We start from the raw sequence: 71,915 nt of genomic DNA, 5'->3' as shown, positions 1-71,915 counted from the left end.
TAGCAGCTTATTACGCATACACTTATAAGCTACTTATAAATGCAGAATCAAACGAAGCCTATAAACGGAGCTCATTTTTTATTTTATTTATCTAAATACATGAAAATCCAAAAAAGTAGATTAATAAAAAGTAACGGTGGAGGTGGAGGTGGGTCAGGGTAAGCTTTTTAAACTTAATATATATATAAAGCTTTAAATAAAAAGAATTTGTCAATGAGGTTTTATTACTGAAATATAAGGGATAAAGGTTAGGTGTTCAAACCCTAACTTATTTTTAAATTTTGTATTTTTTTTTTCTTATTTTTATGTTTTTGTGTCCTTTTTTTTATATTCTTGTCAAATTAAGTTAAGGTTAAATTAGACTTTCATATTTAATTTATTATATAGAAAAAACATTCATGGATTCACCATTGACAATAAAGATATAAGAGTAAAATAAATAGTATAACGACCCAAAAACCTACTCTCCATGTCACCTTAGAGAATATTTGTGTGACTACAAGAAAAGAAGATATACTATTAATCCCAACTTCTTATACTCAAACCTTTGAAATTGCATTTTTTATACAAAAACAGGGATTTAAGCAATCGTCATTAATGCGGACAGATTTAGGCATCTTCATAAATTAAGAAAATGGATTATGTAAATCAAAATTAATGTTAAAACATTAAGTATTTTTTGAGTTATAATAATCTAGTTTAAACATCTCTATTATTTCATCTCTCATAAAATAACTTTGTGATATATTATTAACATAAATATCTCATGAATGAATCTATTATTTCATCTCTCATAAAATAACTTTGTGATATATTATTAACATAAATATCTCATGAATGAATGTCATATACTCAAGTGAAAATATAATGATAGACGGTTTAGAAAATACAATGCATTAAAGATCATGTTACCATTGCAAATAAATATTGCTAGAATATATGGATAAATATTTTACAGATTTAAAAAGAAAAAAGAGTTTTAATTATGTTAAATATATAAATGTAAAGATTCCTAAAGATTTAAATTAAGTAAAACTCTGATTTCAATTTTATAAAAGTTAGTGTAATTCTGGCCCATGTGAGGGCCTGGATTAACTTAGTTAGCACATGGGCATTGGGTCCATATTTAGATGACCCGCTTCAGAAAAGGATTCCGTTAATCTATTATGAGTGTAAAACATATAAAGTATTCACAATCAAGAGTAAGCCTATGGTAGAAAGAATTAATTGGGCCCGAGCTTTGTGGTAAATAAAAAAGATATATAATATTTTTTTTTTATCAAAAGTTAAATGGAAATAGTGACAAATACTAGTACACCAACCATCCTAAACCATGCATCCTTGTACAGTTACTTTAGTTTTGATAAATATATCAAATAAATTTAGTAAAACTGCTCAGATCATATGTTATTTTGATAAATATCAAGTAAAGTTAACAATTACATCATATAAGTGAATACAATTGTAAGACAATATTTTCAATGTAGAAGACAATGATAATTAGTACAAAAACTTAGATTATAATTACGATGAAATGAATTGGATGAAGATGAAAATTATGTCTTTAAAAGTTAACCATATTAATCAAACATTTGAACAAATTAATCTTTCACTTGATGCAACAATTAGAGAAAAGAAATCGTGTTTGACAAAAAAAAATGTTTATATCAGTAATATATATATTTTTAATTATTTTAAACTAATTAAGTTTAAAAAAAAACAAAAAGAGTCAAATGCAAAACAAAGAAAGTGGATAAAAATATTGCAAAAAAATTTGTAACACAAAAAGTGAATATATTATAATATAACTACACCTTTTCATGTTAGCAAAAATAGTGACTCACTTTTTCATAACTTGAAAAAATGAGTGTGATGATTATTATAATAAAAATTAATTTATAAAAATAATTAATTTAAATTAAACTAATTATAAATTCAAAGAGAGTTAAGCAAAGAAGAAAACAAATTCCTTAAACCCGAAGAGGAAAAGAAAAGTTTAAATTGGACAATTATAAATTATTTATAGATATTTGAAAAGAATGATCATAATCATATAACATTAAAATAGCATATGATTGTGATCAGGGGCGGAGTCAGGATGAAAATTTATCTGGAGTTGACTCCAACTTACATCTCAGATTAACTTTTTATGCTCCGTTTTTTTTCCAATAAAATTTCCACGATTATTAGAAGATGGAGACTCGCCATGCCCTCTCAATGCACACGCTTGCAAAGTGAGCCACTGAGTGCTTTTAATAGTTGTTGTAAGCCGTAATATGTTATTTTGTTTTTCATCTAAAAACTATGCATTCAGTACTTTGTCAATATGACAAGGATAATCATTAGATTATTAAGATATTCAACTGCCCTATTATGTGGTGAAATATTACATCCTATATACATAACAAAAGAGCATCTATCCTCATCATTAACTCGTTTTCAATATTTGAATCCATCTATTGTAAATGTAGGTTTTTGGGGTTGCTTATGTTCAAACAAGAAACATGGGAAACAAAAAAGGGGAGGGAGGGGGAGAGAAAGAAAGAAATAAAAGGGGAGGGAGGGAGAGAGAAAAAAAAATCAGATAATTGAGTTTGTTTAGAAAAAAAAACTAATTGAGATTCATTTTTTATTGGTACTGATATTTGATATTCTAGGTAAATATATTTATTTTTTGTTTTCAAATCTTTAATCCTTAATTTTTAGGTAACTTTGTATCCATTGGAGTGTATCTGTCTCTTTTGTAATTTTTTTTACACTTGACTTTCAAATATATATAATTAATTTATTTATAAAAATGTACGTTTATATATATTTATAAAAAAATCAACCATAAGGTTTAAGGTATTACCGTATGTACTGGTTCTATTTTGTGTGTCGGTTAAATTGTTTTATACTTTATTGACGTCTTGAGATATTCTCCTCCTATCTAAGGAAATGGGAGAGAGGGAGAGGGAGAGGGAGAGGGAGAGGGAGAGGGAGAGGGAGAGGGAGAGAGAGAGAGAGAGAGGGAGAGGGAGAGAGAGAGGGAGAGAGAGGGGGAGGGAAAAGGAGAGAAATGAGATTTATTTCCATTAAAAATTGAGATGGCTTTTTTACATTCCATTTTTATAAATAAAAAGGGGAGGGAAGGAGAAAAATATCAGATAATTAAGTTTGTTCAGAAAGAAAAACTAATTGAGATTCATTTTTTAATGGTACGATATTCGATATTCTAGATAAATATATTTTTTTTTTCTTCAAAATTTAAACAATCTTTAATCCTTAATTTTTAGGTAACTTTGTATCCGTTGGAGTGTATCTGTCTCCTTTGTAAGTTTTTTTTTATATACTTGACTTTCAAATTTATATAATTAATTTATTTATATAATTGCACTTACAAGCTACGTTTATATATATTTATAAAAAAAAATCAACCATGAGGTTTAAGGTATTACCGTATATACTGGTTCTATTTTGTGCATCGGTTAAGTTGTTCTATACTCTATTGACGTCTTCAGATATTCTCATCCCATCTAAGGAAAGGGGAAAAGGGAGAGGGGGAGGGAGAGGGAGAGAGAGAGAGAGGGAGAGGGGAGGGGAGGAGAGGGAAAAGGAGAGAAATTAGATTTATTTCCATTAAAAATTGAGATGGCTTTTTTACATTCCATTTTTATAAATAAAAGGGGGAGGGAGGGAGAAAAATATCAGATAATTAAATTTGTTCAGAAGGAAAAAAACTAATTGAGATTCATTTTTTAATAGTACGATATTCTAGGTAAATATATTTTTTTTCTTCAAAATTTAAACAATCTTTAATCCTTAATTTTTAGGTAACTTTGTATCCGTTGGAGTGTATCTGTCTCATTACTCTTAACTAATAATTAACTTGACTTTCAAATGTATATAATTAATTTATTTATATAAATGCACTTACAGATTTACGTTTATATATATTTATAAAAAAAATCAACCATGAGGTTTAAGGTATTACGTAAGTACTGGCTCTATTTTGTACGTCGGTTAAGTTGTTCTATACTCTATTGACGTCTTCAAATATTCTCATCTCATCTAAGGAAGGGAGAGGGAGAGGGATGGGGAGGGAGAAGTAGAGAAATCAAATTGAAATTATTTGAACATTCCATTTTTATAAATCAAACGGAGGGAGGGAGATAAAGAAAAAAAATCAAATAATTAAGTTTATTTAGAAGAAAGAAAACTAATTGAGATTCATTTTTTATTGGTCTTGATATTGGATATTCTAGGTAAATATATATATTTTTTTTCTTTTTTCTTTTCAAAACGTAAACAATATTTAATCCTTAATTTTTAGGTAACTTTGTATCCGTTGGAGTGTATTTTTCTCCTTTGTAAGTTTTTTTACACTTGAATTTCAAATGTATATAATTAATTTATTTATATAAATGCACTTACAAGTTTACGTTTATATATATTTATAAAAAAAATCAACCATGAGGTTTAAGATATTACTGTATGTACTAGTTCTATTTTGTGCGTCGGTTAAGTTGTTCTATACTCTATTGACGTCTTGAGATATTCTCCTTTTATCTAAGGAAATAGGAGAGGGAGAGGAGAAGGAGAAAAATCAGATTTATTTCCCTCATATGAGATGGCTTGTACATTCCATTTTTATAAATAAAAGGGGGAGGGAGAGAGAGAAAAAAAAAATCAGATAATAAAGTTTGTTCAGAAGAAAAAACTAATTGAGATTCATTTTTTATTGGTCCTGATATTTAATATTCTAGGTAAATATATATTTTTTTTTTCAAAATTTAAACAATCTTTAATCCTTAATTTTTCGGTAACTTTGTATCAGTTGGAATGTATCAATCTCTTTACACTTAACTAATAATTAACTTGATTTTCAAATGTATATAATTAATTTATTTATATAAATGCACTTACATGTATACGTTTATATATATTTATAAAAAAAATCAACCATGAGGTTCAAGGTATTACGTAAGTACTGGCTCTATTTTGTACGTCGGTTAAGTTGTTCTATACTTTATTGACATCTTCAGATATTCTCTTTCTATCTAAGGAAGGGAGAGGGAGAGGGAGAGGGAGTGAGATAAGGAGGGAGAAGTAGAGAAATCAAATTGAGATGACTTGTACATTCCATTTTTATAAATCAAAGGGAGGGAGGGAGAGAGAGAAAAAAATTAAATAATTAAGTTTATTTAGAAGAAAAAAACGAATTGAGATTTATTTTTTATTGGTCTTGATATTTGATATTCTAGGTAAATATATATATTTTTTTTCTTTTTTTCTTTTCAAAACGTAAACAATATTTAATCATTAATTTTTAGGTAAATTTGTATCAGTTGGAGTGTATCTGTCTCCTTTGTAAGTTTTTTTATACTTGAATTTCAAATATATATAATTAATTTATTTATATAAATGCATTTACAAGTTTACGTTTATATATATTTATAAAAAAAAAATCAACAATGAGGTTTATAATTAAGTTTGTTTAGAAAAAAAAAACTAATTGAGATTCATTTTTTATTGGTCCTAATATTCAATATTCTAAATATATATATATATATATTTCTTTTTTCTTTTCAAAACTTAAACAATATTTAATCCTTAATTTTTAGGTAACTTTGTATCCGTTGGAGTGTATCTGTCTCCTTTGTAAGTTTTATTGACACTTAACTTCCTAATGTATATAATTAATTTATTTATATAAATGCATTTACAGGTTTACGTTTATATATATTTATAAAAAAAATCAACCATTAGGTTTAAGGTGTTACGTAAATACGGTTCTATTTTATACGTCGGTTAAGTTCTTCTATACTCTATTACCGTTTTCAGATATTCTCCTCCTATTTAAGGAAGGGAGAGAGAGAGGGAGAAGTTGAGAAATCAAATTGAGATGACTTTTACATTCCATTTTTATAAATCAAAGGGAGGGAGAGAGAGAGAAAAAAATCAAATAATTAAGTTTATTTAGAAGAAAAAAACTAATTGAGATTCATTTTTTATTGGTCTTGATATTGGATATTCTAGGTAAATATATATATTTTTTTCTTTTTTATTTCAAAACTTAAACAATATTAAATCCTTAATTTTTACTTAACTTTGTATCCGTTGGAGTGTATCTGTCTCCTTTGTAAATTTTTTTACACTTGACTTTCAAATGTATATAATTAATTTATTTATATAAATGCACTTACAAATTTACGTTTATATATATTTATAAAAAAAATCAACCATGAGGCTTAAGGTATTACCGTACTTGTTCTATTTTGTGCGTCGGTTAAGTTGTTCTATACTCTATTAATGTTTTGAGATATTCTTCTCTATTTAAGGAAAGAGGAGAGAGAGGGAGAGAGAAAGGGGGAGGGGAGGGAGAAGTAGAAAAATCAAATTTATTTCCCTCATAAATTGAGATGACGTGTACATTCCATTTTTATAAATAAAAGGGGGAGGGGAGAGAGAAAAAAAATTAAATAATTAAGTTTGTTTAGAAGAAAAAACTAATTGAGATTCATTTTTTATTAGTCCTAATATTCGATATTCTAGGTAATATTTTTTTTTTTCAAAATTTAAATAATCTTTAATCCTTAATTTTTAGGTAACTTTGTATCCGTTGGAATGTATTGTATCGGTTGGAGTGTATTTGTCTCCTTACACTTAACCAATAATTAACTTGACTTTCAAATGTATATAATTAATTTATTTATATAAATGCACTTACAGGTTTATGTTTATATATATTTATAAAAAAAATCAACCATGAGGTTTAAGGTATTACGTAAGTACTGACTCTATTTTGTGCGTCGGTTAAGTTGTTCTATACTCTATTGACGTCTTCAGATATTCTCCTCCTATCTAAGGAAGGGAGAGAGAGAGAGAGAGGGAGAGGGAGAAGGAAGGGAGGGAAAAGGAGAGAAATCAGATTTTTTTTTTTTATAAATTGAAATGGCTTGTACATTCCATTTTTATAAATCAAAGGAAGGGAGGGAGTGAGAGAAAAAAATCAAATAATTAAGTTTGTTTAAAGGAAAAAACTTATTGAGATTCATTTTTTATTGGTCCTGATATTCAATATTCTAGGTAAATATTTTTTTTCTTTTTTCTTTTCAAAATTTAAACAATATTTAATACGGGAAGAATGTCAATTTTATCACTGAACTATAATGGAATATTCACGTATATCACTGAACTAATTTTTGTTCGCTCATACCACTGAAGTTGAGATTAATATTCATCTATGTCACTACTTCACTAAACCTCTAACCCCGTTAATTACAGGTTTACATTTATATATATTTATAAAAAAAATCAACCATTAAGGTATTACGTAAGTACTGATTCTATTTTATACGTCGGTTAAGTTCTTCTATACTCTATTACCGTCTTCAGATATTCTCCTCCTATCTAAGGAAGGGAGAGAGAGGGAGAAGGATGGGGAGGGAGAAGTAGAGAAATCAAATTGAGATGACTTGTACATTACATTTTTATAAATCAAAAGGAGGGAGAGAGAGAAAAAAATCAAATAAATAAGTTTATTTAGAAGAAAAAAACTAATTGAGATTCATTTTTTATTGGTCTTGATATTGGATATTCTGGGTAAATATATATATTTTTTTCTTTTTTTTTTCAAAACTTAAACAATATTTAATCTTTAATTTTTACTTAACTTTGTATCCGTTGGAGTGTATCTGTCTCCTTTGTAAATTTTTTTACACTTGACTTTCAAATGTATATAATTAATTTATTTATATAAATGCACTTACAAATTTACGTTTATATATATATATTTATAAAAAAAATCAACCATGAGGCTTAAGGTATTACCGTACTTGTTATATTTTGTGCTTCGGTTAAGTTGTTTTATACTCTATTAATGTCTTGAGATATTCTCCTCTATTTAAGGAAAGAGGAGAGAGAGAGGGAGAGAGAAAGGGGGAGGGGAGGGAGAAGGAGAAAAATCAAATTTATTTCCCTCATAAATTGAGATGACTTGTACATTCCATTTTTATAAATAAAAGGGGGAGGGGGAGAGAGAAAAAAAATTAGATAATTAAGTTTGTTTAGAAGAAAAAACTAATTGAGATTCATTTTTTATTAGTCCTAATATTCGATATTCTAGGTAATATTTTTTTTTCAAAATTTAAATAATCTTTAATCCTTAATTTTTAGGTAACTTTGTATCCGTTGGAATGTATTGTATCCGTTGGAGTGTATTTGTCTCCTTACACTTAACCAATAATTAACTTGACTTTCAAATGTATATAATTAATTTATTTATATAAATGCACTTACAGGTTTATGTTTATATATATTTATAAAAAAAAATCAACCATGAGGTTTAAGGTATTACGTAAGTACTGACTCTATTTTGTGCGTCGGTTAAGTTGTTCTATACTCTATTGACGTCTTCAGATATTCTCCTGCTATCTAAGGAAGGGAGAGAGAGAGGGAGAGGGAGAAGGGGAGAAATCAGATTTATTTTCTTTATAAATTGAAATGGCTTGTACATTCCATTTTTATAAATCAAAGGAAGGGAGGGAGTGAGAGAAAAAAATCAAATAATTAAGTTTGTTTAGAAGAAAAAACTTATTGAGATTCATTTTTTATTGGTCCTTATATTCAATATTCTAGGTAAATATTTTTTTTTCTTTTTTCTTTTCAAAATTTAAACAATATTTAATACGGGAAGAATGTCAATTTTATCACTGAACTATAATGGAATATTCACGTATATCACTGAATTAATTTTTGTTCGCTCATACCACTGAAGTTGAGATTAATATTCATCTATGTCACTACTCCACTAAACCTCTAACCCCGTTAAGTTTCTGTAAATGAGACGACATGTGGAATTAACATGTCATCTTTTTTAATTAATATATTGACATGTCATCTTTTTTAATTAATATATATTATATATATTTTTATCTATTTAAAATTCTAAATAATAAAACATTTACAAAGTCATTAATAATTTTCTTCTCCTGCCCTAATTAACTAAACCCATCATTCTTCTTTTCCGATTCTTGTTCTTCAAAGGATTCGATTTCTCAAATAAAGAACCGAAGGGAGACTAACGAGTTAGCGAGAGAATTGAGGGCAATGTGAAATGAGATTTTGATTTCAGAACCCTACCACGACGAACTTTGACATTTAGCTGAGCCTTAGACCTCAATTTTTTCTTCTTACTTCGACTAGTCTCAAACAAAGTTCACAATGAACAATGATGACAGGTAATGAAGTTTACAAATCTTCTTCTTTTTGTTGAAGGCTTATTTCTGGATTATTGTTCTTGTTCTCTTCCTATATGTTTCCTTAACTCTTTAGAGTTTGTTCTCCTTTCTCTTCTTATATTTCTGAATAATTGTTCTGTTTTAAAAAGATAAATCTATCTGATTGATTAGATGAATCAGAGAAAAAGAATTGTGGGTTTAGTTAATTAGGACAGGAGAGAGAAATTATTAATGACTTTGTAAATGTTTTATTATTTCGAATTTTAAATAAATAAATATATATAATATATATATTAATTAAAAAAGATGACATGTCAATATATTAATTGAAAAAGATGACATGTCAATTCCACATGTCGTTTCATTTAACAGAAACTTAACGGGGTTAGAGGTTTGGTAGAGTAGTGACATAGATGAATATTAATCTCAACTTCAGTGGTATGAACGAACAAAATTTAGTTCAGTGATATACGTGAATATTTCATTATAGTTCAGTGATAAAATTAACATTCTTTCCTATTTAATACTTAATTTTTAGGTAACTTTGTATTCGTTGGAGTGTATCTGTCTCCTTTGTAAGTTTTTTTACACTTGACTTTTAAATGTATATAATTAATTTATTTATATAAACGCACTTACATGTTTACGTTTATAGATATTTATAAAAAAAATCAACCATGAGGTTAAAGGTATTACTGTATGTATTGGTCTATTTTGTGCGTCGATTAAGTTGTTCTATACTTTATTGACGTCTTGAGATATTCTCCTCCTATCTATAATATATTTAGATGTGTCATTCAGACCATCTATATCACCATATTTTTTTTGGGAAAATAGCTTAACGTCATTTCATTAAGAGCCCAAAAGTGGGAGAAATTGTCATTTATCAAAATTAGACAAACTCTAACTTTGATTAAAAGAATCAAATGACCTTAGAATATTTGATTAGAAACAAACAAAAAAACAGAGATTACAGACAACTAAAGCATACTAATCATACTACTTAACATTCTTGTTTAATGTAGCCAATATTATTTCCGCTACTTTCGGATCCCAATCTGCTGCTCTCGTAGTCCACCTCATTTTTCTAATCAGATGTTCGGCTTTATGCTTCTTTATTGATGATTGAACTGTTGTATTTGATGATGACTGTTTGTGAATATTGACTTCATTCCCTTAGATTTGTTTTACTTTAGAGGAGCTAACACTAACATGATAAAATGAATTACGTTTCGCTTCATTTTGTCTGACTTGATTTGGTCAACTTTGAATGTTTTCTCTTCACTATCATCCACTTCATCCTTATCACTTCCTTCCTCTAATTCTTCCACTTTTCCTTCCTCTGACTCTTCATCTTCTTATTTATCTAATTTTCATCTTTCATTTTCTTTGATTCTTCATCATTCCCATCATCTGCACCTCTATCTTTAATTTCCTCATTCTGATTGTTTGATTCTTCAGTTTCAGCTTCCTTATTTTGCTCCTAAACTTTTAAATTTTCTTTATGTTCTTCAATTGCTTTTGCACATTTATTACAGAGATGTTCAAAAGTATTGCAGAGCGTACATCTATTTGGCCTCCATTCATACGTAATATCCATGTCTATGGATTTGCCTCTTATATCAACTACCTTCATCTTTGCTGGTAAAGTGCTTCTAGGATGCACTTCAATGATTATCCTAGCATATGTGATGTATTCGTTTTCCTCTGTTATTGGGTCTATATATAATGGTTTTCCCAAAAGACTAGCGAAATGGCTAAGTGCTTCTGCGTTATACATATGAGCTGGAATGTTCCTTAGTTTGAACCATATTTGAGCTGTTTCCTTCGGTTTGCTGAGTAGATTCATACCTTCGAACTATTTTTCTAGCTTCATATAGTTTGACCCAACATATGTGTGTCCCAGCTTCTGAATATTTTCCAGATTTGTTTCTTGCTTGAATTTCAAGAAATAAAGATCATGGATATTTGTTGATACTTTTTCCAGTCTCATATGCTCTCATTGTTTTAGCAAAAACATTCTTAGTGACTGAAAATGATACACGATTCATACCTATGTAGTTCTCAAAAACTATATTTTCCCGTTCTTTAATTCATTTAGTAATTCATATTTATATATTACATGAGGAGACATATTAAGGTTTGATATATTTCTTATTATTATACATATTTTTTAAACTTTTATATAATTAGTAAATCATATATTTATTCAATTTTTTATAGAGACAGATGATCAATCTAGTTCTTTGCTTGAATTTAGGAGTATTTTTAGTTATTCTTTACTCCACAATTTTTTTAGTGCCATTTTCATTTCGGGGCACGGTTGTTGGTTGGATTTGCGTCTCCCTCTCCATATTGATATTTGCGGCTCCATTGAGTATTGTTGTAAGTTTTATTTACATATTTATTGATGTTTATTTGATTTATTGATAATATTATTTATCGACGTTAATGCATGCAGTTTGAGGTGGTGAAGACACGAAGTGTGGAGTTTATGTCATTCACGTTATCCTTCTCCCCACACCCACCCTCAGTGCAATTATTTGGTTCATATAAGGCATTCTAGTAACCAATGTGTTGATTCAAGTGAGTTTTCATCTATAAAAAAATTGATATTATTCATTCATATTAATATATAACATATTTATTGAAATGTTTCAGCTCCTAAATATGATTGGGCTCTTCCTATGAATTATTCAAATGATTTTATTTGGAATATATAGGAACAAAAAGAAGATTGAGGAAGTAGACTTGTCACAAGTGGCTGTTGTTCCGAGTGTTGGGGACCCTCCTCAAGTAACTATGATCGTGGAAGAAGAGTTGTCTTAATTGGCTGTTGTTATAAGTATTGGGACCCTATAGGTATTGGGGATCCTAAACCTAAGGATATAGTCGAGGTGGATCAAGTCTGAAGTAATTATATTTTATATTAATTTATATTATTTAAGTTAATATTTTATTTTAATATTTTAATTTAGTATGTTTAGTTTTAATTATATATATTACATTTATAAAATTAAATAATTTATTAATTAAATAAGAATATAAATAAATTTAGAGAAAATGTTAATATAAAGTTGAGTAGCTACGGTCATGTGACTAATTGTGTTTATATTATTTCGTTGTATATTCATGTTCGTATTGTGTCGTGTTTATACTTGTGTTATGTTCTTGTCGACTCGTGACTGTGTTAGAATCGTATAAACTTATAATCGTGTCGTCTTGTGCTTGTGTCGTGTCCAACTCACGACCCGAGTGAGATAATATTGTGTTGTTGTTCTGTATTAATATATTAATTTATTTTATATCAATGCACTTACATGTTTATGTTTATAAATATTTACAACAAAAAAGTCAACCATGAGGTTTAAGGTATTACCGTATGTGCTGACTCTATTTAGTGCATCAGTATGGTTGTTCTATGCTTTATTTATGTCTAGAGTTATTCTCCTATGAATTATAAAGATGATTTTATATGAAATATATAGGAATAAAAAGAAGATCGAGGAAGAAGACTTGTCACAAGTGGTTGTTGTTCCGAGTGCTGGAGACCCTCCTCAAGTAATCCAAACTGAGATCGTGGAAGAAGAGTTGACTCAATTGGTTGTTGTTATAAGTACTGGGGACCTGAGGAGATAGTTGAGGTGGATAAGTCTGAAGTAATTATATTTTATTTTAATTTATACTATTAAAGTTAATATTTTATTTTAATATTTTAATTAGTATGTTTAATTTTAGTTATATATATTACAATTATAAAATTAAATAACTTATTAATTGAATGAGAATATAAATAGATTTAGAGAAATTGTTAATGTAAAGTTGAGTAGTTTAGGTTATGTGACTAATTTTGTTTATATTGTTTCGTATGTATACTCATGCTCGTGTCGTGTCGTATTTATACTTGTGTCATGTCCATGTCGACTCGTGACTGTGTTAATATTGTGTAAACTCATAATCGTATTGTGTTGTCTTGTGTTTGTGTCCTGTTCAACCTACGACCCGAGTGAGATAATATTGTGTTGTGCCGTTCTGTTTTAATATTGTGTTGGATCATGCAAGTTCGTATTGATCTAACCCATTGTCCATATCTAGTCCTAATATTCAGTATACTAGTTAACATATTTTATTTTTATCTTTTACCTTTTTTTCAATTAAATTTAACATTTAGAACTTAAACAATCCTTAAATTTCAGGTAACATTGTATCCGTTGGAGTGTATTGGTCTCCTCTGCATATTTTTTCATAATTATTATTATTTTACACTTACTAATAACTTGACTTTCAAATATATATAATTAATTTATTTTATATCAATACACTTACAGGTTTACGTTGATAGATATTTACAAAAAAAAACAACCATGAGGTTTAATGTATTACCGTATGTGTTGGCTCTATTTAGTGCCTCGATATGGTTGTTCTATACTCTATTAACGTCTAGATCTATTCTCCTATGAATTGTTCAGATGATTTTATATGGAATATATAGGAACAAAAAGAAGATCGAGGAAGAAGACTTGTCACAAGTGGCTATTGTTCCGAGTGCTGGGGACCCTCCTCAAATAATCTAAACTGAGATCGTGGAAGAAGAGTTGTCTCAATTGGATGTTATTATAAGTATTGGGACCCTAAACCTGAGGAGATAGTTTAGGTGGATTAAGTCTGAAGTAACTATATTTTATTTTAATTTATATTATTTAAGTTAATATTTTATTTTAATATTTTAATTTAGTATTTTAGTTTTAATTATATATATTACATTTATAAAATTAAATAATTTATGAACTGAATGAGAATATAAATATATTTAGAAAAAATGTTAATGTAAAGTTGAGTAGTTTCGGTCATGTGACTAATTGTATTTATATTATTTCGTATGTATACTCATATTCGTGTTGTGTCATGTTTATACTTGTCTCATGTCCGTGTCGACTCGTGACTATGTTAAAATCATATAAACTCATAATCATGTCGTCTTGTGCTTGTGTCGTGTCCAACCCACAACCCGAGTGAGATAATATTATGTTGTGTCGTTCTGTATAAATATATTAATTTATTTTATATCAATGCACTTATATGTTTACGTTTATAGATATTTATAACAAAATAATCAACCATGAGGTTTAAGGTACCATATTACCGTATGTGCTGGCTCTATATAGTGTCTCGGTATGGTTGTTCTATGCTCTATTGTCGTTTAGAGCTATTCTCCTATGAATTGTTCAGATGATTTTATATGGAATATATAAGAACAAAAATAAGATCGAAGAAGACTTGTAACAAGTGGTTGTTGTTTCGAGTGCTGAGGACCCTCCTCAAGTAATCTAAATTGAGATCGTGGAAGAAGAGTTGTCTCAACTGGTTGTTGTTATAAGTATTGGGGACCCGGAACATGAGGAGATAGTTGAGGTGGATTATGTATGAAGTAATTATATTTTATTTTAATTTATATTATTTAAGTTAATATTTTATTTTAATATTTTAATTTAGTATTTTAGTTTTAATTATATATATTACATTTATAAAATTAAATAATTTATGAACTGAATGAGAATATAAATATATTTAGAAAAAATATTAATGTAAAGTTGAGTAGTTTCGGTCATGTGACTAATTGTATTTATATTATTTCGTATGTATACTCATATTCGTGTTGTGTCATGTTTATACTTGTCTCATGTCCGTGTCGACTCGTTACTATGTTAAAATCATATAAACTCATAATCATGTCATCTTGTGCTTGTGTCGTGTCCAACCCACAACCCGAGTGAGATAATATTATGTTGTGTCGTTCTGTATTAATATATTAATTTATTTTATATCAATGCACTTATATGTTTACGTTTATAGATATTTATAACAAAATAATCAACCATGAGGTTTAAGGTACCATATTACCGTATGTGCTGGCTCTATTTAGTGTCTCGGTATGGTTGTTCTATGATCTATTGTCGTTTAGAGCTATTCTCCTATGAATTGTTCAGATGATTTTATATGGAATATATAAGAACAAAAAAATAAGATCGAAGAAGACTTCTAACAAGTGGCTGTTGTTTCGAGTGCTGAGGACCCTCCTCAAGTAATCTAAATTGAGATCGTGGAAGAAGAGTTGTCTCAACTGGTTGTTGTTATAAGTATTGGGGACCCGGAAGATGAGGAGATAGTTGAGGTGGATTATGTATGAAGTAATTATATTTTATTTTAATTTATACTATTTAAGTTAATATTTTATTTAAATATTTTAATTTAGTATTTTAGTTTTAATTATATATATTACATTTATAAAATTAAATAATTTATGAACTGAATGAGAATATAAATATATTTAGAAAAAATGTTAATGTAAAGTTGAGTAGTTTCGGTCATGTGACTAATTGTATTTATATTATTTCGTATGTATACTCATATTCGTGTTGTGTCATGTTTATACTTGTCTCATGTCCGTGTCGACTCGTGACTATGTTAAAATCATATAAACTCATAATCATGTCGTCTTGTGCTTGTGTCGTGTCCAACCCACAACCCGAGTGAGATAATATTATGTTGTGTCGTTCTGTATTAATATATTAATTTATTTTATATCAATGCACTTATATGTTTACGTTTATAGATATTTATAACAAAATAATCAACCATGAGATTTAAGGTACCATATTTCCGTATGTGCTGGCTCTATTTAGTGTCTCGGTATGGTTGTTCTATGCTCTATTGTTGTTTAGAGCTATTCTCCTATGAATTGTTCAGATGATTTTATATGGAATATATAAGAACAAAAATAAGATCGAAGAAGACTTCTAACAAGTGGCTGTTGTTTCGAGTGCTGAGGACCCTCCTCAAGTAATCTAAATTGAGATCGTGGAAGAAGAGTTGTCTCAACTGGTTGTTGTTATAAGTATCGGGGACCCGGAAGATGAGGAGATAGTTGAGGTGGATTATGTATGAAGTAATTATATTTTATTTTAATTTATACTATTTAAGTTAATATTTTATTTAAATATTTTAATTTAGTATTTTAGTTTTAATTATATATATTACATTTATAAAATTAAATAATTTATGAACTGAATGAGAATATAAATATATTTAGAAAAAATGTTAATGTAATGTTGAGTAGTTTCAGTCATGTGACTAATTGTATTTATATTATTTCGTATGTATACTCATATTCGTGTTGTATCATGTTTATACTTGTCTCATGTCCGTGTCGACTCGTGACTATGTTAAAATCATATAAACTCATAATCATGTCGTTTTGTGCTTGTGCCGTGTCCAACCCACAACCCGAGTGAGATAATATTATGTTGTGTCGTTCTGTATTAATATATTAATTTATTTTATATCAATGCACTTATATGTTTACGTTTATAGATATTTATAACAAAATAATCAACCATGAGGTTTAAGGTACCATATTACCGTATGTGCTGGCTCTATTTAGTGTCTCGGTATGGTTGTTCTATGCTCTATTGTCGTTTAGAGCTATTCTCCTATGAATTATTTAGATTATTTTATATGAAATATATAAGAACAAAAATAAGATCGAAGAAAACTTGTAACAAGTGGCTGTTGTTTCGAGTGCTGAGGACACTCCTCGAGTAATCTAAATTGAGATCGTGGAAGAAGAGTTGTCTCAACTGGTTGTTGTTATAAGTATTGGGGACCCGGAACATGAGGAGATAGTTGAGGTGGATTATGTATGAAGTAATTATATTTTATTTTAATTTATATTATTTAAATTAATATTTTATTTAAATATTTTAATTTAGTATGTTTAATTTTAATTATATATATTATATTTATAAAATTAAATAATTTATTAATTCACTTATAAACCCTATACCCCAGATTGTTTTTGTTTTTTTATATACCTAAAGCATCCAATATCAAAAAGAATTACATATTATTAGTTGAATATGTGAGTATTAGAATTTAAGAGAGACAGAGGAGGGAGAGTTAATATTTATATGAGACTTGTGGAAATGATTGATTTTTTTGTTTTAGTTGAGATTTGTACAAAAATATTATTTGATTTTATTTGTTCTTAAAAATTTTATTAATTATTTTAACTTTTAAATATATAAGATAAAAATTTAAGATTATATTTTTTAAATATATGAAATATAAAGATAAAATAAAAGATATTAAATAAAGAGTATCTTTATTATTTCATGATAAAAGAAATGATGAGATAAATAAAGTAAAATTTGAAAAATATTAAATTTTGAGTAAAAATTTGAAAAAAAAACTTTGATATGTTTTCATTATTATTATTATTATTATTATTATTATTATTATTATTATTATTATTATATATATATATTAAATTTTATTTAATTATAATTATTTAGATGATAATTTTTTTCAGTAGTTTTCTATTTCTGAAATTGTGTTTATTTATTTTATGTACAAATAATATTTATAATAAAAATTAATTAAAAATAAAAATTAATTAAAATCATATATATCCTTAAAAGATTTATACCAATATTTAAAAAAAAAAATAATAACAACAATATTTTACTACACGCTAATGTGATGGTATTTTTAAATATCATCCTTTCCTTCATTTTTTCTAAACTATTTCAATAAGAAAAAAAATATTTAATTTATTTTAAACTCACCCTATTTATATTTTCTGAGTCAGTCCCTGCCCATATCTAGTCTTGATATTCCGTATATTAGTTAACATATCTTTTTATTCAATTAACTAATTTAGAATTTAAACGATTATTAATTTTCAGGTAACATTATATCTGTTGGACTGTATTAGTCTCCTTTATATGTTTTTCCATAATTATTATTATTTTACACTTACTAATAACTTGACTTTCAAATGTATATAATTATTTTATTTTATATCAATGCACTTATAGGTTTACGTTGTTTATAGATATTTATAAATAAATAAAAAACCATGAGCTTTAAGGTATAACCGTATATACTGATTCTATTTAGTACGTCGATTAAGTTGTTCTACGCTCTATTGGCATCTATAGCTATTTTCCTCCTATCTATTAATATATTCGGATGGGTAGATGAGACATAAATATATCACAATATTTATATATTACACGATGAGACAGATTAATGTTCAATATATTTCGTATTATTATGATACATGTTTTTTAAACTTTTATACAAGTAATCGTATATTTATTCATTATTTACACAGACATGCGATCAAGCTAGTTCTTTGCTTGAATTTTGGAATATTTGTAACTATTCTTCTCTCAACACTATTTTTAGTGTCATCCTCATTCGGGGACACTGTTGTTGATTGAATTTGCGTCTCCCTCTCTCGATATTGGCATTTGCAGCTCCACTAAGTATTGTTGTAAGTTGTATATACATATTTAGTTCTCACTAGATAACAAATTATTTGATTTGTTTATTTAATTTATTGTTAATAATTTATCGACGTTGCATGCAGTGTGAGGCGGTGCTGTCATTCGTGTTATCATTCTCCCTCACCATCAATACATGGTGAAATTACATGTTCATATATTCAATCCCGCTTTAGGTAAAATTAAGTAAAGTTAACAGACATACATTAATATACATGGTGAAATTAAAGTTCATCCCGCTTTACTTGATAATTTCACCTTTAAGTAAATATATTCAATCTCTTTACTGAAGCGGGATGAACTTTAATTTCACCATGTATATTAATTATACATTCCTTTAATATATTCAATCCCGCTTCAGAAAAGAATCATTAATATATTAATTTCACCATGTATATTAAAATTAAATTAAAAGATATATATATATATATATATATATATATAATAATTTTTACCATAATTATAAAAAAATTAAATAGAAACAGGGACAAATATGAGGAAGACTACAGAAAAACACTCATCCGACACCATGCCTCCTTGAAATGTTTAAAAATATAATATTGACAGGTACTTCAGTTTTGATAAATATGTTAAGTAAATTTAGTAAAATTGCCAAGATCATATTTGATTATGATAAATATCAAATAAAGTTAACAATTACATTGATAAGTAAATACAATTTCGTAAGAACTTCAGTTTTGATAAATATATTAAGTAAATTTAGTAAAATTGCCAAGATCATATGTGTTTTTGATAAATATCAAGTAAAGTTAACAATTACATGAGTAAACACAACTTCGTAAGACAGTATTTTCAATATAGAAGACAATGATAATTAGTACAACTTATATTATAATTAAGATGAATGGATTGAATGGAAATGAAAATTATATATCTTTATAAGTTAACCATATAAATCTAACATTTGAACAATTGATCGAGTTAATCTTTCACTTGATAAACGTGTTAAAAAAATTAATGTTTACATCCTTAAAATATATTTTTTAAACTAATTAAATTTAAAAAGAAATAAAAAGAGGCAAATAGTCAAAAGCAAAATAAAGAGAGTGGATAAAAATATTGAAAAATATTTTGTAACAAATAAAGTTGATATATTATAATATAATCACACCTTTTCATGTTAACAAAAATAATGACTCACTTTTTAATCATTTGTAAAAGTGAGTGTGATGATTATTATAATAAAAAAATAATAATTTATAAAAATACTTAAAATTAATTTGAATTAAACTAGTTATAAATTCAAACACAATAAGAAAACAAATTTCTTAAACCCAAAAAGGAGAAGAAAAGTTTAAATTGGACAATTATAAATAATTTATATATATTTAAAAAGAATGATGATAATCATATAACATTAAAAGCATGATTGTGCGTTCATTTTAATTGTGAAAGGATGAGCCTCCTCCATGATTGGATCATGATGATTGACTCGAAAGGATAAAATTTGTTCATGCATATCCGACGTACATTTGGCAGATACAGTTTTTTTCTTTTCTCTGATGTTATATTAATTAATGAAAAATTGTATTAGGTATTATATTGAATTATACGGTAATTATAATATTATAATAAATTAATAAAGAAACTTGTTATAATATCTTTTATATATATATATATATATATTATTTTATATTATAACGTCCTCTATTTTGTATTTGGTTTTCCTATATTCAAATAAATATAGAATAAGTATTATCTCTAAGATTATCACAATCTTAATTCAACCAATCATGCACATGTAGAAACTAATGACGATGATATATTGATGCTAGATGTAATGATTGAGAGACAAAATGTGATAATTTTGCCCTTGTTAACACGTCAAGTTTTGTGTTGGCACAATAACCTCCATTCTTCGAGAAGGTGGTAGAATTTATATACATTATTATTTTTGTTTATGAGCTAGCTAGGAATGTATAATTAATGTATATATGTCAAGACAATATTTATCCTGTCTATAACAACAACAAAACAAGACACAAAAGAACAAACTCAATGAGAGTGAGTGGTTCACCTTCATGCTTGCATGCCCTCCTCATTTAATTGAATCAAGAGGCCAAAATGGGATAGAACTCAATTTTATTTATTTATTTATTGACAATATAATATTTGAATAGGTACACATTTCTAGAACTTTCATTAACTTTAATTAACATGGCTATCAACATATCCAAGAGATTAAAAAAATACCATGAAAGAAAAGTGTTTGGTTGGAATATTTGTAAGCCCCAACTATGTACTTACAATTGTTATTGATCATTACTCAAACCAATCAATGATTTGATTACCTAATAAAACTATAAAGCTCAGACAAATCTTAGTAGAAAAAATGACAAACTTAGAAAGGTTCTTTATGTCTTATAGATTTATCCTTCATTCTCCTTTGATAAATTTGGATTTGGAAGAGAATTCATACGAGTGGGACAAGAAGTTGTATATATATAGTCTACCAAATGGTCATAATCCAATTTTTCGCAAAACCAAATAATAATCGCTTGATTAGTTCATGTCAACAATACATGATGTAAAATATAGTTTTGAAAAATACGAAGTAAACTGTGCATACAAATGACAAACGAAAAATCATTAGTAATACAAATGACAAACAAAAAATCGTTTAGAATACGCAATTTTCAGGAAATAGGATCATCGGCTCTATCACAAAATGAGAAGGAGTTTACTTAATTATCCTCATATTTGGAAACAAACAAAGTGCATATAAATAATACAAATGAAATAAAGTAGAAACTGATAAGAAAAAGAGACATCTAGAACAAATATATAATTGAACCAAATTTAAGAATAAAAGAAATATAGAAAACAAAATGCAGCCATGATAGATCGACAGTGCGAGGAAAACCAGGCCACGTGGCAATTAGAAAACCGTGAGAATGAAATTAACTCAACGAGCAAACTAGTGACACGTAAGCTTGATACTGTAGTACTGGATGTTGCAGATCACTAAATATGAGGAGGAGAAATAAAAAATTACGTGGCGGCTGAGACACGCACGCGAACAGTGGTAGCACGTGACAACGGTCTGTTAGAGAGAGAGAGAGAGAGAAATATGAATGATTTTTATCATACGCCACCTAACCAAATAGAAGTAGTCCCCACTTCTCTATCTCATGCAAAATAAATGACTTCAATACGCACTCTCTTTCCTATATATCCATCCATCCATCCTCTCTTTCGCCATACCAAAACCATTTCTACATTCTAATTCAACTAATTCACAAGAACAGAGAATCACAGATCATCTCCCATGGCACCAGAATTCCATCACCTTCTCTTACTAACATTTGGCATCTTAGGTAACTCTATTTATTATCTCTATAGACTATATAGTACAGTATCTAAACCAAACCCTAATTTTCCTGATATATTTTCAGGTAACATTATATCAATTTGTGTCTACTTTGCTCCAGTGTAAGTTCTTCATCACTCATCAGTATCATCATTCTTTTATCTATATGATCTGCATCTTGATCAATGTAATATATAGTTGAGTATTTGGTTGCAGGCCGACATTTATAGAAATATGTAAGAAGAAATCAACAATGGGTTTTCAAGCATTGCCTTACATAGTGGCTCTATTCAGCGCCAAAGTGTGGATGTATTATGCATTGTTGAAATCAAATGCGATCCTACTCATATCCATTAACTCGTTTGGATGTGTCATTGAGACTATCTACGTTATTATCTTCCTTCTTTATGCTTCCATACAGACTAGGGTTCGTTCTATTCCCTTCCTAATTAGTTTTTTTGTTATAGGTAGATCTTATATTTATTACTCATGTGCAGAAACAAACAATCAAGCTCCTAGCTTTCTTGAATATTGGAGTCTTTGGCTCAATTCTTCTCTCCACTTTCTTCCTAGTGCCTTCTTTGTCCCGCGTCCGAGTTGTGGGATGGATCGCGGTCGGCATTTCCATTGCTGTATTTGCTGCTCCTCTAAATATTGTCGTAAGTTTTTTTTTAAATAGTGAAACACCCTAATTAAGTAGGGTTCCAACTTCCAACCACTGAGATATATATATATATATATATATTTGCATGTAGTTTCAAGTGGTGCGTACTCGAAGCGTAGAGTTCATGCCATTTACATTATCATTCTCTCTCACAATCAGCGCGGTAATGTGGTTTACTTACGGTGTTCTTCTATTCGACTGGTATGTTGCGGTGAGTATTTGGTTTTGACAAACATATATATATAAGAATACATGCATGATATGATATGATTATGGGACAATAATTAATTAATATGTTGCAGTTCCCAAACGTGATCGGATTCTTCTTGGGATTGGTTCAAATGGTGTTGTATGGAGTATACAAGAATGGGAAGAAGGAAGGGGAAGATCAGGAAATAATGAAGAAGGTGGCGGTTGCAGAGCAGCATGTTGCGATGAACATGGTTTCAACGATGGGTAATCCTGATCAGGTCCACCCGGTTGACATGTCTTCAACACATAGCGATGATGTTGATACTATTGACATTATTATTGTTCAAGAAAGAGACGATGTGAATGAAAATGAGAATGAGAAAGCTCGTGTAAATGTACAAGAGAGAAGAAACGAGAATGTGGACCTTAATTTCCATGTTCAACAAGAAGAAAAAGGAGATTTATGCTCGGAAATGAAGAATTTGCAGATAGCCGTGGCAGCTTAATTGATTGATCATTTCGTACCTAGTCTCTCTAGCTAGCTCTTTAGATCTCTCCCATACAGAGGGAGTTGACGGGCTATAGATGGTTGGAACTTGGAACGTACGGTTGAGAACATGGCTCGATCGATGTTTAATAAGCTTCTAAGTAGTGATCGATCAGCGCGTCACATATATGTTACTTTGTTCTTTCAATCTTTTGTTTTGGTCCCCTTTGTAAGATCACTTGGTGAGTATTTTTCAGTTAATTTTAGAGTGTTTGAATGCTTAATTTATCGTATCTAAAGCTTAATTAATTAATAATCAATCATGTTAAAAATTAGAGTTCAACAACATTTTTTTTAGCAAAATATATATAATTACTACAACAATTAGAAATATTAATAGTTATAGAACTAAGAGTCTAAGAGAGCACTAGCTCTATATAGTTTATTGGTACACTATAATTGTATACATATATAGATGAGATACAACGAGATTGAAGGGAATGGACCAAGTATTTGTTTTTTTTTTAATATAAAAATTGAAATTTTTTAAGCACAACTAAACTAAACATGTCATAAAATAATAAAAATAAATATAAAAAAACTAAAAAAATTATAACTTTTTTTTATAGGAATGAACTTACAAACAGAAGAGACTAAGTATTCAAGCTAAAAAATCATACATTGTCAATTATACTTATTTGAGGTATTCAACATTGTGAATATAGTTAAAATAGATTAACTAAATAATGAATTAAAATAATAACAATTTTTTTTTGTCATAATTTGTTTGTAATGATTCATGATACTGACATAACTATTTGTGATTTTCACAGGGACTCTTTGAATGAAAAAGAGTTTTTCAAAAATATAATAATTATATAGTTACTAGACAATTAGTTAGAATGAATGAAATATTAGTGTCATGGATATGTATTATACTAGTTTCCTACAATTAAAACATAATAAAATTTAAAAAAAAAAAAAGGTCCGGTTAGTTATAGATGATAGCTATATATACTACAAACCACAAACCGAAACTAATTATTTACTACAAATTTTAATCAAAACTAATTTGTAAGGATGTGATTGATATTGTTGTGTTGGACCCACAAATCTAAGAAGTAATAGAAGCAGATTTAAATAAATGCAAAAATTTACACTCAGTCAATATTCATAACATAATTGAACTATATTAACAAAACTAAATATCAAATAAAGAAGTCTAATTGGTTTATGAATAATAGGCAGGGTGTTGAACACCACAGATGAGTTACAATGAAAGAAGGGAAGGGAAGTTCAGTTATGTTGCTTCTTTTTACATGTACAAACACAAACTCATAATTTCTTCTTTTTGTATTGTTGAAAAGACAGAGAGCTAGTATAGAGAGAGTAGTTATATAGTGTATAATGAAGAAGAAGAAAGAAAGAAAATGGGTTGAGTTGAGAGCACACCAATGCGCTTCTGTTTGACCCTCAAATTAGCAAAAACAGAACAAAAGAAAAAAAAGAAAGAGGTCACCACCACCACCACCACAACTTATATATATTAATTAGCCATTGTTGCTGCTGCTATCTGCGCTTCCCTGAGCGCTTTGGCGTCTTTTTTCTCGCCAATTTTCTCCCCACATCTTAGCTTCCGCAACCGCTCTTTCCCTGTTCAGCATCCTCGCTGCCTCGCTTGGTGAATCGTCCTTCTCCGACCCTCCTCCTAATTCAAACTCCCACTTCCTCCCCGACCCTTCCCCATCTTCGTTCTTCGATATCCCCCCTCCTCCTCCTCCGCTCCTCTTCTCATCCTTCTCTGCAACAACAGAGTATTTGTTGTTGTTGTTGTTACCCTGCCCGGGTGGGGCATTACTATTAGCCGAAGGGTCAAACGCCTGGTTTGCCAAATACGATAAGGCTGTTACCACATCCCCAATCAAAGGACGCCCAGCAGCCTGCTCCTGAATGCACATAGAAGCCACAGCCAGAGCCTGGTAAAGCCCACGCATCGGGAAACGACCTTGTAATCCAGGATCTGCAAGTTTAGAAAACTTACGTCTGTCGTTAAATAAGGGACGAGCCTGAAACAACAACAAACCATCATCCAGACATCTACAAAAAAACAAACACTACTAGCTAGATTTAATTAATTAATTAATCAATCAATTAATTGAATTGAGTTACCCATGCCACAAGATTCTGTTCTCCGTGAGGTTTGGCACTGTCAATGGCCTTACGTCCGGTTATAAGCTCCAAAAACACAACCCCGAAACTGTAAACATCAGACTTGACAGTGAGTTGACCTGTCATAGCATATTCAGGTGCGCAATAGCCGTAAGTACCCATGACCCGGGTCGAGACGTGCGACTTATCACCGGTGGGACCAAGTTTAGCAAGTCCGAAATCAGAAAGTTTAGGATGGAAGCCTTCGTCCAATAATATGTTAGATGACTTGAAGTCCCTATAAATCACTGGCGGGTTTGCCTTATCGTGAAGATATTCCAAACCTTTCGCTGCACCTGCTGCGATCTTCATTCTCGTGTTCCAGTCTAGACCTTCTTTTTCAGGTGGAAGGTCTACAAAGAAAAGAAGAGATTTTTCTTTATAAGAAGAAGAAGAAATGTATTAACATTTTGTTTTCTTACCGTGAAGGTGATCTTCCAAAGATCCTAATGCCATGTATTCGTAAACGAGAAGGCGTTGGTCTCCATCGGCACAATATCCAATCAAATTGACGAGATTTGGATGATGAAGAAGACTGAGCATGAGAACCTCAACAAGAAATTCTCTGTTTCCTTGAAGGCCATTTCTGTCCAACTGTTTAACAGCGATTACCTGTCCTGTGCTTTCAAGCCAGCCTTTGTACACGCGACCGAAGCCTCCTTCACCTAGGAAACACTCTGGCTTGAAATTCTTTGTTGCGGTTGCAAGTTCCTTTAAAGTGAATATTTGTGCAGCAATATTCACTCCTTCAAGGGCAAGACCAAGACCACCAAGACCACCAAGACCCAACCCACCAGCTTCCTTTGGAACAGATGACTCCCTCTTCTTTGGTCCACCATTGTTTCTTGTCTTCTGTCTATCTGCTCCTGCACAAACATCATCAATTTATTAAAATCTACACTCTCATGACCAAAACAACATATCTTTCATTTTGTTCAACCAAAAGCAGCCAGAAAAAATCAATCAGTTTGATTGTCCTGAGCATAACCCAGACCAAATCTCTCACAAACCGGCAATCAAGAAGCAAATGAGGCAGCGAGACAAAGGCAACACCTACCAACAATAGTGATCAATTCCTTCTTCAGCAGGCCATGGATTGGATGATGCTCCACCCAAGGATAAATATCTTGGAAAGAGTCTTAAGTCTCAAAAGATATTTGGCCGGACTGGATATCTTGAATCTGATTTACAAATTTGATCATTTACCACCATCGGAAAACCTCCCATCATATGATCAAACATCTCTTACACATTAGCATCTTTAAGACCTAACTTTTGGCAACACAAATGTTTTTCAGAAGCCTGTGGAATTCCCTCTAACAACTACACCACAAATCAAAACTATCTGGGTCCAATTTATTTACTAACTCATAATATTCAGAGAGAAAATTCTAAGCCTAAGACCTGAATTCTATCAAACAGACCTAGACTAGACCCCTGAAAGAAAAAAAATTGTAGTTAACAAGAACAAAGTCCAAATCACAAAGATATTGCTTACAAGATAACTGTACAAGCATAACCCTAGATTCCCATCCCTAAAGATCATGTGTGACAAGATTTCACTTAATTCCAAACAAATTGGCCGCATACAGACAAATATCAATCCAAATCTATTGGAAACAGATCAGATCAAAGAGAGAGAGAGAGAGAGAGAGAGAGAGAGAGAGAGAAGGATTACAAGAATTGAGAACACTGACCTGATGATAATCTTGAAACATTGGTAAGCACAGTGGGGTGGATGTCGCTCCGATCATCCTTCTGTTTACGGGTATTGAGCTTTTCCTCCTCCCTCAAATCGAAACAAGGAAAACAACCCATTATTTAGATCAAGTGCTAACCACCCAAATCTCTCTTGTCCTCTGCTGCAGAAATACGATTGAACCCAGATTAGATCAAATCATATCAGTGTTATCTGTATCAGGGATGGTCAAAATCTGAAGGGTGAAATTCTCTCTCCCATATTGGTGAAAGATAAGAACAAAAGCAACAAGATTCGATGGGACAAGTGTAATCAAGAGGGGAAATCAGCAATGGAGGGGTCCTGCAAGTGGCATCCAATTAGAATTGGAGAAATGGAGGATGGGGATAATTTCGCAGTGATGTTTTCTGCTTAAGGGGAACTGTAACCGGCTTCGCTTTGTCTGATCGATGAGCATATACTCAACTATATACATATATACGTGTATAAGCTATCTATTCATCCATCCATAGATTCCTTAACCAAACGCCTCTATATTCTCTCTCTACGACACCCCTACTAGACTCCAGTCAAACAGCTCGACATTTATTATTCCTACTCACACTATATTACTATTTCTTTTCATTTGGAAAAAAGTCGATCTTTTTCGTTCATGGGAATTGCCATAAGCAGAACCCGCAAATCGGGAAATAGTCTGAATTCCAATTCTCCCAATAAAGAATTTCGAGGATTTCAAATAAAACAAGAAAAAACAACGGGCCTTCATATTAAAAAAAAAAGTACAATGTGAACCAAATAATAATTCATTTTGTCAAAAAAAAGATATTGTTAGAATGTAGACAAATTTCAATCACATTTTCTTTATAATTATAATTACTTTATATTTTATTTTATTTTTAATGTTGAATTTCTATTAGAAAATGCATTTATAGGTATGTCTATTGTGGACAAAAACGAAGTCAAATTATACACTTCTTATCTTAAAAATCACTTAGACTATTAGTTTATTATAATTTTAAAATATTCAAATACAAAAAGGGTAAATAAATAAATCCGTCCCTTATTAATGTAGATAAAAGTCATGATATGAGATAAGGGAATGTTCTTAAAACTCAATTAGACGATGTTTATTTCAAACTTCTTGAAACCTAAATTTACTGGGATTGGAGTCAAAAATTGGAATTCTAACTATGTGAATGTTAAGTACACTACGTCTCAATCCTTCTCAATTGTCGTCTCTAAATGACTTCACATGTTTTGACTTAAATAAAACCGAAAGATTTTTCTTGTTGGCCATTGAATCGACATTTGGTATGCATTGAGAATGCTGTATATCAAACACATAATATAGATTGAAGTTGAAGCAAGATTAATACATAGAAATAAAGGAAGACATGGCACTATTCTGGGTAGATCTGTTCTTGGAGGGTACTACTTTGGCTGATCTTGGCACAAAATTATTTTATTGAGTAAAATTGGATTTATATTACATTGAGAGAAGCGTATATAAACTATTTTAACTAATCCTTATTCAATCGGGATTTATATTTTATTAAAGGACTTGGGGTTGCTGCCTTGTGAGTTTGGTGATGTAGGCGTTGCATCATTTATTTTTTTTGTTATTCACATCTTGTAATAGCAGTCTTAAACAAGATTGTCTGTCCTATATATATAACAGATGCAAAGTTTCCTTAAATATCCAAGTGTTATATCAATGTGAATATTTTATATATAGTAAATTATTACTTAAACCAATGTTGCTCCATGAGACCTAACATTCAATAACTATTATTAATTTAATCTCTCCTTTTTTCTTTTTTCTTTTTTTTTGTAACTAAGGTCTTTTTAAATTTTTTAAGTCAACAAAAAAAAATGATTGGTTTTGTCTCAAATAGGAAAAATAGAAGGCACAAATCCAGGCACCGGGCACCGTGGAGAGAGTTAACTTCAAGGCGGACAAGAAACGTTTGATATATGGGAAGAAAACGTCTTCGGAACAAACTTTTCGATGAATGTTCAATCAATGAAATCTCCTGATAATTAGAGGCCTACATTTGACACATTGTGGTACCATGGAGTCATGGACGATGAATTTATCAATTAGCAAAAAAAAAACATTATTGACAATTTTTTTAAAATTTGGAGATAAATATTGCGAGAGAAACTAAAACAAAGCATGAAGGAACTATTATAATGAAATACTTGTATAGGAAAGAAAAAAGGCATCCATGTTGTAGCATGCTACACACAAAAAAATGGAGTTCCAAATTAACTAAGTAATTTTCAAAATGTCAAAAGTTTTAAGATTTTTTTTTTATTGTTCTTTTGTTTCATTTGATAGTTTATTTGATTGTCATTTTCTAATTAATTAACTCCTCTTTGTCCTTCTTAATTGTCATTTACCATTTTTGTAATGTTTAATTATTTTAACATGGTTTATAATACATTATCAACAATAATTTCTTCCCTTTTAACAATAAAAACAACATGAAACACAATAAAATAACATGCACCAATAAAATAAACAATTTAAAATTCGATCATTATCATTGCACCTTCGCATTAGTTTTGAAATTTTTAAGTGGTTTAATAATTCAAAAAGTTCATAAAGCATTCAATCAACTAATATTGAAACTTAGATTTTTGTCATCAACTCAAATGTAACTCAAACTAATCTTTTATATAAACCTATTATATTATATAAAGTGGACACTTTAAGGTGATGCAACATATTAAATACTACACGGTCATGTTAAAAAGTATATTTTTCACAACAACCATGACATTAAATACATAAGTTTTTTTCCTCTTAACTTAAAATTATTTATGATTTTCACTCAATTAAAGCTAAATTAATTTTAATAGTATTTTTAAAATGTTAAAAAAATATACAATATTTAGCTATTAAGTTTGGCTCGAGGTGTTAAATTTAGTTAGGTGCGAAAAATATTTTATTTATATATACAAATTTGACATACTTATTAATTTAACGGAAAAAAATATTAACTGTGTTAATTTTTGCCATATATATATTTAAGTAATTTTTTTTTATACTCCAAATCACTCTTTAGCTAGTCTATCCTTAGGCACTCAATTGAACTAAAAACAAAAGGCATCAAGCTGACCGCCAAGCTACAATATATTTAGCTTATAATAAACTTGTTTTCAATATATATCTAGTATTTTATATTTGTTTGATTTTATAAAATAAAAAGTAATAAATATTTTGAAATTATAATGTATTTTTTTGAATAAGATTAATAATTTTAATTTGTATATATATTTTATTTGTAATTGATAAATTAATGATAATTTTAAATCAAATATTTTAAAATAATATATTTGTTTAAAATTTTAATTTATATAAAAATATATTTATAATATATTTTATTTTAAATAATTATTAAATAAATATCTAATAGAGTAAATAATAATAATTTAATTATATATTTGTAAATAATAGTTTTATTTTAAAAGTTGTTAATATTAATAATTCTAATAGTTGTTAGGACTTCAACCTTAGTCACTCGAATCAATTGTCAATATGCTACAATTATTTATGTTATTTAAATTTATCATTTTTTGCACAAGCCCGGCCATGCTGACCCGGTTTGGTTCCGCCACTAGGTTGAACAGATGGCTGTCAAAATCGAGAGTTTATGTAAAATCGTTGGCATTGTAAACTCGTAAAATCTAGAGTTTACTTGAAATCGTAAGAGTTTAATTTGAAAAAATAATAGTTATATATTATTATTATTTATATATATAATTAAATATTTTATATATTTAGTCAACTTTAAAAATTTATATATTTAAATATAAAATTAATTAAAAAATAATAATAAATAAAACACTATAAAAAATTATACTTAAAAAATTAATTATATTAATTAATTTATTTGAATAAATAATAAATTTATTTTTAATTTTTAAATATAAATTTATTTTTTAAAACGTAAAAATGTATATAATTGTAAAATCGAAATTATTTATAAACTCGTAAAATTGTAAAATCTTATTATTGTGAATTTAAAATCGTAAGAGTTTACCTATATAAGAGTTTACATAAAATTAGACTCATTAACCTAATGTGAAATCGAATCGTAAAATTTTAAGAGTTAACTCGAGATTTTAATTGCCTTTGGTTTAGGAGTAGTTAATAAATATGATACATTTTTTTTGTATTGATGATACATTTTTTCGATATATAAATAAATTTATAAGAAAAACACCAAGTTAATAGTTAAATATAGTAATTTTTCCAAAAAAAAAAAATTATATACCAAAACTCATAAATTTAGTATAACCCATGTTCATGATTTTCATATATATACACTTTTATTTTTATTTTTATGTATATATTAATATGGAGTTATTAACCATATAAAATGGATATATATTTTTTTCACAAAGAAAATGTAATTATTGGTGGGAAAGGAATAATCGCAGAATTAGCGGAGCATACAATGAGATGAGAGAGATAGAGAGTTGATTTAAACTGGAGCTCCGTTCGGGGCACGATATTATATATATATATATATATCTTGGACCCTTGGTTGGGTCAAACTCATCCTCCCTCTTCTTCTTACTCCAATACTGATTATTAAAAACTTTAAGATGTCATCTACTCATCTATTTAATAAAAACTTAATTAATATTCTCATGTTATAATGTTTTTGTAATAAATCTTAAATTATTTTGTCTAATAAATTAAATTATATGATTAATAAAAGAATTGGATGAAATTATATTTTATTATACTAAAACCAAAGTTGTTACAAACTTTTCCATTATAGAGATTAACTTTATTAATCATGATTCATGCACCGGTAGTAGGTACGTACACCATTTATCTGTTGAAAAAATAACCTCGTTATGTGGTGTTAATCACATATGTGATGATGATTATGGATGACATTAATTTAACCTTATTGTTATTATTATTAAATAAAATCCCATCTATCCTTGCACATTACCCAACTCAAATTATAAAATAAACTTACATCACAACTATAGATGGTAATTAGTCTCCTAAATTAATTTAGGTATAGTTTTTAATTTAATTGGTTTAATAAGGATTGTTTATCTCAGAGTTAAACGAAAATATCATGTTCAAAAGTTCAAATATATATAGATATAATAAATTAAAATAATTAAACAAATTATCAGTATTTTTTACTGTATGTATTTTGATGAGAAAATGATGAACTTTTTATATTATTAATAAGGAATCCAAAAGTTATTAATTTTTAATCTACCTTTTTTTATTAAAAAAAAATTTGACTGAATGAGAAGGCTTAGATATGACCTCCCAAGCCATAATTATGCTGGACTATTATTTTTTTAGTCACAGAAAACTAATGTCAAATATTTTGTTTGTATATCCTAACTATTGGATTAGGCCTAACATTCTATTTGCAAGAAAAACATATTTGGTTAAAACAATTGTCAAATTTTTGTTTTAAACATAATTTAAAAAATTATGTTTTTATCTATTTCTCAATTAAAAAAAACAATATAATTCAATAATAATTTTCATGTCAAATACAAATAAAATAACTTTTCATTTTTATAATTTTTAAAAAGTGATTGTAATCGATTATGTCTTACTATTCTACACAGCGCGTAACTCTTAGTCATTTTGAAATTAAAAAATATATATATATATATATATATGATTTTTTTTTTTTTATCTTTAATCTTGTTGATCTTGGTCAGTGTGAACAAAAAATGAAAAGTGGTTTATATATAAAATTGACTTAAACAGCTACAAATCACAAAAATATGGTGTAATGTTAATGGTTGATCTTACATAAGTGACCCAATTGACTTTTACATACATATAGCAAACATGTGTTCTTAAAAAACATGTATTTATAGGAAACATGCAACTATTTCAAACAAAAATATGACTAAATTAATTTTGATTTATACTAAAGTTTCTTATGTTATATAGGGGATGGAATATTTTAATCCCCGCCATCTAAAATCTCGCTTAATTTTAAATATGCAAATTTATGGTGTTTGTTAATTTCTTTTAAATTTGTTTCTGGGAGATTTGATATATATATATATATATATATATATATATATATATATATATATATATATATATATTAGTTTTTTTCATTAATATTTTTATCAAAGAGTTAAAATGTTATTATTTATAATTGTTTTAATGTTATATTAACCTAATTTATATAAGAAAAACTCACAATATTAGTTGAAGGGTTAATTAAAAGATGGTTTTTAATAGATGACAAGAGTTCTAACCATGCATTAATTTTTAATTTGAAGAGTTAAGGTAATAATTGTGTAGGCGAATGTGACTTCACTTACAGAATGCGTGATCATTGTGCAAAAGAATGGTATATTCATCCAGACCGTCAGAATAAGAAAAATAGAAATTGAAACATTAATTTCTTCATCATCAACAAATCATGTGTAAGATGTGAGTTCCATAAAAAAAACTTTTAAGGAGGCTTGAAGTCCCAAATTCTTTGACAAAAAAAATACAAGTGTGTCATTCTTAACAATGACGAATGTCAAAGATCTATGTAGGAGCTCGGATGGACTGAAGCACATATCGTTTACGGTAAAAATGTAACGTTACCTCATTTTGTTTAAAAAAATCAATATATTTACTATTTTGTTTATCTAATTATTACAAAAATATGATAAAATTATCTTTATTCACTCATTTTATCTAAAATTTTCTCGTTATTTATTTAAATCCATCTTAAATTTTTTTCAAGTACAACCCACTTTTAAATCAGGGTCGTCCTTAATTCTTAGCCAAAAATATATAGCTTGCTTCAAGATATTGAAACTTTGATTACCATACAATCTAGGTACCAAAGTTGGATGGTATATGTATTAATACCTCTACAAACCAAGAATCCACCAATTAAGAGATGGGGTGACTTACCACTAATTTGAACCAATAAATAATATACTTAATTAAGCTGGTTTGAACAAATTAAAGAAACCATATAACTTATTTAAGTATTTAACTGAATTTGTAAATGATTTGAATATGAAAACCTAAATGTTTTATAACTGAGTTATAAGTCTTTATTTACATTATTTTAAGTTGATGGTTTTATATATCAAGTAGGCATACATTAGGATGCAAGCTAAAAGATTCAAAAGGATGATTGATTGATTGATCATTAACACATCTTTAAAGCTATATAGAGTTGGGATTTTCCCTCCATTAATAAAGCATTTTTGGTGGAAAATTTGCTCTGCTTTTCCTTTTTCTTTCCCACTGCCCTCTCTTGTCTCCTTTTTTCCTTGTTTTAACTTATATTCCTTCCTCAATGCTTAAAGCACCAAATCAAATTAACTCACAAATAAATATATTGACACACTTGTTACAGAATCACAACACAACTGAATTCTTAATTTTGTTTTGGCTATACTTGCAATTGTTCTTAGTAAGTACAAAAATAAGTTTTACTTAATAATCAAACCCAGAAAATTCAAATAAACAACAAATCGTTTGATTCATTGATCATTTGAAACAAACTTCTAAAGTGCCAAGAGTTCTAAAAACATACCCTTCTTCTTCTTCTTCATCATCATAATCTGGTTCCTCCATATAAAATCTTCTTCTTCATTTTGGTCCTGGAGAGTCATCCTTGTCATTTTCAACTCCTCCTCTCCCCTGCCCCATCTGCTGATACAATTGACTCAAAAGCCCAAAATTACCATCTTGAGAAAGCCCAAGCTCCAAACCTGGAAATTGATGCCCGTTTCCACTCAAAAGGCTTGAGAAACTCAATTGCCCTATACTTATATTAGGATGAGGATGATTTTGATGATCATATCCATGGACACCAACTACTTTGGATGGGAAATTCGAATTATCAGTCAATGGGTTTTGGGTGAAACCAGAACCAGAAAATCCTCCTCCTCCTCCTCCTGAAACAGTCGAAGGCCAATAACCATTGTTCAAATGGGATCTGATTAAATTTCCATTCATCATAGTCCAACCATCCATTTTAGACTGAAAACCGACTGAAACAGAGTTCCTCTGTTCTGAAGCAGAGGCACCAGAGGTTGACATTGCTGATGCTGGAATTGTCCCAGTTCCAGTTACAGCTATGATAGACGGTTCTGATTGCTGTAGGAGCCACTGGATTGTCTCACCATCCGATTTATGACCCAATTCTTTCGTTAGCTGAAAGATCCTAGCCGCGCATAGAGCAGGCATTCGAATTCTTCTTCCCCTTCCATCAACTTTTTTGTGCCTGTCCTTGTTTGAACTTCTCTTTGGAGTTAGATGAAGCTTCATTTCATCTCCTTTAGGGTTTTCTGATGACATCTTCTTCTTTTTCTTCTTGTTCTTCAATTCATTGGGAGATGATTTTAGAAGACAACTTCTTTTATTGATGATGAAGGAGACATGACAAAGTCCTAGTTTTATGACTCTCTCTTTCCCTCTTTGTGTAAATTGTCAAAGTACTCAAGGCACTAGCTTTATCCTCTTTTTTAGGGGGTTTATATTTTCTCCACAACTATTTAACTTCTATAAATAAGGTCATGTTACTTTCTTTCGCATTCCAACTTCATTATTGTAATTAATATAAAAAATGAATATGATTATAAAAACATATTAGATAATGTTTCTCTCCATATATATTCCTTCAATTTTATATATATATATACATATCCATCTTCAATAAAATAAAATAAAATATGGGTCCAATTTTATTAAGTTAAAAAAATCATGGGTTAATTTTCAATTAGGTCAAATTTACTTAAATTATAAATCATTTACAATATGAAAGCAAACACCAAAGCCATCATCTTTATCTTTCACTCTTACTTTTGACCACTATCTTAACGAATTCCTTGATACAAAAAATTTCAAATTTAACATTTTTTTTTTTTTTAAATTAGGTTGTAGGCCTTAGTTTTTAAGGATCTCAAACTAATTAATTCACTCTTAACCTCACACACGGAGATAAGTTCTTACATTTATTCAAAACCAACAACGAAAATTGGGTACCATAGATCGATTTTATTTAATGTATTTGAAATATATAATATTAGAAATTATAAAAAAAAAAATAGCACAATCTAATTGTTTAATAAAAAAAACAGAGGAGAGGATTAGGTGTGTCTAGGCCTCATCACCCTAGGGCCGGCCAAATTTTAAAAAAATGTTTTTATTTTCATAATTCATGAATAGTATTTACGTGTTAACTTTTCTAATAATAGTTTTTATTATCTAGATTAATAATATGCTATGGATTAACCTTTAATAAAGAAAATCCCAAGTTTAAGGTTCAATCAAGTCCAACGGTGTATGCGCAATTGATCATGGCTTGAGATACTAGCAAGTTTGAATATCATCAATTTGATAGGTTGGTGGATCCCTTTACTTTTTCTTTTTAAGTTTTTTTTTTTTTTTTGAAGGATGACTTTCTAAATAATAGGTCTAGATATGAGATATTCGACTCCATCCGTTTTAGGTTACTCAAGGAAGTCAATAAATTGGGTTTGAATGTGGACTACTCAATATTTATTTGTTGAATAAATTAAATTAGAATTTTGTTATTTTTTGTGAAAAAAATAATTAATATGATAAAGATAAGTGAAGAAAATGACTTTTATGTTATTATCTAAAATGGGTCTATAAGAAAAGATGAAATATCAAATTAAATTGGTGTGATAGGAATTTGATGTCGACATTAGGTGGGAATAGAAGAAGAGAAGTCATGCATGCTAATGAATTACAAAGTTGTCCTTTGAATTATAATGCTTGATTTGACACCATTTACATTTTATTTTTGTTTCTAGAGGTGTCACCATTTTGGAAAAATTTCAATCTTCCTAATCAACATCTATATTAAATAAAGACAATAAATTCATGCATACATGAAAATGGTGTCTAGATCACTCTATTTGATTGATTTGTAATATGTTCTAGCCAATTCTATCTAAATTCCACTACCAAACCTAAATATAATGATTTTTACTATTGTTTTACGAGTTTTTGATGATGGAGCAATTATCATCCGGTTTAACTGAGAAATAAATGTGAATATGACTCTCTTTTTTTGCCAAGATTTATTCTCGTACTGACTAACATGTGATATTGATATTTAAGTACTTGAGTTAACTATGGGTTAACTAAGATAATTTATGTATGGCATGTTGTGAAGAACATATTGAACAAATAAAATGACATATGTTAAGTGTTAATATAAAAAGAACAAAATTAAGATGAATTGAGTGTTTATGAAAAATAATATGATGAATAATAATGAAAGGTCAATCATTTCCCACTAGAGATAGCATGCCAAATAATTATAATATTTAAGACATGTTTGTAATCATTTTATGGTTTTTATTTTAAGAACTCAGTTCATGATGTCTCAGGTTTTGTTTATGAAAATATATTTTTAAACTATCTTTTTCAAATGAAAACGAGTCTCTTTAAATATTATTAATACTATTAATTGAGTATTGATTAGTTGTCTATTATGTGTATAAAAAAAAGTAATTTAATAAAAGGTAGGATATTTTCACAGGTTAATTATGCAACATTTGATTAGTTGACTAGATGCGTCTTATCCCTTATTTATGTATGATATACCTCCATTAATGTTACATGTCTCGTTCCATATACACTAAAAAATGAGATTTATTAGAAATAAAGATACACAAAACTCAAAAGTAAGATTAACTATTATAAAAAAAAGAGCACAAAAATAATCATTGAAGCAGAACAAACAAAATTGTGTAAAAGCGTGGCTTAACCCACTAGGGGTAGGGTAGAGTACCATCAATTTCTTTTGATCGGGATGACTATGATGATCAACCGTCGCTACATCTGTTTAATTAGAGTGTTCTTAACGAGAATCGAACATGAAACTTAAAAAAAAACATTTCCGTGTGTTATTTTCCGAGTTTATGATAGGAATGCTAAAGAAATAAAATATTAAGTAGTTAGTGATAGGTATTGAAATCAATGGTGGAGACAGATGGGGGACCCAATTGAGAGCAAAGTTTGTTGATCATGTTCACAATTTAAAGTGGGTACGTCTCATCAAGTGAAAAACAAAAACAAAAAAAAATCTTCCTTCAGAAGCTGAACTAATATGCATGGCATGGACATCATTCTATAAAAAGCAATATAAAGATAAGAAGAAAAAAAACACTATTATTATTAATTAATTTACGTAACTTCTACTTCATCTCACTACTTACTCCTTTTCTTTTTCTTTACTTTGCCTTCCACTACCACTCACTCAATGGAATTCAAAACATAACTCATCATTTAAAACACAGTTTATTGCATTGCATATAAATCAATTGATGGATATCGTACTTTAATTAATGTAAAAAAAGATAAATGAATACCTGTAAGCCACAAAAGGAGTATACATGATCATAAGTTGTTGTCTGGTGAATGATCATTGCCCCATGAAACACCATATTTTGCTGCTAGAAAGTCTGCCCCAAATGGGCCTTGGCTACCATAATCATAATACTCTGGGATAATTTTCTGTTCTTCCAACTCCTTCAATACAGGGCTGAAAAGAGACCATGCAGCATCTAATTCGTCGCTTCTGATGAACAATCTTCTCTCCCCCTCAATTGCATCCAATACTAACCGTTCGTATGCATCTGGGATCTCCTTCAAGTATCTACACTTTACAATCACTTTCAGCTTTCGCAATTTTTCAATACATTGTGACATAATACTAAACTTTACCTTGCAGAGTATAGAAGGTTTAGGTTACTGCACTCCAATTTCATTCCCACTCCAGGGACCTTGTTATTGATCTTCAAGCAAATAGCTTCATCTGGCTGCACATGGATCACAAGCTCATTTGTTCCAACTTCTACATCTCTCCTTGAATTTTTATTGAATATATTGCCTGGCACCTTTCTGAACTGTACCCGGATCTCTGTACTGGAATATAAGAAGAAGAAAAACAACCAATCAAGTCTTAAATTTATCAATTGACTAAGTTCAATTTCCAAATCAAGCTTTTAATATAGGTGCTCTACAAACCTCTTCTTATGCAAAGCTTTTCCGGCTTTCATAAGAAATGGAACTCCGTCCCATCTAGCATTGTTGATGAAAAGGGCAGCTGCGGAAAATGTAGGTGTAAGGCTGTCTTTTGGCACAGTTTTATCGTCTATATATCCTGGATACGTTATCCCTTCTCTTGTAGAGCTTGTGTATTGTCCTATAACAATATCCTCCAGTTGCAAAGGTCTCATTGACCGAAGAACTTTTACCTTATGAGCATTCAAAATTTCAGGTTAAAAAAAATAGAATTTACTTTAACAGACAAACCAAAGAAAAGAAAGACCTTCTCATTCCTAACATCTTCAGCATCTAAGCTGACAGGAGGTTCCATAGCAAAGAGAGCTAGTATTTGAAGGAGATGGTTCTGCATTATGTCTCTAATTATCCCGTAATTATCAAAATATCTACAACAGGAAAAAAATTTGGTAAAAATATCTGTCATAATATGAGAATAGCTTAAGGAGAGTTGGTTAATTAGTTAGTTACCCTCCTCTTCCTTCAGTACCAAAATCTTCGCAAAAGATTAGCTGCACATTACTTATATACTGCCTTGACCATAGTGGTTCAAAAATCAGATTGGAAAAGCGAAGAATCGACAAATTTTCCACAAGCTCCTTCCCAAGATAGTGGTCTATCCTGTGTAATAAAATGGAGGTCCTTTATTTTGGTTTTTCCTATTCCATAGTTTTCTCCCCCACAAAAACAAAATTCATAATTGCTACACCTGAAAATTTGATCTTCTTTCAGATATTGCTTCAAATCTCTAGTCAGGGCAGCTGAAGATTCAGTATCCCTACCAAAGGGCTTCTCTACAATGACCCTCGTCCAACCATTTTCAGACGAAGCATAGAGGCTGATGCATCTCACAGCATCTACGAATACATTTGGTGGGATTGATAAATAGAAAAGGCGATTAGAAACTCTCCCATCCTACAATGAGATTTCATTAATATTGTCAAACTAAACTAAACTAAACTTGGCCATAAAAAGAAATATGATGATTATTGCTTCAAGCTTAACATCAGTTACCTCGTGTTGTTTCAGTTTCTCTTCAAGCTGCTCGAAATTTTCATGGGAATCATATTGACCAGAATGGTAAAAGCATCTTTCAAGGAATTGCTCCAATTTTTCATCACTATTCTCCCTTCAAAAGTAGAGTGGTAAAAAAAAAATCAGCTAACAGGAAATCCACCATGATCTTTAACTAATAGATAGAGAGCTGGATTCACTTCCTATCAATTCGACAAGTTAAACTCTTGCAAACCATAGCTCTGATTTCCACATCTGTCATCTTACTCCTGGCATAACCAAAGATAGTGAAATGCTGTACATCACAAAAGAAACCCTTTAAGTTTACCTTCTGGTGCAGAAAATTGAGCCGAGTCCAGACTTATTAAGAAATAAAGAAAGACAACTAGTAGACCTTTGGGAGGCAACCCTCATAATAAAGTGCAAAAAGGGCTGGGAATATTTTCTTCTTAGCAAGATCCCCAGAGGCTCCAACCACAGTAATTGTCATGCTGGATTCGTCCTTATCATCGTTGTCAAAACAGGAAGCATCTCCAGATGTATCCAAAGACTCAACTGAGAGCAACCTATCTTCAAATACCTTCAAATGTGTCTTGTTTTCGAGAGGAGCCTCAACTATGGCTACAGGACATTTGCAGAAGAACATTAAGGATATTTCAAATAATGAATCATGTGAATGAGAGGCATCAGCTACACATTATTACTATCAACTAAAGCTTTTGAGTTTTGACAGTTATAAACCTAAACTGGCTGCTGCTACATTTGTTCATTTATCCAATTTCAAACTAAGTTTGTTGCAAATGGATCATTTTTATAGGATATGAGTTGAAATTACTTACAGGTAAAGTAGTAAAATCAAATAATATTTCAAACTGTAAAAGAAAAGCAAGGAAGCTGCTAACCATCTTGCATGCAAAGGAAACGCGAAAAAACCCTCCTGATTGATCGAAGAGAGGCCTCTGTGCGGACTGGAACATTTGATGAAACGGTCATCTGCTGATAATGGCGGACATGCTTGAAGGAAGCACTAGGAGATATTATTAATGAAGAAGAAGAAGAAGAATGTGATCGATAACACGAGGATGAATTAATGATGATTGACATTGCTGAAGTTGATGATATATACGAGAATCACGATGACCCTTTAGATGAAGAAGACGAATCAGGATTTGAAGCCAATATCGAGGAGGAGGGAATGCACCACATTGTTTATATACTAAGCATAATTATAAACAAATTGCAATGAGCGGCCCAGCCCAAATATTAAAAAGCCCAAATCGACCCATATTTTTGTTTAAAATTTTAAGGCCCGATTAGGTCGGAATCGGATAATAGTTATTTAATTAACCTTGTTTTATTTTGAAATTATTAAAAAATATTATTAAATAAAAATATTTAAAAATGTATTAATATATAATAAAAAAATATAAAATATATTTTAATTAGTTAATTATATTTAGAGGGTGACTTTTGGCTTTTAGTGTATCTATCATTCAATCTATCTTGTGAGTTTGAGAATAAATTTATGACATAATAATAATAATAATAATTATTATATGTAGAATGAAATGGTGAAAAAACGTATGGAAAATGAAGCATCAATTAGTTATTGATAATTTGATATCCAAATTAAGCTACATCAAAGAGCAAGAATTTGGGTTTTCGTCACTGAACAAGAAAGGGGCAAGAACAATTTGAGTAGGATAAAAGTGATGATACTCATTTATAGGGCATATATGTTCTTTTTCTTTTTCTTTTTCTTCTTCTTTCTCCTCCATTTGTTGTTTGTTGTTATCCGTCAACAATGTTTCCTTAACAATATCCACATGCTTCCTTGTCTTCTTCCTCACATATTCCACCAACTTCTCTGCTTCAAACACTCCTTTTACCGTCACTTCCGAACCTTTCGTGTCTGTCTCCACCGTGTAAACTCCTAGATTTTATGGGTTATACGTTGTAATGCGAGGACCCGATAATTTAAAGTTAAACATATATACCGTGTGACAAGATAATAAACAAGATATTCAAAATAAGAATCTTAATATGGTACCTTTCATATGGTGTATTTTATACTTTACATCTCGAGCACACCCTTCACAATGCAAGTTCACTTTTATCACAACTTCAACAACCTTAATGGGCTGTACAAAAAAAAAAACATATTTTTGGTAATCTAATCTATACAACTAGTTTCACTTTTAATTAATATATATGTAATAAGTACCTCTTCTTTTTTATCATCATTCTCTACTATCTCCTTCAAAATGGGTGAGATTAACGTAACATGTTTTCCGGTCTTCTTCTTAACTCTATCCCAAACCTTCTTTGGATCTGCTTTTTCGCCTTTCACGATAATCTTATGCTCATTTGCATCCGTCTCAATTTGCTCAACTCCTGCTTATTCAAATAGAAACAATAAATATCGAATTCGTTAGAACGATAGATCGTGTTTACTTTGACGACCTTCAAAACCCTTGAGACACTTGACAACTTCATCTATGCATCCTTGGCAGTGCAAATACATTCCAAGAACGATCAACCCTTTAGGACCCTCATCAGTCATGACTCTCGATCTCCTTCTTTATAACTCCAATATTATATTCTATATATATAATATTATTATTGGGTCATATGATCATCTAATTAATTTTGTGGCATTTAGAAAATTGAATATTATTAGAAGATATATCTTAGTTATTATATATTTCTCATGTCTCTATTAATTAATTATGTTCATCATTTATATATATATACATGTAACGTATGGATATATTGGGAAATTGGGAATATATATATTCTTCTATGAGATATGAGAGAGAGTGATCCAAATTATTAATTATTATTTACATGTTAATAATATTGTATATTATAAACTAATGCATGATATCCTTTTTTCTTATCTTATTATGGCACTTATGTTGACACTGCATCTCCTATATTCTTCCTTAATAATGAAGAAAATATTGTAATTTTTTATTAGACAAAAAAAAATAAAGAAATTAAGAAAAAGTGACAAATAAAATAATCACATTTTAAATATATTATTTAATTAAAAATAATATACATAAAAACTTTATTAAACAAATGGATTCTTGTATAAATACAATTAAATTTATGAAATAATTTTTTTAAAACAAGCATATCCTTGTAAAAACCGGTTTCTTATAATATGTTGGGTCCGAACGTCAGTTTGTTGGAGCTGGAAATTTCGGGTACCCAATTTTTCGAGTTCAGTTCGGATCCATTCCGGTCCAGGTTACCAAATACCCCAGAAAATTGTCATACCTTAAAAATGAGATTTTACGTGTTTAAAAAATTTTTGTTTGAAACACAAAGACAACTAATATGTATAAAATTCTAACTATGAATCTAACCAAATAAACATTACAAAGGCAAGCTAAAAAGTATGTCAAGCTTGTACAAAATTCAAATAAAATAAAATGAAACCCTAATTAAACATTCATACAAATTATCTCAAAATATAAATCCTAATTAAATCAAAATAAATGAACATATTGAGTAATCAACTATACTAACATTATCATACAAACATGATTTGAAGAATATCTATATATATATATATATATATATAATCATATTCTCATTTACTTTATGTTACCGTTCACCCGTCAAAATTATAATTTTAAATAACCCTAATCACAAAAATGTTAGAAATTACTACCCTCGTACTGTGGTATGTCACTAAATCGAGTACATAAACTAATTCAGAATTCCCCATTCATCACTAATCAAGGTTAAAACATTAGTCTCATCTCTGATCAACACATAAAAAATAATTATAACCATCCTTGTATATTAATTAATAAAAGTCATTATATGAATTATTATGAATATTGAAAAAATGACACAGTAGGTCGGATAACTGATGCGGTGCGAGTCGAAGAGATTGGAAGATAATCTAATTAAGGAAGGGATTGGAAGATATATTCTAATCAAGGAAAGGATTATAATATATATTCTAATTAAGGAAGAGATTACAAGGGATATTCTAAATTAGGTAGGGATATTCTTGTTATGGAAGGAATATCCTAAATTAGTGTAATTAAATTGTAATTAGACGTAATTCCTAATTTAATACGTGTAAGTCCTATAAATACCCTGAAGGTATTCCATTGTAAGGGAGAAGAAGATTATTAATCAGAAAACGAGGTTTCCTCAATATCTATCGACTTTCGGTATTCGTAAGAATCAACGAATCTTGATAAAGGTTCATCCTAGCCACGCACGCTGCATCAGTTGGTATCAGTTTCCAGTCGACCCTGAGGTATGCCGCCCCGAAGACAGCCGCGCAACCCTACCCCTGGTGCTGATGATGGTGACCTTGCTGAGTTGCAACGTGAAAACGCTGAGTTTCGCCGTGATAACGACGATTTGAGGCGGCAGGTTGAATGGTTGACGCAACGGATGGATGCATCTATGCACATGCACCACCCTGAAGATGATGTTACGGTGACAGATGAAAACCCTCTCGGTGGTCTTCGGAATCGATCCCCTGAACGCCCCAATCATCGCTGGGAGCAGGCTTTCAGGGTGGACATCCCTAAGTTCGATGGTAGTCTACCACCGGAAGAGTTTATTGATTGGCTTTCTCAGGTTGAAGAGATTCTGGATTTCAAGGAAGTTCCTGCAGATCGTCGTGTACCCCTTGTTACGACCCGCTTACATGATCGTGCACAAGCATGGTGGCAACAGTTGAAACAGACACGTGTTCGTCATGGTAAGGCAAAGCTCACGAATTGGGACAAATTCAGGAAGCATATTAGGGCTGCGTTTCTACCATATAATTACGAACGTAACCTGTACCAACGGTTCCAGAATCTTCGTCAGGGTTCTCGTTCTGTGGATGACTATTCCACTGAGTTTTACACCTTTGTGGCTCGTGTTGACCTGTCTGAGTCCCCTCTCCAGTTGGTTTCTCGCTATATTGGTGGCCTTCGCCTCCAGTTGCAGGATATTTTGAATATGTTTGATCCCTTGACTGTTTCTGAGGCACATCAGCGTGCTTCACAGGCTGAGAAACAGCTAGCTAGGCGCGGTTCGGGTAGCTTTGGAAAACAGGTTGTCCCCACTAGTGGCATTGGTTCTTCTTCCCAGTCGGCCCATCCCACCCCAGCCCCCCCTCGCGGCACTACAGCCCCCCCACAGGGACGTCCCGGTGGCTTGCGTTGTTTCGATTGTGGTGAAGTTGGCCATCGCCAAGCAGAGTGTCGCAACCCAAAGTCCACCAATCGTGGTCTTTTTACTGAGGTGGATGATCCTGACTCTGCTCTTCCTTCAGATTCAGCCCCAGTGTATGATGTTTATGATGATGAGGCAGCGGAGGAGTATGTTTCTGGTGATGTTGGCCCCCTTTTGGTGATTCGTCGATCATGTTTAACCCCTCGTGCTCCTGACAACGAGTGGTTACGCAATAATCTGTTCCATTCCACTTGTACCATCGGTGGCAAAGTTTGCACCTTCATCATTGATGCTGGGAGTTGTGAGAATGTGATTTCTGAGGTTGCAGTTTCGAAGCTGGGTCTGTCCACTGAACCTCACCCCAAGCCTTATCGCCTGTCCTGGCTGAGTCAAGGTACGGATGTTACAGTTTCCAAGCGCGTACTTGTTAATTTTTCCATTGGTTCCCATTATCGTGATGCTGTATATTGTGATGTGGTTCCTATGGATGTTTGTCACCTTTTACTTGGTCGCCCTTGGCAGTTTGATCATTCCGTTATACATGATGGGCGTGCTAATACCTACACGTTCTTATTTCATGGTACCAAAATTGTGTTGATGCCAAATCAGCCCAAGAAGGGTGCTGCCCCCACTCATCATGCGTCCCCCCCTACCACCTTGTTGTCTCGGGGTCCTTTTCAGACCGCCATGGTCGAATCGGGCATGGTGTTTGCTCTATTTTGTTCGCTGATTACCTGTGGTGCTAGTTCTAAGGTGCCTATTCCAGTGCAGCCGCTGTTACAGGAGTTTGCAGATGTTTTTCCTGAGAATCTGCCTTGTGCCTTGCCTCCTTTGCGTGATATCCAGCATCACATTGACTTGGTTCCAGGTGCTGCCCTACCCAACCGTCCTCATTACCGCATGAGTCCCAAAGAACATGAAGAGTTGCGTAGACAGGTGGAGGACTTGCTGGCTAAGGGACACATTCGAGAGAGCCTTAGTCCCTGTGCTGTCCCGGCCCTTCTTTCCCCAAAAAAGGATGGGTCTTGGCGTATGTGCATTGATAGTCGTGCTATCAACAAGATTACAGTGCGTTATCGGTTTCCTATTCCCCGGTTGGATGACTTGTTGGATCAGTTGGGTGGTGCTTCTGTGTTTAGCAAACTGGATTTTGTCCTTGGGCTGCCACGTACCCAGCGTGGTTCTGATTCGATTTTTGTGGTGGTTGACCGATTTTCGAAGATGGTTCATTTCATTCCCTGCAAGAAAACCTCTGATGCTGTGGCTGTTGCACAGTTTTATTTCAGGGATGTGTATCGCCTTCATGGACTTCCTGCCTCCATAGTTTCTGATCGGGACACTCGCTTTGTGAGTCACTTTTGGAGGAGTCTTTGGCGTTTGGTTAATATTCAGCTGAATTTTAGCAGTGCCTATCACCCACAAACTGATGGCCAAACTGAAGTTGTTAATAGGTCTTTGGGGAACCTTCTGCGCAGTTTAGTTGGGGATCATCCTAAGGCTTGGGATCTGAAGCTGCCTCAGGCCGAGTTTGCTCACAATCATGCTGTTAATCGCTCCACTGGTTTCAGTCCTTTCCATGTGATTTACGGGTTGTCTCCGTGTGCTCCTCTTGATTTGTTAGCGCTGCCCAGCAAGGTGCGTCCTCATTCCACTGCTGCGGATTTTGTTGGTCAGTTGGCTCAGGTTCATCAGACCACTCATGACCGTTTGGTTGCTGCTACTGCCAAGTACAAGGAGAAGGCTGATTCGAGAAGGCGTGCTGTTGATTTTGAAGTTGGTGACTTTGTGTGGGCTATTCTGACTAAGGATCGTTTTCCAGCTCATGAATATAGCAAGCTTGCTGCTAAGAAGATTGGTCCTGTTGAGATTGTGGAGAAGATCAACCCCAATGCTTATCGTTTACGCCTTCCCAGCCATGTGCGTACCTCTGATGTGTTCAATGTGAAGCATCTTGTTCCTTTTGTGGGTGAGTCTTCTTCTGATGAGGATGATGCGGTTCCAGATTCGAGGACGAATCTTTTCTACCCTGGGGGGAATGATGCGGTGCGAGTCGAAGAGATTGGAAGATAATCTAATTAAGGAAGGGATTGGAAGATATATTCTAATCAAGGAAAGGATTATAATATATATTCTAATTAAGGAAGAGATTACAAGGGATATTCTAAATTAGGTAGGGATATTCTTGTTATGGAAGGAATATCCTAAATTAGTGTAATTAAATTGTAATTAGACGTAATTCCTAATTTAATACGTGTAAGTCCTATAAATACCCTGAAGGTATTCCATTGTAAGGGAGAAGAAGATTATTAATCAGAAAACGAGGTTTCCTCAATATCTATCGACTTTCGGTATTCGTAAGAATCAACGAATCTTGATAAAGGTTCATCCTAGCCACGCACGCTGCATCAATAACCCCACACGCAATGCGGTGTTGACAAAATGACTCAAATAAAAGCAAAAAGTATATAAAAAAGTATCCTTGTTCCAAATTGAGATTATCAAAAGAACATTAATTTCTTTTAATCTTATAAGTTTTCTTAAATAGTAATAGAAAAAATGTCATGTTCTATAACTTTTGCCCAACAGATTACTATATATAGAGAGGTAATACCAATAATAATAAATTATTCTACAGATGGTGATTATGAAAGTCAAATTAATATATAATTAAATAATTAGTTGGTGTTTAATTAAGAATGAATCAACAAAATACGACTCTTTTCAAATTCTCTGGAAATAATAAAGGTGTTTCTGGAGTTCGTGGAAATTTCGCCCATAGCCGATATGATGACATCATGGCTGATGATTTTTTTAATGTTCTAAAACAATGGATATGTAATTAATATATATATTATATGGTCCAAATTTAAATCCTAGCCAATTGTCACGCGAGTTCCTTTGTAGAATTTTGGGGATCTTCTAATAATTAATTAATTAATTAAAGACAAGGGCAGCGGGACCATAAATAATAATTGTAATTTCACGTTTATCATGTCTACATTAATTTGTATGGCCATCCTCTTCATTCATGTTCTGTCCTGTCCTACAATAATCTAGTATTTTTCATTATACAAAAAAAAAAATTGGTTTTTATTTTCTTGAGAATGGAAGGAGTTACAAACCCCCCTTTTCAAATAAAAAATGAAAAATAACGGAATGAAAATCATTTAAGTATCTTTTATGTTACCTCTGTTTTTTACTTTAATTTATTTAAACAACTCTGGTGGGAGATGTAGCACTGAAATGTCATGTCACTTACCAAATGCTAAAAATTAATTCAAGCTATAAAATGTCAATTGTTTGTTGAGGTTTCATAGTCTTCTAATTAAATATTATTCAAACTTTAAAGAAAATTAATTTTATTGGGCTTGTCAATTCCTTTTCCTTGCCGGTCCGAAAGATACAAAGAATAATAAAATAAAATAAAATAAAACATGTGTATGATGTATCAATAAAGATTTGTGATCACACATAAAACGAGTCTCAAATCGAAATCTCAAATCGAAATACAGTATTTGGTTCGCTAAACTGAAAATAACCTTTAATCTTCTTATATTCATTCAACCTAATTAGAAAATGGTAACTATATTATGTGGTTATTTCTATTTAGTTACTGGATAATAAAAAATTGTAAAAATTTAAATTAATTTGTTTATTTTGATAATTTATATCCAAATTAAAGTGTCGTTTTTATTATTTTATTTGAACAACTTATTTTTTATTTTTTAGTTAACCCAAAAATCATACAAAATAACATCACAAATAAACTTTAAAAAATTATTTAAAATACGTGTTACACTTCGAAAGTTGTGGAGTTTCTTAAAATATATATATATATATATATATATATATATATATATATATATATATATATATATATATATATATATATATTTATAATGACTTGCTTCAATATTGACTCTATCTCCCGGTAGTATCCGAATAAAACTTCGTCGGATCTTTCCTGAAAGATAACCTAGAATTAGATCTTCATTATCTAAGCGAACACAGAACATACCGTGCGAACACAGAACATACCGTTGGGAAGTGATTCAATAATTAACCCTTTGTGAATCCATTTTTACTTTTCATTCCAGATAAAATTTTCTTGAAGTAATAACTAATGGATGAGGAACAAGATTAGACAATTCGCTCTTTTTTTTTTTCACAAATAGGAAGTTTCAGATCCAATTCGGATATTAGAAGGATTACTATATATAACACAAAATTTCTCCGCCGATTCCTTGTAAGCGAGCCTCTCGGTCTGTCATTATACCTCGAGAAGTAGAAAGAATTCTCACTAAGGCGGAACGCTCCCCTACCAATGTATTTTTACATCCCACAGTTTCGGCAGATCGCTTAGCCCCGATATATATATATATATATATATATATATATATATATATATATGAATAATTTTCATGTCAGACACGGTTACACTTTGTTTAATAAAGTTAGCTCGATTTAAAGATTTATCTTTATTGAGAAAATTTATGGGAGTCTAAGATGTCTACCTCCTTTTTTGGTTGGAGTATTATTTACGGCGGTATTATCACTAATGATAAATGTATGAAAAAATGCATGACTATTGTGTGTTACAGAAAGATTGAGACATCTTCTCATCTACATTTACATTATCACGTTGTTGTAAGTATATGAAGTTTTTTTGGGGGGAATTTGACTGGTATACAATGAGTTATGCCAGAAACAATTAGTGACTATTGAGAGATATGGATTGGAGTGATTAAAAATGTGAGACTTAGAATATGAGTCTCTATTCTTATAATTTTTTGGTAGACTATCTATTTGGAAAAAAAATTCGAAGAACTTTTAATAACGAAAATATGTCGTTAAATATTATTCACAACGTCAATATCATGATGATGTTAAAGATTAAATCAGAAAAACATGTGAATTCGTGTGGAGATCTTATTACTTTGTTTAGATAGAGATGATAAACTAAATTATATAGGGTTTAGGTAATTGTTATTTCATCAGCCAAAAATCAAATTGTCAATGATATGACAAAAGTTGATAGATAATTAAACAATATCCATTATTTAAGCATGTCATCCTAGCAAAATTGTATTTTTGTTCGAGGCTTCAAGCCACCAACCATCTAGAACCTCTTCTATTATTCTCTCTCTATTAATAATACTTATAAATAGTGTTTTTAAATAAACTAATTTTATTGAGGATGATATTCATTTATTTGCTTTGTTTATTTACTTTGAATATTTTTTTTTTCTTTTATTGTGATTGTGCATTGTTTGTAATGTTTTTTTTATACTAAAACAATTATTATTTTCATTTAATTTTTTAGTAAAAAAAAAGAAGAAATAATTATTTAGTGGATTTGGTGAAAACCAACTAATGAATAATTAAATTAAAGCAAGTAAGTTCACGTGTAAAAGACAAGTATAAGAACGTTGAATAATTAATTGTAGACTTACTTTATTTAATATATACACTATGTATCTTAATTGTGAGTTTAATTACGGTATTGGATCGGCATGTTATTTGAACTTTCTTGCCATGAATAATTTGTGGGGTCAAAACTTTTGACTTTCCCTACAAATAATATCTACCCTTAAGGTGCTTTCCTCTGGACGTGCATAAAGCACTATATAATAATAATTAATAAATAAAAACAAGGTGGTCTAGAGAAATCCGGTTTTAAAAACGATGACTTTATGTTAATTGGAAGACCAACTATTTATCAATAGACAACAAATGTGTGATTCATATATACATATTTAATAATTGTAACAATTATAAAGCCGCCTCCTAGCTAATAATTAGTCAGATCCTCTCCCCCACCTTTGCAAATTCCTATGATATCATCCACTTATATATCAACGACTTATGAACCATATCCCCACAATTAATTAACCTTCCCAGCTAGCTAGCTCTATCTCATATGGAAAACTACCAACTTCTCTTCCCAAGTTCATCATCGGGGAACATGCTGAATTCTTATATTGATTATCGCGAAAGCCATGGTAATGGGTTTATCGGGTTGATGCAAAGCATGGGAGTCATTGATTCCGATCATACCCATATGTTGACTAGTGATAGTTCGAAGAGAAACAATATGGATATTGATGACGAAGATGATGACTACGAAGAAGAGGAGAAATCTGTGGGGAAGACGGTGATTAAGAAGGAGGAGAAGAAGAAAAAGAATAAGACAACTAAGGAACCTAGGTATGCATTTGAGACAAGGAGCCAAGTTGACATCCTAGATGATGGATATCGATGGAGGAAATATGGTCAAAAGGCCGTCAAGAACAACAAATTTCCAAGGTATATGTTATATATGTGTTTGATATTCTTTATTTGAAGTAATTGTTATAATTTATAATGATCAAATTGAGCTGAAATGCGAGTATTAATTTTAAGTGTGTGGGTGCATGCAGGAGCTATTATAGGTGCACCCAACAAGGTTGCAATGTGAAGAAACAAGTACAACGGTTATCAAGAGATGAAGGAATAGTTGTCACAACTTATGAAGGAATACATTCTCATCCACTTGACAAATCCACCGACAATTTTGAGAACATCTTGACACAATTGCAAATCTATTCCACTTCCCATTAGTTTTATTTTCCATTGTTACCTAGTTATATATGTTTGTCCCTAATAATCTAGATCAAATTAAGTTTATACACGTACATATATATATACTTGGCTGGACTCATCAGCAATGTATAAGTAGTACGTTCTTTTGAATACGAAGATATTTTTTCATTTCATTCATATACAATTTATTTTACACTACTAGTCATACATCATTTTTCACAAGTACTTTGTATATATGTACTTAATCAAGAGAAGCCGTGAAGTGTTGGGTGTCATTGATTGGTAGGCTGACTTAAACAAAGAAATAAACACTAAAAAAAACCTAATTAATTGACTACTCAATCGTAGCACCCTAAACCTATCTTTATCTCTTTTCATTTTTATAATGAGTTATTATGTTTGGATAGAAATGCTAGAGTGTTCTCTAGAGTAAGGAGAAATGAAGAACATGTTTGGAATGATATTGTTGTTGATGGTTTATATCTTATTCACAAATTGAGAAGAATTTCAATCACTATAAGAAATTGAAAGCTTTGTCAAAGATGATAATAGTGTTTGATGAAGTCACAAAGGAAACAATGTTGAAGGTGAGATAAAAATTGATGCATTGTGCCTGGTTTTTGGATACTTAAGATGCTGATGGTTTGGTTAAAAAAATTTAGTCTGTTTGTTGTATTTTTTTGACATAGTTTGTTTGTATGCAGTCTTTTTTCTAAGTGTTGAACTTTTATTTCTTAAGTTTGATAAATTGTTGTTTTGTCCTAATTTTCAAAACTTGTATATCTTTCTTCCCTTTTCAAATTTTAATTAAATTACAAAAAGTCATTTCCTAAAAAAAAAAAATTATATAAATTCAGCACAAGACTCTTTGCCTATTTTCAGTGCAAGATTTAGGCTACCACTAAACATTGTTCATGTGTACACTTTCGCAGCTGAAAGCTCAATGCCACCTATCTCTAGACAAAGACACTATTTTGTTGCACCATTCTCACTATCATATTTAATGTTTCAATTATCTTATTAGGCTTGATTTTACTAATTAAATTCCACTTTGTTGAAAGAAAAATAAAAGTTGAGAATTTAACTACAATATATATTTGATTTTAGATGTAAATAACTTGGGCAGTCAATTTCTGACCCGACATGAAAACACGATCCGAAACCAAAGACAAAAAAATTAGGTTATGATTATGTATTTTTTAATTTGAGTCGAAAAGTCGATATGTTTAACTTGATTAATAAACCGCTCAAAATCGGGTCAACCTTAAATTATCCAAAATAGACCCGTAAACCCGTTTATATATAAAGTAAAGTTTTGTGTTTGCCCTTTCATACTCGATCCATCATTTTTAGAACTTTTTTAAAATGAATTTGTATTTTTGTTTTGTGTTGTCATTTTAATCTGAAATATAGACGTGATATTAATAAAAATTGGATTAAATTAGTTTGAGTTCTAATTGAGTCAGATCATTCGGATCAGTTAAAATAAACATGTTAGTTTCACGTAAAAATTTTTAACCCGAATTACTATATCGTTCAGATTTATGTTAATATCGCTGAAACTGCTAACATGTATTTATTAATAAATAAATAATTTTATTCATAGAAAGATGTACGACCCGTTGGACTTGTTCAAGTGGTTGGTTTGCATTTAGACAAACCTAGCGAGTGAAACCTGGTTCCCGCCAACTCGGAGCAACGAAAAAGAAATGAAAATCTCATCCGTTTGATTTTGGCCAATATTCACGTTCACGCATTCTACAAAACGGACATCAATCAGTGATTAGTATAACGCAAGACGCAAACAGTTTTTCCTCGATCGAGTTCCTTCTATTCGCTATTCTTCTCCGAGGCGGCAAGTCTTTCATTCGATCTTCCTTCTGTTATTTAATTGTCTTACTCCATGCTGAATCTAATGATTTTTAGCCTTTCCGACCTATAATAATAAATGCTTAGTTAAAGAAACAAGGGAATATATATTTTATTAGGTTATACAGATGAACAAATCTGATCATATCGAGCTATTATTGGTAAATCCCGCTAATTAAGCTTTGAGTGATCGCGTGGTGTTAATTTTAGGTTTACAGAATTTATTGAAGTGAAAATGAAGTTCCAATCTAGGTTTTCGGCCGTTTTGATTGTTTTCTACTAGCTGTAGTTTCTATTAAATCTCTTTGTTTCATAGGAGAACCCTAGTTACTGTCAACTATTCAATTGCTTATTGTAATATTATTATAATTGTATGTTTCAGTGGCAATGACATTTTAACTTCATCTGATACCTTTCTTTTTTGTGTATAAGTACAGTGTATTATTACAATTACCTGAAGTTACTTTTATGCTGCAAGGTTCCTGTAAGAGATGATGAGGTATGTGCCTTCCTCTTAGCAAAAATTACATTACAAATTTGTATTGATTCTTTTACATTGGACCTACATAATAGTAATAGGTAACCAAGGCTAACATAGTGACAGTGTCTAATTCAAATTTAACATAAAAGGATTTCAAATATGTCAGCATCTCAATAATTGATAGTGATGAATAACCAGTCAACAGCACATGGGTTTTCATTCATACAAAATAAGCTTTTAAACTGATAAGGATTCTTATGAAAAAGGATAAGAGTAGTCATCTTCACTATTGTCTTGCCTAATGTATGAGAAAGCTAATCAGTAAAAACTCAGTTTCTTTTAAACGAATCTGTAATCCCCTGGTAATAAGTTTCTTGCCCATTTAGAAACATTTTTGGATATGGTTTTGGATGAGAAGACTTCAACAAAAATATGAATTCATGTCTAATAAGTTTTGTTTCAAACCTTACATAATCTAGATTGACATCCGATTGATATAATTGACAAAAAAAAATTGTTTCTAATGGGCCATAAATTTAATCTGGTTAAGTTCAAATTTGTTTATCTGAAACTTTCACTAGATTCTTCAATCTTTTATCCCTTTACTTGCTTGTGGTTGGCATCAATCTCTATCTGTCTTAGTCGATTTCTCTCTGCTTGATGAATTTATGACCAATAGTTAGACTGTCAATAAATATGGCTGGGTCAATGGTTGAATTTTCTTGAATGAAAATTGCGAAGTTGGTTTAGTTTGCTTCATATTCTCTGTACAAGTTGAAAAATACAACAGATGTCAGGAAATTCCACTACCTAATATGGTTCCCATTTTGATAAAAAGATCAATTTCGGGAATTAGATCATCAATTATTTAGCCCAACTAATCAAAATAATCTAATTGATTCTAAAATAATCTTGTTTGAGATAATTTGAGTTATTCTAGATAATGATATTTGAACACATTCAGAGGAAAAACAAAATTTAAGGGAAAATAAGCCCCATCCAATCCATGGGTTATATTCATGATCAACTATTCAACATCATGAAGACCAATATGGTTTTACTGAAATATAAGTTTTACTGAAAAAGTAAAAATAAAATTTCCCTTTTGACTGTCAAAAAAAAGAGAAAAAAAAAGCCCATCTTATTTTTCTTGCTTTCAGATGTGCAAAGCCTAGTAGGCTGTTAATAATGCAACTATCTGTTTAACATGTCATGTCCCAGTTAGGCAAAGCCTAGGCCTTGTTTGGTTAGACTTCTCACTCTCCTAAAGTCTTATTTTTATCCAAAAATATTATCTTAAGCATATTTATTTTAATAAATTTCATTATACTATTTTGTAAAAAAATATCATATAAATAATTTTCAACTCCAAAATTCTAAAAGAAAGCACCTTTTCAGAAAAAAAAAGCACCTCCAAATGTTGAGTTGAAATTGACATGGAAGAAGGGGTATGGGCTTAAATACAGAGGATATACTTTTTAGGGGTTAAATTTATATTTTAGGAAACAAGTAGACAAGAACCTTTTCAACTTTGTCATGTGGTTAGAATTTATACTGCTCATAACAGTTTTCAATTAAACCTATCTAAGGTAAGCAAGATTTGCACGAGGATAATACCCACACTTATATATTAATCTCTCTATTTACTCTTTCTGATTCCTGATTAGTCATCTTAAGAAAGTTAAAAAATTAAAACCTAATAAATAATAGCATATATATATATATAATTAATAATCATGCACATAGTTTTATTTTCTCTCCCTCGCCAGCCAGCCATTGTATTTAATATTTACCCTTAATTTTGTATGGTTAAAAAATGATATATAATAAAGTTAAGATGAACACTGAACCACGCATTAAAGCATAAATAAATTGTAATTATACTTTATTAAAATTTAGATGCAAGTTAGCATGTTATTTAGTCATTCGAGATGACACATCCCAACAACCAACATGATTATGCGCACATCTGTTTTTAAGATTTTATGTTTGATTTTTTAAACGCACAAACTACTGTGGCTTTTCAACAATAAAATAATAATAGCACTAACCAAATAAGGAAACATGTGGTGTTATCAGGATCACCCATTTTAAAGAGATCTGTTATTCTGTTTGGGGCAGAGCAAGGTGTTCAACATTTTGATGAATATAATAATCTCTTCTAGTCTTCATGTGACTTGTGAGTCATAATTATTATGCAAAAGTAGAGATTCTCTACCCCAACTTGAGTACATATATTATAATATTATTATTAATCACTTATAATTAAAGAACAACCAGAAGAAGAAGAAGATGCAGATGATTCCTATAAAGATTTAGCGACTGACCATAATAGTAAAAAGCATCCACATGTGCCAATTAGCCTTTTACACACTCCCTCCTTCCATATTACAAGATCATACAATTTACAATCTTTAAAATGAGTTTTGAATAGTTCCAAATAATAAGGTTATTAAAGGTCTAGGTTATAGCCACTCCATGGTCATAGACTCGTATGACTCATCTCTGTATAATAATTTCTTCTTTTTTGCTTGAATAATTTCTTCTTCTTAGGCATCATTATTGTGGATAGATTGAGGGGTCCCCTTTGGCCTTTTTATGGCCGGCTAAGGGCCCACACGCAATCAACTGTACAGCGTTCTTGATATCAATCTTCTTCAAATGCATCTCTCTTACCATCATCCACGTAAGCATCCATTATATTCTACATCACATTTAATGATCCTAGTCAAGTGCATGTTTGGATGCAATTGGATCATATTATATTTCATAATAATATCTTCTGATTCTGTTCTTTTGTTTAAAGGGTAAGATAACTTGATATTTATTGAATAATTAAATCATAAAAAACATTACCTTAAAGAAAACGAACTCCTACCTGTAAATCCTTCAATCAAAGAATATGTGACACTACTCAAATTGAGTAGTAGAACAAATTTAGAGTTGTTGGGACATTGCTACAAGTCTATATATGACACACATGGAGGAGAGATCTTACCCGTGGGTGGAAGTCTCAAATATTGAAATGATTATTGAAGACGATGTTGTTCTTTGTTTGAATGTTTTATTCAAAATGTCATCCCAATTCCCAATGTCTTTACATATAAGTTTTGTACAACAAATAAAGTTTTCTATCTGAAAAGCATAAGCATCAACTTCTTCTTGTTCCCTGAGTCAAGTTATGAAATGTCAAAACTTTTTGTAATTGCAATCTCATTAGAACAATATTGATCATCTAGATCTCTTAAACTCTTCACTTTTGATTATTTCCTAAAAATTCCCACGTTCAATTCCCTCCACAGCTCTTATATATACTTGGAGAGGTCATAGGGAAATTGTTTATCTTTTATCTTAGAAGCTATCCAATCTTTGATTTTTGACCACATTTCTAGGGATTTCTGCACATCTGTGAAACCTCTTCCACATCTCAAGTGAAAATGAGCGACCAATGTAAGCCAGAATCATGTGTTTGTTCCAATCGATTTAGAACATGTGATGAAGTACCTTGAGTATAATTGTCGGGTAAATTAGTTGGATCTTGTTGAATATTGAGACCTATAAAAAGTGGTCTAAGATCCCGTTAATAATGTAGTAAATTATCTCCCTAGAAACTAATAGAATAATCTTCCAGAACAAGAGGCATACAATGTTTCAGAGTTTCCTTTTGACAACGACAATATGGTTTCGAACTTAGAACGAGAATGTCTTATCCAGTTTTTAATCTCTCATTTTCAAGTTTTTCCATCAAAATGACTTGTGTAATTATGAAAGGCTACCAAAATTGCTCGAATCTGAGATCTCCTTGGCTATCTGAATTGATTCAATTGATCTTTTTTGTTGCCAATCCCCCTTAATTTCTTTTACCTGCTACAATTTACTTATTTATTTACATAACTCAATAATTTTCATTAAATAATAAACAATAGCAACATCTACAACACCTGAAGAACATAAACAACATGACGTTTAAAGTAGAAAAACTGGATACAATATTCATAATTCAGTTAAAAAGATCAATAGTGATACCCCAATATATTTAAATAAAATATGTAGGATACTTTTTGTGCTAGAAATCATACTTTATCAATAGTTATTTTGAAAGAAGGTCTCGGTAGCTTTGACCTTCAACACAGTAACAGTAAAATGAGTCATCCATGGTTATCTTCCTCTGGATTTACTTGTACCTTTTTCCATCAAGGGTAAAAGAGAAAACTTCTTCATCTAGGAACAAGCCATAGTCTTTTTAGTTGGCTATCGGCCTAATGATCTTTCTAGTAATGGGAATCCCTGTCAGAGAACGGACGGCTCTGAGAGCTCAAGGTTTAATTTGTAGGGTCTTTTCCTTCTCTTTCTCTTTACCCTTTTCTGCCCTTGATGAGTTCTAAGTACTCTCGCTGTTCCTGTCCCTTTCCATTTTTTTTTGTGTATTCCTCTTATGCATGCTTTACGTACGCCACTATTATATGTATTTCACTGTGTCAATAGTCATCTTTGTCTAAATCTCTCACTTTCTCTCTCGTCTCTTTCGGATGGAGGGTTCTCTTTACTTTGCTTAGATCTTAACAAAATGCCTATGCCCTTTGCGATGCTGTGGATTGAGTTTTGTAAGGTATAATAATCAGTACTCTTCTTCCAATTTTACTGGCTTTTCTCAATCCTCGTTTATGATGATTTCTTGATGGAAAGGACAGAATTGCATGTTTTCTTGATGCTTTGGGACAGTTGAAACAACTTTTTTTGCTTTTGTTTTTTTACTCATCTTTAATGGACAAAAGTTGGGTCAGACAATTTGCACCCTGTTATTTGGGGAGTTAAACAAGAGCTTTGAACTGTTTCCGTCTTCCATGATGATCATTCTGCCATGTTTCGTCTTGTCTTGTGGTAGTTTGGGAGAAAAGTGGGTGGAAGGGAGAGATCTAATAAGACTAATGAATTTCCTTTGCTCAACAGTGGAAACTAAACTTCAATTATAGTATTTATATTCGTCTAAAATTTGTGGCCCCCTAGAGTTATCTTCCAATTTATTTATTTGATATGTTGACCTGAAAAGGAAAATTTCTTAGATCTAAACGCAGATGAGAAACAGTATGGTGCTGTAAAAATAATTGATTTATCTGACCATTATTGGACAATTAATTTCTAGGAGGTTCCAAGAGTGTTTCTTTGTCATCTGTAAAATGCAATTTTGTATGCATCCTTGGTTCTTTCATCTTGAATTGTGGCTAAAAAAGTTCCATTCTTCTTGATATCATCATACTGTAGATTTTATTGGTCTTTTATATGCTGTTGACAAAAGCAAATATACATATTCTTTGTGAACTGTTTAAATTTACAGCAGGATTTACTCTCTTTATATATTTTTATCCTTAGAAACAGTAGTATTTGGAGCAATAAGTGGAGGAGCTTGTTTACTAAAAAGTTTGACAATGGGCAAGCAGAAGAATATGGGAACTTGAAAGAAATTTTGTGGGCTCAAGACAAAGTTAAAAAGGCTTTGGCTGAGCTGGAGAGTGGAGAGTGCTTCTTTGAATTCCAATTGGCTTGCTTTGTTAAAACGGGACTAACAAAAAGAAAAGAGGGAGATACCTTTCTGCTTTAGGAAAGACTGGTGGACTTGAATCTGAGTATACACCCCAATTAAGGCCAACAGTTTTTTGGAGAAGTCTGCGTCTGATGGAGCCATCTTCGTCGTCTGGAATATCAAAGAAAGCCAAAGCACCTGCTGCTGTTATTAACCAGATTGTTCAATGCTTGGTTGATGGCTGCAATTCTGACCTTAGTCAATGCAGGGAATACCACAGAAGACACAAAGTTTGCGAGCTTCATTCTAAAACAGCTAGAGTTTCAATCGGAGGTCGGGAACAACGCTTCTGTCAGCAGTGCAGCCGGTAAGCTTTCCCCACTCATTTTGATCCTCTTCAGCTGGAAAAAAGGAACCGGGATTGTGTTTATTTTATCATTAGAAATGAATAGAAGTTAATTGAGAATCGATCGGCTTAACTTAAAATTCTCATAAGCAAATCCATTTACTGTTTGTTTGTAGATCTCCAATTTTGCACAAACCCGCGTTTGTTAGAGCTTAAGATGGTTATGGATTTTGATTGTACATAGGAAAAAGTAACTTGATTTACAAAGTGATTTTTCTTTCTTTCTAAAGCCTCTTTGATAAACTGGTTGCAACTCCAAATGCAATTGTTATTGATCAAGTTCTATATATGTCATGGAGATAGATGTACTGCAACTGTGGTATGTCAAGCTTTCAAGTTACTAATGAGGTAGAATGTTCAGACCTGTTTATTTATTATATAAACATATCCTCTTTGATTTGATTGGCAATTTTGGTCATCTTTTCTTTATATATGCTCTTTGAAGGATTTGGATCATGATTGTTGTTTCAGCATAACAAACAAAAGTTACATTTTGTTTGTTTGTTTCAGGTTTCATTCATTGGAAGAGTTTGATGAGGGTAAAAGAAGCTGCAGGAAGAGATTAGATGGGCACAATCGACGCAGAAGAAAGTCTCAGCCGGAGTCTCTATCAAGAAACAGCAGCGGAAGGTTTTCTTACAATCAGCAAGGTTTTTTGCACTCTCTGTCATTAATTAATTAGTTGAAAAGGTAGTTTAAATAAGGTTAAATGAAGAAGAAAAGATGTGTTCTGTTTTGTTTTTCTTTCTGTTATATATATATAGCAGCAGGTCCTACAATACTGTCGTTCAGCAATCCAGGAGCGTTTCCAACATCATCTTGGGCGACGGGAGTTGATTACAGCTTGCAGAATGTCAATAATAACTACATTGAGGGTGGAAACGGTTTCCAAATTCTGCAAGGTGGAGGAGATGATGATATTAATCCTCTGCCAAACATTCCTCCAATGGCGGCTCATCTTTCTATGTCAGGAAATAACAACAGACTGAGTCATCATCATCATCATCAGATGCTGGATTCCGATTGTGCTCTCTCTCTTCTGTCATCTGCACGAGCTGAAACCACCACCACTAACCGTGAGATGGGCCTGATGATGCACACAAATCCCATTTCCTTGATGAATGATCCGAATTTTGGAAATCTCAGCCATTGTTCATACTCTCAAGGAATTGAGGATAATAACAGTTCTCAAGTGTTGGTGAACGATAGGAGGAACAACAACAACAACGAAAATTCTCATTGCCCAGGGATGATGATGATGTTTGAGGATGGTGAAGATGAACCCAATAACAATAATACACTGTCCTTCAGATGGTAGAAGGGTTGTGTGTTAGAAAGTTAGCTCCCATTTGATATTTTGTCGGTTTTGAAAAGAAAGAAAAAAAAGGTTTCAGATGGTTGAGCGAGCAGTCAGTCATTTATGATCAACGGCAAGCAAGAAAGAGTCGGTTTAACTTTGTATTATTGTTGTGTATCCACCTCAGTTCCATGTTGGATGCTATTTTCCCAACTTTATTCAATTCAAAGCTCTATTTTGAACTAATCAAATTATGGGATTTGTTTGTATGTATATGGTTTGATCTATTATTATTTTGCTCAAAGTTATGATGATTTTGACAGGCTAATTACTTAATAATGTCTGGTGTGTCGATGAAGATGACCGTTTGTCTTTAGCCCGTGTCAGTTATATAACCTCGTCTGCACAATGGTATTGAATGCTTGTGCATCTGGAGAAAACAACTAGAACTGCGAGCTTTCAGGTTTACCCATGTCTTCTGATTTCTACAATAGTAAATTAACGTGTATTTGTGTTTACCATGATTTAAAAAAAAAGTAAATATTTTGGATCATTTCCATTTACTACAAATTTGTATTTCCATGTAATGTAGTTGATGAATATAATGTAAATTTCAATCAACTGTTTGATTTCCCAATATGAATCATCCCGTTTGGGATGGTTTTTGGCCCGAAGTTTTTCCGAGATGGGACAGTGTTGATATTTATATTACGAATTACTTACTTTGGGCATAAAAGAAAGTCCTTAAAATAGAAGGAGAGAAGCATTCTGCCATCAATGTCGATCAGATGAAACCTGAAACAGTTCAAACATGACATGTGCCTTTCCTAATATGTCAATGGAAAAGCTCTTCAGGAATCATAATAGGTAAAATCCCACCTAACATATGTCTAATATTTATCTTCAAAGTTACATCAATTCAATCATATCTTTATTTCCTTTGTATTAATGGAGTTATTGCGACATCGACTTTTAACAACTTGTTCATATAAAGTCTTAAACACTATTCAATACTGGTAATGGAATGTCTTTTTAAATGAATTAAAAGAGGGTGTATAGCAAAACTAATTATTAAAATATTAAGAAAGTGAGGCTTATACTTCACTAACTAGTGTGAAAAATTAACTTATCAAATTTCACCATAAAGATGCATAAGCCTAAATCGATAGAGACAATTCTCATTTCACCTCAATCTTTATGGAATAATATTTAGTATGTGTAATATATTTTTAAATGAATTAAATTAAAAGAGGATTGTATAGCAAAAATGATGATTAAAATAAGAAAGTTAGGCCTACTTCACTAACTAAGTTGAAGAATGAACATCTCAAATTTCACTGGCAGATGCATAAACCTAAATATCAGTTACCTTTGTAGAATCATACTAAAAATATTGCGTCTATATATACAAAATTGATAAATAATATAATATTTATTATAAATAAACGAAAATTATCTTTGCCTAAGCTTTCATTTTCAAAACCCTTTTTTTTTATCGAAATTTTTGAATCATTTCAAACCCAGTTTTCATTTTCTAAATCTCCAAATCAAATTCTAATATAAACATTTAAGATCTACATTCGGAAGGTCCCAGTTTTCATTTTTTGAAATCTCCTAATCAAATTCTAATATAAACATTTAAGATCTACTCAGGCAAAACTGAAAATTTTATTTTGTCAGTTAGCTCCCCGAAAACAATTGGATTATTATTATCCACCGAGATGAGATTGTAGGTCACAAGTCCCCATTTATTATGTCCGATTCCGATTCTTCTGAATGTAGTAACCAGTTTTGTTATTAAATTTTTGTTTATAAATCCTCATTATGGTTTCTAAAGAAGAGCGTGGGTTCATGCAAGTATAAAAAATATGAAACCGTGATAGAAAAGAAGAAACTTGCAAGAATGTGAAGAACGTCATCAAAAAAAGAAGGAAGAAGAAGAAAATTGACTTAAATTTACATTGTTTCAATGATTTTGTAGAATGCTTCAATTAATCAATTTTGCGGACTTCAATAGAAGAAGACCTCAACTCACTTCTTCTATTAAATGTTTCTTAAATGGTGATGTGAACTTCATCAAACATGTCTAGAAGTTTATTTGAGTTGAATGAAATCTAATCACTTGGTTTAAGTGTGAAGTATTTAAAATTTCATATAAATAATTCTTAATACTTATAAAAAGCTTAAATTAAATTTCAAAATATATTTAACAACCACAAGATTATTCGTGGTGGAGGATACAATTTGATGATGCAATTATTACAATATTTAAATAATTAATAAAAAAAAAAAAAGGCTAATAGAATGTCAAAAAAAAAGAGAAGAAAATACGTGGCTAAACAAACTTTCCAAGCGGTTCATAGACCACTCTGTATAAATGGAATATGGAGAAGAGAGAGAGAGAGAGAGAGAGAGAGGGAGTCCAAGAACGCAGAAGGTCTAGTAAAGATGGGAGACCAACGACTGAAGAAGATTTCCTCCGATGAAGACTTGCTTTCTAAGGTATAAATTCAATTTCTTTAATCCACCCACCTACTACATACAGCTTCTAGCTAGGGTTTTGGAACTTGTATTGAAATTTGCTGCCTTTGGTAAAACTCATATAACAGTTTGAGAATTTGAGGGAGGATGAGAAGAAGAATGAGGATGGTGGAATGGAAAGAAATAGAAATAGAAATGATGAGATTATAATCAGGGAGCTTGGGAAGCTGAAGAAGCAGAACTTCATTACTCACTGCCTCCTTTCTGCCATGATTGTTCTTACTCTCACATGGCAGCTTTCTGAGGTTTCTATGATTTTCAAACTTAGAGATGCCATAACTCACCCTTTCAGATCCATTTCACAATTCTTCGGATTAAACAAAACTATACAGGCCCCCCAATCAATACTCAACGAATTGCCAGTTTTTGATCTTAAAAATGAACAAGAAGAAGATGATGAATGATTGATTGACTAAGTAAGTATTTCTTCTTCTTCTTCTATGTTGTTGTTGTTGTTGTAATGGAAGGAAGACATATATGTATCTATTCTATTCTATTGTACTAGTACTAGACAATTTACTACTTGCATTCCTAATTCCATTCACACAAGGAAAATATTCACTGTTTACAACATAAACAAATATCACACAACAAGAAGATTGATTGATTGATAGCTGCAACAACAAAAAATGAAATCAAAATGAAATCAAAATGGAGATGCAAGAATATAAGTCTTCTTTCATGATGAATTCACCCACCCCCCACCCAAACACAACAATGTCCCAACTTCAAATTCACATTATTATTATAGCTCTTCTTATGCATAGTTGAGACGGAAAATGTCATTGAAAACGAAAAAGCTTCCCTGGGGTGTTGGCATAAGATGAAACATCTGGTATATCACAAAAACACAAGGTAGCTATTTATATGTAACTTCAATTGCAAAGATCAACAAAGTAAAGAAACTGCAACTTCTTCTATATATACATACTACAGCACTGACATCATTTATTTAGATCTAACTGACATACCATAATTGAAGAAGCAAAGTGAAAAGCTACCATAACTGATGATGCTAAGTCAAGTAGTATATAGAAAGGGATTATTATTAAGTTTGTGTTAATCTCTAATCAATAATAGATGTGCATGAGAAGCTATATCTACTACCACTAAACTAAAGGCATATCTATATTTATACAACAATCAACCATAACTAATATACTCAATAGCAATGAATAATCAACCATAACAGGTCATGAATGAATGAATGAATGGCCAGCAGTCATGATTGGTTAATAGGAACGATCTCAAGGCATTCGACTATATGTCACTTATAAGGATTTGTAACAACAAATCTAAGAACATGAATATTTAGAACTAAATAGCCAGTGACGGTTTTCAGCTCGATTTCACAATAGAAATTGTCAAATACCTGGAGACTAGATCCTCAGATAATAAACAAGCATGTATTTTGTCAGATCTATTTCTATAATATCACCGCACAAGAATCATCCATTTTCAAGCCATTTCAACAACATTAAGTAACAAATTAAGGTCAAACGTCTTAACTTAGTTATGCGTTTGAGGTTTGATTGTACATACCTGGCTGAACTTAAGAGCGTGCTGTTCGCCAGCGAGTTGGAGATTGCCGCTGACAAAAACGAGCACGCCGCCACTAGGACCGGAAGGCTGGCAATCGACGGTGGTAATGCTATGTTGACACTGCTGAAAGGGAAGGCCAGTGAGCTTGGCGACGATTCCCGGAGAGCCTTGGATCTTCTGGCCTTCGAACGTCAACATCGATGAATCCTGGTATAGATTAGCAAGGGCCGGTCGATTCGTATCGAATGTCGAGTAGTAGTGATCGACAAACGCCTTTGCAACCGCATCTGGATCCATTCTCCGCTGTGGAACGCCTTCGACACTACCGTCCGTCTCTTCTCTGCTTCTCTCTCTCTCTTAGCTTAGAGCTAACGCTGGAGATTTTACGCTGACTGATTGAGGGAGAAGACTGAAAATAAAAAATAATAATGTAATAAAAAGGGTACAAACGTAAAAACAAACCTACCACCTGCTTAGTTTTTTTTCTTATCATTAAATTGTAAATTTTACATTGAAAACCTAATTATCTTTTTTTATTTTATTTTCTTCTAAACACCTGATTATATATTTAATTTTTTTTAAATAACTTATTTTTTTATCATTACTATAACTTCATTAATTAAATTATTGATATTAAATAAGTTTATTGAAGAAATGAGAAACTTAAATAATAATATTAAATCTTGTTTTATTTTTCTAAACAGCTGATTATTTATTTAAATAACTTATTTTTGCATGAATAGAATATAACTTCATTAATTAAATTATTGTATTAACTTATTCTTATTTTTATTAAATTTAAATATTAAATATAACAATATTTTTTAATAATATAATTCAAATAAATATTTTATTTTTATTGAAAATATATGATCAGTTTGATATAAAAAATTCATCCAATAAAAAAATATATATAACATACCCCAAAACAATCATCTCAACTTCAATTTAAAAGTTTTAAATAAAAATCATTTTGTTATTTAAACTACTCTAATGGGTTATAAAATATTAAAATACTCTTATTTTATTTTCTAATTTAAATCAATACAAAACATAAATGAAAAGGAGACCCTTATGAACCATAACTAATCCCATATGAATACTTAAGTAAGATCTCATGAATAAGCAAACATACATTAAATCTTTCTAAATAAAAGAAAAAGTCATAAAATTTGTACTCAAAAGATGAAAACAAGCAAGCAAGATTATCAGTAATGCAGCAGCAGGTAGTAGAAAAGTTTGGGCTGAACATCAACACCATGTAAGCTAACCACACCTTCGAAGATGTCTAGCCTCTCCTCACAAATGCATGAAAAAAAGAAAAGAAAAGAAAATGAAAGAAAGAAAGAGCGATTAGGCTGAAGCAGTAATACAGGGATGAAAGGCAGTGCCACAAGCCATCCAATGACGTTTCCTGCCATGTGGTAATGCACACCCCGGAACTTTCAACCATTCTTTCTTTAGGATATCGTAAGTAACAAGGCGGTAAACTTGTCTCGACTTCAACGAGAGCAAGAGCAGGCCTTTGTTACCTAAGCAACTCATCTTAAGGTGCTTTCCGTAAAATTCCAAGCACCATTCGTTTGGCATTCTGTCAACCTCCTTCCACAGAAGAGTCATCTTCTGCAGCTCCCACACACAAACGCATGTCACTGCGTTCTTTGTAAGCAAACCAACAAGCATGATTTTCCCCCCACACTCCGCAAGTGCTTGATCGCTCAATCGATCATTTGGGGATGGGGATAGAAACTGCTTCCACACACCACTTCTCATATCATACGACACTATTCCATCAGGCTCCGATCGCATGAAGTAAACACAACCCTCTACACAAACAGCCTGCGACTTAAAATTCAAGGATAAAGGCAGTTTAACACTTGACGGCATTGTTCCGGGCCTATCCCACGAGTTCTTTATGGAGTCGTACACTTCGTAAACCCCATCACAACACAACCACAGGATCTTATAACCTTCCTTTGTTGTTTTCCCGTTTAATGTCATGCCCACTGCAATTCGAGACCATACCCTGATAGAAGATCTAGCAGGTAGTTCCTTCAAGGATCCAGTGAGCGGGTTGAATAAATAGAAGCTCTTATGTCCAATATCCACAAAACAGATGAGACCACCTGCAGAAGCTACTGGCAAGATGATTACCTTCTTTTGGAATACAGGAAGGGGAGGATGGTACCATTTTTTCGAGGAAGGATCGTACATGGCTCCTGAAACCAAACAATCATGGGTGATTGTGTAAAACCAAGGCAATGTTGGCTGAATTTGATCATATTGTTGCGAGAAACTATGAGAATTCAGCAATGAATTCCATTTTTGGCAAACGGAACGAAATCGACAGAATGTGGCAGTAGGGAGTCTTGCAACAACAGCTTCAAAGAGGTCTTCAGGGAATTCTTTCCAGATCGCAGGATCCATGCCATTAGTTGAACTACTGATAATCTGTGATCTTCCCTTGCTCCGTTCCTTCTTAGATTTTTTGGTAGGTGCAGGCTTCCACGGTTCCAACATTTCAAAAGTTGCAGGCTTTGGATGATTCTGCATTATGAAACTAAAGTCACTGTCATCTGCAGTGCCATTATTCGGTTTGGCGAAGCACCATCTGCATAGAGCATAACAAAAAGCAAATTTAGATCATTTGGGCATTTTAAGTAGAGCTTGTTAAGACATTGTCACATCAAGTATCAATTGCACCACAAGCAAATCACATTGTTGCTATAGTTAAGAGAATGCATAGTGTTTCAATACCATGAGACAACTGCAGATTATAGGTTTCAAGTCAAATTGTTGCTGTAGTTAAGATCTTTTTGGTCCTCTTGTGGTTGTGATCATACAAAAGGACAACTTTCAAGAAGGTTCTTGAAGGGAACACAAGGAGGGTAATGCAAAAAAAATCAGTTGACATAAAAACACATAGTAAACAGAGTTGATTCTGCTCTATAGTGGCGCTCTTGTCTGGTTTGTTGCAGAGAGTAGTAAAGAGAATTGGACAATACTAACTCATTCCAAGAACCAAGATAGCTTCACAAGAATGGCTCTGTTGGAAACAGATTCTTAAGATCTGAGGTTTAGATGTTTTATAGAATGAACAATCTCATGAAGTACTAGCTTATCAAAAAAGTCATATTTAATGGTGATAGCCTATGTCTATCTGGTTAGACAGGATAAGCATTCCAGATGCAAGTTGAAGAGAGACATGCAACTTAATATGATAACAGGCTCATTGGTGTTGAAACAACTCATATGAGGAACTATCTAAAAGCAAGACGGTCACTATATATCCAAAGCCCCCAATATATACAAAAGCTACTATCGTCTTCTTTTTCTACACCAGGATTTTTTTTCTGGAGGAGCTATCTAAAAGCACAACGGTCACTATATATATCCCAAAGCCACCAATATAGACAACAGCTACTATCTTCTTCATTTTTTTCTGGAAGTGACTAACACAACAATATAGACCTCAGCCACTTAGTTCAACACTCTTACCCCTTGAGCTGCCATGGATGGGTAAAGACAACATCTACCATCATGAACAATAAACAGATATACGAGTACATTGACATTTCACAAACCCTTAGAGATTGGATTAGGGAGGAGAAATGGACAGCAGAAGACTTCAATATCTATTGTCTCTATCCTAAATAACACGTACTTCTTTAACATATGATGAGTCTGAAGCAAAGAAAATACACTATAACATAACCAATAATGAATTAACATCTGAGAACTCTGTTAAGATCCATAATAATTAAGATCAACATAGAGATTTTAATAAACTATATAGAGCCCATAAGAGAAACCACAATTTCACAAGATATGGAAGGTCACTCTGCACAAAATTACACCACAATGAAACACAACCTAACAAGTACTAGAAAGAAGATCAGACACCAAAGCACAAGCCTTGGTCACCCTCTTGTCAAACCCAATTGCAAGCCAAACAAGCTAATGGGTATGTAAGAGTTTTGACATATGTCCACTTATCATTTAGACAATTTTCGCTTGAACTACAAGTCTGAACAAATAGCATTTACCATTGATGCATATATATATATAGATTTTATAAATATGAAAGAGAAAAACAGCAGATATCCACCAATTTAAAACATTCTTTTCAAATTGTCAAACATTCTCGAGCAATCACATAAGATCATTGAACAAATCAATGATCAGCGAGTACCAACTAAATCATAGACCTCCTTTTCTCATCCCAAGAATCTACTAATTTTGAGAACTAGGGCAATAATTCCTAAATCAGTTAAAGAAGTGAGAAACACAAGAGAAATCAAGTTGGAAAATGTGTATTGAAAAGAAACAGACGTTGGCTGCTAAGAGGAAGCAATAAGATGAGCATACATATATACATTCTAGTGATCCAGAAGAAATAAAGAAGAAAAATGAGCTAGACGCTCTATTTCCCAATTAAAACAATGAATCGTTTTCACATTCAATAGTGTTCATTGATTCAAAATTACAAAAAACAAACAAACAAAGACAAATCCAATTAAATCACAAATGAAGAATAGTAAATTAAGAAACGAGAATAACTAGACGATCGAGTAACAGCAATTAGTAGAGCTTACACAGTAAACCCCCTTGGAATACACAGAGACAGACAGACAGACAAAATCAGACAAGAAAAGAAATAGATATTGAGAATAAGAATCGAAAGAGAGACCTGTCGTATAGAGGAGGCGGAAGCGGAGGCGGTTGAAGATGAAGATTGTAAGATGAGACGGCGTAACCGTAGATTTCGGAAAGTTCCTGTGCTTCAGCGATGAACTGCCTCAGCATGGCCAGCTCTTCCATGCCCCAATCGAAGCCAGTGTGACCTTCCCTTTTCTTCTTCTTCCTTCTTCTTCTTCTTCTCTCTCTCTCTCTCTCTCTCTCTCTCTCTTCTCCCGTCCGTGTGCGTTTCTTTCTCCAGTTACCCACTCTTCCTTTTCCACGTCGACTTTGCCTTTTAACCATCTAAATCATTTTATTTAATGGATCTAAATTTAACTTATCATTTCATAATTTTACTCTTATACATATATTAATTATTTGAAAATACAATATGAATCTTTAATCATTAAGACCATATGTATATGGAATAGGAAAGTGTAAACCTAATAATAATAATACTCATGTTTGTTGTTTCGAAATTGTACACAAGTCCCTCTACTTTCAATTTACATGTGGTCCGCACCCTTATTCTTTAACTTTTCCTTTTTTCGTCTTGGAAAAAGGATTCACAGATGGGTTGGGACCCCTTTATTTTTTTACCAAATTGACATAAAGCCCAGAAAAAAAGTGTTTATATATGAAATGTTATTGGAGTCAAATTTCCTTAAAATCAAAAGATAAAAAAAAACACTTTTACCCATAAAATGAAATTTAAAAACTTTAATCACTTAGATTAAAGAAAAAATAGACTATAATAGAAAAGATATGACCACTTATAATAGATGGCGGATCTACCCATAAGCTACATAGGTTATATAATCCGAGTTGGTAAATTTTAACTTCTAACTCCAATTTTCAACACACCATCTTTTCAAATAATTAAGTTAGGTTTAAATGTTGAGAATAATGATAATTCATGGGTTTTAGTAGTTAGGTAAGGTTTGTACATCCATGACTCTTGACTGCTAAGAATGATCTTCTCAAACGTCCAAGTAATGCAACAACAACAACCCAACTCCTACATTTTTAAATATATTAATTAATCACCATCAATCTCAATTTTTTCTTGCCTTTTTCTTAAAGTCAAATTTTTGTATTATCCCTAGCCTCCTATTTGATCTTTTATTTTAATTAAATTGGGATCAAAATACCGACACAAAGTCCACATGGGTTACTATCAATCAATGTTAAAAATTAGCTTTAAACTTCAAATCAAAACACCTATGAGGACAATAATTTAAATTATAATAGTACTACATAAAATTTCACGAAAAATTAGTTATAAAACCAAGGCTTACCAAACGAGAGCATTTAATAAATAATAACATTGTCCACAATTTACATCTCCTAGACTAGACATGATGAGATAGATGTATGGTAACAATGGCAAGTGGCGTGGATTAAATAAATAATGTATAATTCTCATAATATATATATACAATTGGGGTTTTGAATAATATCAAATAATGAGCCATCTTTGTCACAAAAATTATATTTGGGGTTAATTTCTTAACATTGTGGAATTAATTATTTTTTTATGAAAATAATATGCTCTGAAATCAAC

General features: G+C 31.2%; 8 protein-coding genes across 9 annotated transcripts; 3 read left to right on the top strand and 5 right to left on the bottom strand.

Annotated features, from left to right (window-relative positions):
* Nucleotides 1–21,752: 21,752 nt before the first annotated feature.
* On the top strand, nucleotides 21,753–23,491 carry LOC124927013 (bidirectional sugar transporter N3-like). Its single transcript, XM_047467347.1, has 6 exons — nucleotides 21,753–21,906; nucleotides 21,985–22,021; nucleotides 22,116–22,326; nucleotides 22,397–22,558; nucleotides 22,655–22,774; nucleotides 22,866–23,491. Exons 1-6 carry the CDS (start codon nucleotides 21,858–21,860, stop codon nucleotides 23,259–23,261), a joined length of 975 nt encoding a protein of 324 aa, XP_047323303.1. The 5' UTR covers nucleotides 21,753–21,857; the 3' UTR covers nucleotides 23,262–23,491.
* Nucleotides 23,492–24,574: 1,083 nt separating this feature from the next.
* On the bottom strand, nucleotides 24,575–27,755 carry LOC124924147 (serine/threonine-protein kinase PBS1). Its single transcript, XM_047464223.1, has 4 exons — nucleotides 27,148–27,755; nucleotides 25,873–26,316; nucleotides 25,412–25,803; nucleotides 24,575–25,308 (listed from the first exon to the last, which is right to left on the bottom strand). Exons 1-4 carry the CDS (start codon nucleotides 27,266–27,268, stop codon nucleotides 24,793–24,795), a joined length of 1,473 nt encoding a protein of 490 aa, XP_047320179.1. The 5' UTR covers nucleotides 27,269–27,755; the 3' UTR covers nucleotides 24,575–24,792.
* A 6,713-nt stretch (nucleotides 27,756–34,468) lies between these two features.
* Nucleotides 34,469–35,607, bottom strand: LOC124926615 (transcription factor TCP20-like). Its single transcript, XM_047466872.1, has one exon. The coding sequence runs from the start codon at nucleotides 35,476–35,478 to the stop codon at nucleotides 34,768–34,770; it is 711 nt and encodes a 236-aa protein (XP_047322828.1). The 5' UTR covers nucleotides 35,479–35,607; the 3' UTR covers nucleotides 34,469–34,767.
* Nucleotides 35,608–38,553: 2,946 nt separating this feature from the next.
* Nucleotides 38,554–40,154, bottom strand: LOC124925151 (glucose-6-phosphate 1-dehydrogenase, chloroplastic-like). Its single transcript, XM_047465122.1, has 4 exons — nucleotides 39,691–40,154; nucleotides 39,184–39,608; nucleotides 38,881–39,081; nucleotides 38,554–38,812 (listed from the first exon to the last, which is right to left on the bottom strand). Exons 2-4 carry the CDS (start codon nucleotides 39,393–39,395, stop codon nucleotides 38,554–38,556), a joined length of 672 nt encoding a protein of 223 aa, XP_047321078.1. The 5' UTR covers nucleotides 39,396–39,608; nucleotides 39,691–40,154.
* Nucleotides 40,155–51,244: 11,090 nt separating this feature from the next.
* On the top strand, nucleotides 51,245–52,103 carry LOC124927290 (probable WRKY transcription factor 75). The gene is made up of 2 exons (XM_047467683.1): nucleotides 51,245–51,738; nucleotides 51,852–52,103. Exons 1-2 carry the CDS (start codon nucleotides 51,353–51,355, stop codon nucleotides 52,030–52,032), a joined length of 567 nt encoding a protein of 188 aa, XP_047323639.1. The 5' UTR covers nucleotides 51,245–51,352; the 3' UTR covers nucleotides 52,033–52,103.
* Nucleotides 52,104–58,651: 6,548 nt separating this feature from the next.
* Nucleotides 58,652–61,861, top strand: LOC124928163 (squamosa promoter-binding-like protein 13A). 2 transcript variants are annotated; one of them, XM_047468691.1, is made up of 4 exons: nucleotides 58,652–58,973; nucleotides 59,735–60,252; nucleotides 60,802–60,941; nucleotides 61,059–61,861. In XM_047468691.1, exons 2-4 carry the CDS (start codon nucleotides 60,038–60,040, stop codon nucleotides 61,607–61,609), a joined length of 906 nt encoding a protein of 301 aa, XP_047324647.1. In that variant the 5' UTR covers nucleotides 58,652–58,973; nucleotides 59,735–60,037; the 3' UTR covers nucleotides 61,610–61,861. The 2 variants fall into 2 exon arrangements, with proteins under 2 accessions (XP_047324647.1, XP_047324646.1); XM_047468690.1 differs by having other exon boundaries at nucleotides 58,654–58,973; nucleotides 61,056–61,861.
* A 2,788-nt stretch (nucleotides 61,862–64,649) lies between these two features.
* LOC124924142 (nuclear transport factor 2B-like) lies at nucleotides 64,650–66,057 on the bottom strand. The gene is made up of 2 exons (XM_047464218.1): nucleotides 65,672–66,057; nucleotides 64,650–64,961 (listed from the first exon to the last, which is right to left on the bottom strand). The coding sequence occupies exons 1-2, from the start codon at nucleotides 65,966–65,968 to the stop codon at nucleotides 64,887–64,889; spliced, it is 372 nt and encodes a 123-aa protein (XP_047320174.1). The 5' UTR covers nucleotides 65,969–66,057; the 3' UTR covers nucleotides 64,650–64,886.
* Nucleotides 66,058–66,740: 683 nt separating this feature from the next.
* Nucleotides 66,741–70,669, bottom strand: LOC124924141 (F-box only protein 6). The gene is made up of 2 exons (XM_047464217.1): nucleotides 70,362–70,669; nucleotides 66,741–68,282 (listed from the first exon to the last, which is right to left on the bottom strand). Exons 1-2 carry the CDS (start codon nucleotides 70,652–70,654, stop codon nucleotides 67,025–67,027), a joined length of 1,551 nt encoding a protein of 516 aa, XP_047320173.1. The 5' UTR covers nucleotides 70,655–70,669; the 3' UTR covers nucleotides 66,741–67,024.
* Between the last annotated feature and the right edge of the window lie 1,246 nt (nucleotides 70,670–71,915).

The sequence above is a fragment of the Impatiens glandulifera genome, chromosome 2 (genome assembly GCF_907164915.1).
Source record: "Impatiens glandulifera chromosome 2, dImpGla2.1, whole genome shotgun sequence".
In the NCBI taxonomy this organism is placed as follows: domain Eukaryota; kingdom Viridiplantae; phylum Streptophyta; class Magnoliopsida; order Ericales; family Balsaminaceae; genus Impatiens; species Impatiens glandulifera.
This window is presented reverse-complemented; position numbering and strand designations above follow the sequence as displayed.

Bases quoted from the DNA above. Each gene is read 5' to 3' on its own strand.
- LOC124926615 (XM_047466872.1), bottom strand. From the start codon at position 35,478: ATGTCATCAGAAAACCCTAAAGGAGATGAAATGAAGCTTCATCTAACT.
- LOC124928163 (XM_047468690.1), top strand. From the start codon at position 60,038: ATGGAGCCATCTTCGTCGTCTGGAATATCAAAGAAAGCCAAAGCACCT. The intron at 60,253-60,801 runs GTAAGCTTTCCC...TGTTTGTTTCAG, and splicing joins TTCTGTCAGCAGTGCAGCCG to GTTTCATTCATTGGAAGAGT. The intron at 60,942-61,055 runs GTTTTTTGCACT...ATATATATATAG, and splicing joins GTTTTCTTACAATCAGCAAG to CAGCAGGTCCTACAATACTG.
- LOC124927013 (XM_047467347.1), top strand. From the start codon at position 21,858: ATGGCACCAGAATTCCATCACCTTCTCTTACTAACATTTGGCATCTTA. The intron at 22,022-22,115 runs GTAAGTTCTTCA...ATTTGGTTGCAG, and splicing joins TGTGTCTACTTTGCTCCAGT to GCCGACATTTATAGAAATAT. The intron at 22,327-22,396 runs GTTCGTTCTATT...ACTCATGTGCAG, and splicing joins ATGCTTCCATACAGACTAGG to AAACAAACAATCAAGCTCCT.
- LOC124925151 (XM_047465122.1), bottom strand. From the start codon at position 39,395: ATGAGACCTTTGCAACTGGAGGATATTGTTATAGGACAATACACAAGC. The intron at 39,082-39,183 runs GTTTGTAGAGCA...CTTATATTCCAG, and splicing joins AAAGCTTTGCATAAGAAGAG to TACAGAGATCCGGGTACAGT. The intron at 38,813-38,880 runs GTAAAGTTTAGT...TGTAAAGTGTAG, and splicing joins AACCTTCTATACTCTGCAAG to ATACTTGAAGGAGATCCCAG.
- LOC124924147 (XM_047464223.1), bottom strand. From the start codon at position 27,268: ATGGGTTGTTTTCCTTGTTTCGATTTGAGGGAGGAGGAAAAGCTCAAT. The intron at 25,804-25,872 runs GTAAGAAAACAA...TTTTCTTTGTAG, and splicing joins TTTGGAAGATCACCTTCACG to ACCTTCCACCTGAAAAAGAA. The intron at 25,309-25,411 runs GTAACTCAATTC...TTGTTGTTTCAG, and splicing joins AACAGAATCTTGTGGCATGG to GCTCGTCCCTTATTTAACGA.
- LOC124924141 (XM_047464217.1), bottom strand. From the start codon at position 70,654: ATGGTTAAAAGGCAAAGTCGACGTGGAAAAGGAAGAGTGGGTAACTGG. The intron at 68,283-70,361 runs GTCTCTCTTTCG...TGCTCTATGCAG, and splicing joins CCGCCTCCTCTATACGACAG to ATGGTGCTTCGCCAAACCGA.
- LOC124924142 (XM_047464218.1), bottom strand. From the start codon at position 65,968: ATGGATCCAGATGCGGTTGCAAAGGCGTTTGTCGATCACTACTACTCG. The intron at 64,962-65,671 runs GTATGTACAATC...GTGATATACCAG, and splicing joins ACGCTCTTAAGTTCAGCCAG to ATGTTTCATCTTATGCCAAC.
- LOC124927290 (XM_047467683.1), top strand. From the start codon at position 51,353: ATGGAAAACTACCAACTTCTCTTCCCAAGTTCATCATCGGGGAACATG. The intron at 51,739-51,851 runs GTATATGTTATA...GGGTGCATGCAG, and splicing joins AAGAACAACAAATTTCCAAG to GAGCTATTATAGGTGCACCC.